Genomic DNA, 67,767 nt, shown 5'->3' with positions numbered 1-67,767 from the left:
GTGTAAGTTTCACACCTGTTTGACAGGGACATGAGCATTTTGCAATGTAGATGATAATAAACCTCTTAAGGGTGCAGTCACTTTGAGTAACATGTAAGTGTGTGTGCTTGCCACAACCCAACATGAGCCAAATACTCCTCAACCCCTCGTGTGCTCCACGTCTTTGCCCATTTTGGGATAAATTGGCGGCTGGGCGGAGTCAAGTACTGCCAAGATGGTGACAGTGGAGCAGCTCAATCTGAGCTTCAAAACAAAGAAACAAAATCTGTGGGGGAAGTCATAGATACTATGTCAATTTAATAAACTGGACATTTTCAAACAGTTTCTCTGAAAATAATGTTCTGATATTCAAAAAATAAATTTGACATATTTGTAGATTTGTTCTGTACTTAGCGGAACTCATACATGTTCACAGACCAATCAGAGCTCTGAGGTCTGCAAATGAAATAAATTTGGATGTGCCTAAAAGCAGGCTAAGAAATAGAGGCGATCGGGCATTCGCAGTGGTTGCCCCTAAACTGTGGAACAGTTTACCACAACATATCCGGTCGTCAGAGACTCTGAGATTTTTAAGTCCTCTCTCAAAACCCATTTTTTTCTAAACCAAGTTGTTTGGTTTGCTGAATGTATGTTTCATTGCCGGAATTGTCTTTTGAAATGTACTATTGTATTTTATTGTTATCTATTTTATGTAAAGCACCTTGGTCAACCTAGGTTGTTATAAGGTGCTGCTCTATAAATAAACATGACCTTGACCTTGACCTTTTTTGAATGTTGTGTTATTTGATGGAGATCCAGAAAAAAAAAACTCTGAATCTGCAACACAGTTTTTAAAATTCTTACATCGGTATGCCATTCATCAAGCATTTGATAAAATTAGTGAATAACAGTAGCAGTTGGATATTACAATAGTGATATAACAAGACCATTCATAGAGCTGTATATAAATGATTTCATCACGTAGCATTCATGTGTAGGGACTAAAGCAAATACAGCTGTCTGTGTGCAAGATTGTCTGTCCTTGGTGGAGGTATGCGCTCCACTGAGTGCCATTCTTGTTTAGGAATGTTGTTATATTGTGGAGGCCATACATGTTTCTGGCATGCGTGTCTTACCTATAGTAGATGCAGCCAGCAAATAATTAACAAACATGGTCTCTCTCTTGCCTCCTCACTCTCTCTCTATATGCCCCTTTTAACAACACATTTGGTCTTCCACATGAATGAAGAACAGTCCATTAACATCTTGTATACCATGACGCACACACACACATACACACACACACACACCAATGTCTAACCTGTGTAATTGTCTCTGTCATGACCTCCTGCCTCCTCTGTGAAAGGATTCCATTCACCTCCACTGGTTTTCTAATGAGAAAATAATGACAGTCATGATTCTCATTATGGAGTAATATGCTGTTGATGTTGCACTATCATTGTGATTATGTTGCCATGGTGGTCAGAATGGAAATAAGCTCATGTTGAAGTCAAAGTGTGCAGCTTGTACAGCCATGAAAGGTCAAACACTCAATATGCCAGAGGAATGATGGAAAACTGAGCGTGTGTAGCGGTTACTCAACCTCTCTCTACTCCAGACATGTCTGGTTTGGGCTCAAGTGTGTGTGTGTGTGTGTGTGGGGGGGGGGGGAGGGAGTAGTAAGTAAGTGATGAAATCAGAGCTACAAGCACTTTAAAAAAAAATGTTTGGTTTATAAAATGTTGAAGTTATAAATTGACCTTGCAAATTCTTGGCACTCAGCTCCCACGCTGTTTCATGACATTGTTCAATGTCATCTTTTTCTATTGTTTTGTTTTAAAGACCCCTAATGATAGGAGTTACATAATGTACATTTCTTTAACGTCATCTTACAGATGTTCACATGATGTTTTAGATGTTTGAAATCACTCATCATTATCCTCGTCCATGTGCTAAAGATAAATTGTGCTACGATAGTAACTGTGGCTGTGCTGGTATGAATATGTTTCTGTTGATGTATACTTCCTGTTATCTGTTCTGCTCCTCTGATAACTGGGTAAGAGGTTGTAGGGGTCAGACTGTTTGAAGTTAGTGTGCATAAGACAGATAACATCATGTCACACTGTGTTCTGTATGTTTACACAGAAATGTTCTTGCAACTATACATATTCATTATATAACGTTTGTATTTTGATTAATTGTGTTTAATATTCTATGTGCTGACACATCAAGTCAGCAAACATGCCTCACACTGATAGGTTTCTGCTCAAACATTGTGACTTGGCACCATCTAGTGGTGACTGGTGGGTAACTTATGAATGTGGACGTGGTGTTACAAGAGAAAACATTCAGGAGTCTCAGTGATGTCCTCATATTCATACACTTCACACAGTTCGCAGCAGAATTTAAAGCAGAAGTAAGCAATATTTTTGTGTTAACATAAGTCTTAAATAGTTATATCTTTCGACAGCAATCATTTACATAGAGTGTTTGGACCGAAACACGGGTCTCTCAGTCACTCTGCTCTGCTGTAAGCCGAGGAGAAAACTTTCCTCATATCCTACAAGTTTTATTCAATTAGGAGAGAGAACGGCATGAAGGGCTGTGTGTGCAGCCAAGGGATGCGCGTGAATGCGGTGACGTAGGGACGAGGACCAATAGATCCATGACGAGGGCGGGGGCTGCTAACTCCATCGGCTGACAAGAGGTTATGGTGCGTTCAGGGCAACCTGTAACTCGTGTTTTTCCGACCTGTGAAGTCGCACCAGTTCAATCTGGTACGAGTTCACGGGTCAGAAGTTACGAGTGGCCGTTATAGTGCACTTTCACAGGTAAAACAGGTGCAACAGGAAGGAAAAACACGAGTTACGGGTTGCCTGAAACGCTACAAAGTCGTAAGTCCTGACTTGAAGCTGTAACTTACGGTTTCAAAAGCCTGCCTGGAACGCAGCATTAGCCAAAACGACCGGATCGCTTACTTGAATTGAATTGAATTGAATTGAAATCTTTATTGTCCACTGCCGTGGAAATTCATCTTTGGCCTCATACAAGATAAAAACAGACATGGTGGTCATTCACAATGGGATACACAAAAACACACAAGACACAGGACACACAAGAGCTTCCCACACCTTTCCCGTCTATTAAGAAGCATAAAAAGATCCAGGTGAATAAATAAATAAATGAATAAATAAGAGTAAAATAAGTAGTCAATAATGAAGAAAAATAAAATAAATAAACAGCTCTCAATATCAAAATCACCTGATCCTGATTGATTCGTTAATTTGGTTTAATTTGGTTTAGCAGGACAATTGATGTAGGTACAAAGGATTTCTTAAAAATGTTTCTTGTTGATACAGGGACCCTGAATCTCCTTCCTGATGGGAGTCTTTCAAATGCATGATTTAGAGGATGTAAAGGATCCTGGGCTATCTGTGAGGCTTTCCTCCTAGTCTGAGTCATGTAAATTTCTCCTAGCTGCCTCTGGGGGTTCAGTATGATTTTGCTAGCTGTGTTTATAATTTTTGTAAGTTTACTTTTGCTTTTGGCCCCCAGGTTCCCATACCAACATGTGATGTTGTATGAGATTATGCTTTCCAGCAGACTGGTGTAGACCGTCTTCAGCACTTTCCTACTGACCTCAAAGCTGTTAAGTCTCCTTAAGAGAAACAGTCTCTGGGTTGCTTCTGCTTTAATATGTTTGAAGGTTTTTCAGAACATTTAAGAAAAATAAATGTATCCATCCTGTTCATTTTAACTGTAAAGATGGCGAGCCCAGTCTGCTTTAAATGCTACTTTTAGACTGAAATATTGTACATGTTGTTCCACCATATTTCATGGACATAGTGACAAAGTGACGGCTGGAGGAACAACAGGTTATCCACTAATCAAGTGGTCGGTGATTTGATCCCTCTCTTTTCCAGTCCACATGTTTAAGTGTCCTTGGGCAAGATACTTAACCCAGAATTGCCAATGATGAATCATCATCGTGAATGCACAGTATACAGTAGGTACATGCACTGTATGAATGTGTGTGAATGGGTTAAGGTGACTAAAGCGTTTGGGTGGTCGTAGGGATGCAAAAGATTATATTATTATATTTAAATGCACAATTACCAGTGCATACAAGTGCATAAATATACAAAATATAGATCATTATTAAAGATTCAATTTGTGTTTTGGCTTGTGGTCCCTTATACACAACCAGTGCACAACCAGTTGCGGCTTATTGTTATACAGTATACATATTATATATTAAACTACTACAGTTATATATTTTAAGGTCTCAAAAAGTAAAGATGGAATATTTGATCAACAAGCTTGAAGAAAGGATTAGACAAGATGTTTCCATTGACATTTTCTTCCTATTTCACATGTCCTTGCCGTCCAAAGATAAAGTGGTTTAACCCCATTCATGCTGCTCTCCCACTGATTCCAGCAGAATAACTTTTGTCTTTTCTTTATGTAGCCTTAAAAAAGGGTTAGTTGGTGAGGAGTTTGTGGGGTTTCATCCACGTACCATGACTTTTCCTGATAATACAAATGATTGGTGACTTTACATTTCCAGAAGGGGGGAATGGTTGCTTGTCTCTCCACCCTGTAATAGACTAACAACCTGTCCAGGCTGTGTCCCGTCCTCAGGGTTATCAGCTGACACTGGCTCCAGCCCTTGAAAGATTGAGCATTGCAGCAAATGTACAAGAAAATAGAAATCGGAACCCTTATGTATCTCCTAAATGTATCCCCTTATGTGTCCCCTTCCTTGTATCCCTAATACCTCTTAATGAAGAGATCACATCTCATAGTTACTATATATAGAGCTCAAAAGTGAGTTGTGTTTCCTCACAAGTGATAATTTATTAACAAGGTCTAAGGTCAAAGTTTAAATTTAATCATATTTAAGATAAAACATGTTTCATTGTTTACAATGTGCAGTATTTTGTTTGTAATGCCTGATGTCATAGTAGTTTTGAAAAAGAGCTCTTAATAATGAAACTATAACACTGTAAAAACAACATCAGTAGCCTACAAGTAGTTAGGGCACTTTTTCTTTCTCTTGTTCTATATATAAAAGCAATCTAATGTGTTTGCACTGTGTTCGAGCCAAATGTTTGCTTTGTGTGTGCCTTATAATAATGCCTGTGTGTTCAGTGGTCTGAGTGTGAGTGTGTCTCAGGCAGCCTTCATAAAACATGTCAGCGAGGAAGCCAGGGAGCGACAGTGGAACTCAGCGAGTGGTGAGCTGTCAGTTGTCATGGAAACACATCCTCTGCATCCAGTCCTCTTCAGCTCCTCATTGGACTGGACTGGTGGCACACAGGAAGGCAATATAACAGGGTCAGGAGTGAGACCATGGTGGTATAGTATAGCCTAGCTCACGTGGCTCTAACAAAGTTACACACAAATATAACTTTGTTGGGCATTGATTTCTTGCTTTTAATCCCCCTCAAATATCAGTTATAACATCTATTTTTCTAAAATTGTGTAACAATGGTATTTATTATGTATCTGCTTCCTAAGACATTTGATTTGAGTAAAAAGGAAGGAAAGAACCTTAAAATTGTAAATACATTTTGTGGGAATGAACAATGCTTGGCTACCTGAGTTTTGTTTGGTTTGGTTTTGCTTCCCTTCATTTTGTTTGTTGTTTTTCCTGCCTTGTGTTGTGTGAATGTTTTGTGTCCTCGTCTGATCTCAGGAAGACCGTGCACACCCTCACACGCACACAGGGATAAAAAAAAAGTCACAAGAAATAATCTACTGTTTAACTTTTGTAATTAGAAAACACTGACATCTTTGAATCATTCCATAAAAAAGATTTGATTTCAAGTCCACTGATTCTTTTTTTTTTTTTTTGAAAAACAAAACATACAGTACCAAAAACAAAATAAAAAAGAATACCAATCAATTTACAGAGGGGTTTGTCATAGCTTTCAACCTATCGATTGACTGAGAAGCACAACTAGGAGAACTGCATACACATTCACATGGAGCTGAGACTCCTCAACATCCACAGGAGGGTGTTGGGGTCAATTGTTAAATGACAACAAAACAGGCAACATACAGCAGGTTGTTACACTATCACATAAACAGGAAAGACAAGAGGAGGCGTCTCCATGGACAAAGGACGGAGGGAGTAGAGCCAGGGCAGATTCCTTTTATCATCACACAGTGAATGCATAAAACATAATACAAGTGCTGAAACAGTATAAATAAATAATTTGCATAAATACGATCAATGATTAGAAAATAAAAATACAAGAGTTGTTAGGCAAAGCTGCTTTGGCACCTCTCTGGACTTGCAGTACAGTGATAATTAGGTCCAAACGTTTGTTAGGCTATACTGCATTTCATGCCAATTGTGCATCAACTTACAAGCTACGTCCCATATATCTCCCCTAAAAGGCACCATCACACCAGCATTTTAAACTGCAGAATTATGTGGCAAAGTCCCTTCTTTCCAAAATAAATGCCACCACCATCAGTGGATTTACTCATGGGAGTCCGGTTCAAATTTATTTTACGGTGGGTTGAGCTTTGGTGAACTTTTACACAAAGGAGGCTGAATCCCAATTCATCCCACAGAGGCTGCATCTGAGCATCACAGCGCTGTGACTGTACTATTGCATTTCAAAGGCTCCTTCAGTTACAGCCAAGAAATGTGTCCACTAATGGAAATAACATAGCAAACAGCGCTGATAGAGAACCTTACACTGTAAGTAAATGTGTAAGTATTGTGTTTCAATTCAGCGGAATATCTAACTCTGTAACTGTTGTCAAGTTAGGGGACACTAGTGGTGCTTTACAATGCAACTTTAAGGCCGATACAGCTGGTGGCACAAAGCAAAAATCGTCTGTGGGCCAGATAGTCTCCTTTTTGGTTTATCCTACAGTACAGGGCCCCTGAATTGGGACACAGTTAGAGAAATGGAAAGTCCATAATACAATATGTAGCTTATTAACTGTGCTCCATCTTACACTTGTATTCAACTTCCTTTGATGGAGTGAACCCCGCACACAAAAAGATGAATAGTTTTGTAACTGCTACGTATGTAGACATAACCGACATACTCATACATGAACATCTAAATAAAATGTATTATCCTGTTGGCAAACCAAGCATGCTAAATGACGGTTAGCAAGCTTTCCCAGAGTGCTTTGTTCCCTTTTCAGTAAAGGTAAGGTAAAATCCCATGGGGAATACAAAGAGAATATCAACAGAGAGAAATTGTGACTGACAAGGGCTAGGAGTGGTTCCAGCTAGTTAATGTGTTAGCAAAGGTATAACACCTCCCAACCAGCCCTGCTAACAGTGCTTAGGTCACTTCTTGTTTGGTGGAGAAATATTTCTCTCATTCACAGAAGAGATAATTAAAGAGTCTCTCATGCTCATTTCTAGCCTCAGGTTTTCTAAATAAGTGAAAAGTATTTGGGTTTACATGCTTGGCTTTCACAGGCTTGCTTTTGCTAGTATTTGTAGAAAAGAACCTGATTGAGGTTTCCATTACAGTTTGGCTTTACTTGAACACAGCTAAGAAGCTAACAAGCAAGCAGTTCAGCTTCCTCTAGCCTCATCTCACCCTCGGTCAAAGTTCACCAAAGTATTGTGGCAATCCCACAGGAAACAGGTACTTTTGTTCCGTAATTTTGTTATTTTAAATACTGTTACTAGGCCTTCATTATATCAACCTACACTCTCCAAACTTCTCAACGCTTTTTCTTTTTTAAAGTGCAGCTATGCAATTTCTATAGAAGAGAAGCATCAAAGTTCATAATGCTAAACCTGCAAACAGAGCAAGCAAACCATTAAACCACTAACTATATATTTCATGTAGAAAACATGTTGTTTCACATGTTTCCTCTCTTTATAACTAATTTTAAATACAAGCCAATTCCTGGTCGTAAATGTATCATACATGTGTTCAAATAGCTATCAAAAATACACATGTGCTTTTGTAATTGAAAATATATTTGTGCTGCTGTACTTTGACCAGTGGTCTGTGTTCACATTATTTTATATTAATATAAGTGCCTTTAGATACTCTTGGTGTAAAATGTGACATGAAATTAAAACAATTTGGCTTTGTCATTATAGGCGTGGAGCTGTACTGTATACTAGCCCATGGCTTTATCTGTGGGAAGCAAATAAAGCAATGCAACTATCGTCCACTAATGAGTAAAGAACAAAAGAAGATGCCCCTTTTTTTCCACATCCATAAATGCTTCATACGCATGGCATATAATATACACCACATGGGTCTCAACTATTTCATTGGCTTTTGAAGGACAATGATATATGACACAATGAGAGTAATGTCACTACACTCACATTCGGAAAAAATGTCATTCGAACTTATTTAACATGATTTAAAGATATCTGTAGAAATGCTTTTGACTACATAAAAAATTGTGTGGCACTGCCTTGTCAATCAAACACACAGATACATACACACATGCACACACATGCAATCTCTGTAGGGTTTAGTTTCAAGGAAGCAGCATGTTAGAGACTACTATTAAAAGTAGTAGTAGTAGTACTGTGTGTGTCCGTGTGTGTGTATAATGGGAATGTTTCTGTGTTTGTAGTCAATTTGTCTATGTTTGATTGCATGTGTTTACATCTACATATGTGTATGCTGGGGGCTGGTGTCATTATGGCTGAGAGAAGGCTGTTGGTGAAAAGGAAGCACCTCCCCACCCCCATCACCACCCGCACACTCACCATCAAAACACACACGCATGCACACCCATAAACGCACATACAATCAGATAAAAACTCAGTGGTTAGGGGGTCTCAGACGTCATAACCTGGCGTGCAGGTTGACGATGACGCCGTCTTCAGGCAGGTCTTTGACGGGCAGGTCACTCATGTTTCCCGCTCCGTGGTCGGTGCTCTCACAGCTGCTTTGAGGCGACTCAGGAGGAGGCTGGTACAGGATGCTGGCTAACAGGAAGAACGTTGTCCCCAAAACCTGAAGAAGGAGCAAACAGGTGATCAGGCTACCTCCGATATTTAATAATGTCCTGCTGTAACACCAGCTCCAAAGGTGATGGTGCATTATGACATCATGCTTGCGAGACTAGCAAAATTCTCTAAGTGTGTTTATTTTGTCTTATTTTCTCTTGTTTTTGTTTTTCTTACAATACACCTTTCCAATGCCGAGCTCATAAAATACCCAGTTTAACATTCAGAAGTTTCTGAAAGATTGAGTCACATAGTTTGCTGCCACAATAGACAGAAATACCTGACAACTGAAAATGTGTGAAAAATGTCTCCTAATGTTTATACTACTACTACTACTACAAAAAAAAAAAAAAAAAAAAGAAAAAGCCCCAGGGCCTAATCTTGTGTCAAGCAGCCGGGTGTGACTGTTGTCACAGAAAGTCGTAATGACAAACTCAAAAAGCGAACAGAGAGGGAAAATCACTTCAACCTCTTCAAAAGTCAGAAGACTGTGAATGTCTGCCTGATGGTGACAAGTTACTCAAATGTGGGATTCACTCTACTTCAATGGGGAGGCTTTATCATGATCACACTTTTGAAAGAAAATAAGATCAAATCTTTTCATCATCTCTTTTTCCAACATCAGGTTTAGTTTGGTTTAATTAGAGTCTTGTGTTCTCCGAACAACTACATAAATAATTTGTTTTAACAATCGGATATGACACATTAGAGTTTCCCCTGAAATGCAACAAGGGCACTGGACCTTGGTTGTTATAAACACATGAAATATCCAGACAGTGGTGCAGCAGACTGTCCCCACCAGTCACCATACAGTAATAAACATTCATGCATCAGTCACAGTGTGGTTAGTTTACGGCAAAGGTTGTGGTTTGGGTTAAAATAAATACTTCCTCATAAAAAGTTCCTTCTTTTTTAGACAATCTTTGTTTTTGTGGCAACAATGATAACAATGTGGTTCAGGGTGTGGAGCAAAGTAAATAAATAGCTTGTTTCACACAGGTTTCAAACTCCTTTGTTGCTGTCGTAATAACTACAATCATTAGAGGTCACCTGACAACAAATGGTAACTATGGGTCATAATAATCGATGTTTCTTTTTTTTTTTTATAGATCAGTCTTTGTAAGTCCAAACCAGTGTTGACTCTAGTGACATCACTTGTTATTATCTTCCTCTCAAAGGGTTTATCTAGACTTGGATGAAGAAAACTGATCGAATTCTTCTTAAGTTTTTAAAAGTGGAACGAGTAACAATAGCATTAAATCATGAGATGTTACAGGAGGAACATAATAAGATAACATACATAGGTCTTATACCGTATATACAGTGACATGTCCATGTCTTTTTGTTTTGACTATACATCAGGTCTAGGTTCTATATACTGTCAAAGTATCAAAGCTTCAATCCACAGAAAAATACACACAACCTGTATTCAGAAACAGAGCCATGAAACAAGCCATCGGGACTTCTGTAACTTTGTGATGTCACAACAAAGCATGTCACCTGTTGACCTGTTGTTATTACAGCTACAGGGGAAAAGCTTGAGAGGACATAGAATATACATTAAAAATAAAATATATTTAGCTGGTTTTATATTATGGAGACAGTCAAGGTGTAGGTCCAAACTAAAACTAATTACTAATAATTTCTGCATAGTCTTTGAAGGGGACATATTATGGAAATATCACTTTTTGAAGGCTCTTTAACATATATTTTGGTGTTTGTCTTGCCTTCTGGCCCCCAAAATGTGAGAACTGACAAAAAAAACCTGTAATTTGAAGGCTCCCTAGATTGAAATCCATGTGGTTTTACAAGCTCAGATGTCTTCTATGTAACTAGCTTTCAAATTTGCATAACCCCACCCCTACCTGGTACCAGTAGAAGGGGTGGGGCTGGGTGAGCAGCAGCTGATTTGCATTTAAAGGGACAGGCACTGAAACCAGCCGTTCTGAACGAGCTGTTTTGAGCGGATGAAAAGAGCTGTGATGTTTGATCTTTGGGGTATTTTGACCACAGCATGTCACAGACATGTCTTTAAGATACCTGGGAACTATTTTAATTTGTGGAAAAGGGACATAACACAGTATGTCTCCTTTAAGGTAGTCTGACAAAGCTCACATTTTCAAAACTACAATATCAACTTCTGAAGATTTTCGGTGATACTGCAGTAAAGGACCCGTTAACCTGTATGTTGGTATTACCTTATAGATGATACCAGCTATTAGTGTGTACTGGCTCATGGCTGAGTTCTGATAGAGGTAGCAGGAGCCCTGCTCACCACACTGATCCTGCCACAGCAAGCAGGAGATGTCAATCACAGAGCCGAATGCTATAGGTCCAGGAATTCCACCTGCGAAGAAAAACAGCAGCACAGATTGGACACAAATCGTGGCGTTTGCATGGAGTCGATTAATCACTCATCCAGGCAGTAAAGGTAAGAAGAATGCAGGCTTACCAAGTGTGCGCACAACAATCCACTGAATGCCGAGTCCAAAGGATCTCTGGCTGTCTGGCACACACCTACACAGCACAGTGTCGGTCAGATGTGCAGAGTCTCTGAATCTCAAACTTCATTATAATACAGTCTGACACTTTGTTTTATCTGCTTCCTCGGCTCCACAGTTTGTCTTGACAGTGCTATGATAAGACTGCCTGCGTCTCCCTGTCACACACACTGCATCATCTGTTGGACTTATTAATGAGATGAGATCAACCGTGGCAATACATCTCACAGCATGCATCTCTGTTACAGCACGCAATTACATTTTTCATTTTTCTGCAATCACAGTGGCAGTAGCGGAGATTGTAGTTGGCATTTTAATAATTTCCTCTTTCAAAAAAGATCTTTAAAAAAAAAAAAAAAAGGTTAATTGATGACTTTCTTACCATCTGGGCGGAATAGAATACTCTGCACCTCCTCAACTATTTTTCAGTATTGAATACTTTTCAAATGGTATCAAATTTGTTCAAAATTATTGAGTTAAATTACAATCTATAGGTGATTAAACAAAGCTTTTATGATAATTTTAGACAGGTTGCCCTTTTTTTATATATATATATTTTTTTATTCCACTTTTAGGGCCCTATTTTCCTGGCGCAACTCAGGGGGGCGCAGCGAGGCGAGCCCTGGCGCAGCTGGCGCAGTGGCATTTTCCTCCAGTGCAACAAGGTGCGCAGCGGATTCGGTAAATTGGCAGACTGCTGTGCGCCGAGATGGGAGTGGTCGCACAGCAGGGGGAGGTGTCGACAGATTCACCGTGGCGCAGTGACAATTTGTTGCTGATAGACCGCGTGGAGAGTGCGCCGAAATCTCGCCAGCTCCAACCAAATCTCAACGCAAGGCGCAGCGCAGCCAGCGCAGTGGCAATTTGACTGCCCAGCGCGCAGTGCGCCCACGTCACCAAGACCTCACAGGCAGATTTCCACAGTTCCAGGCACATTTAAATGCAATTACTAATAATAATAATAATAATAATAATAATATTAAACAATAACCCCTATTTATTGTATCTGAATCAGCACATACACCCATATCTATATAGATTGTCCCGTCACACTGATGACAGATCAAAGGCTTGCGTAATGGAAACTCAGCCTGACTGAATTAACACAGATGAAACCAAGGAGGGACAAAAAAGCAGCCGTGGATGTCCCAAGAGCAGGTGTGGACACTACACACTGTGCCGTTGCGATGATCAGCTATTTATTTATTTATTTACTTATTGATTTATTAGGGGCCAGCGCGCATCGTCACGCGACCATAACAAATAAAACTGAAAACAAATAAACTATCATCTCTCACAGCAAACCACAATCAGCCTCGGCATCAGATAGTGAGCAGATATTCACATCTCCCCTCTCAGGTAAATTCTAAAGAAAAAAGAAAAAGAGAGACGCTCCGTGATGCCTCCTTTACGCACAGCTGTTTGTTTATGTTGTGATCTGTGCACACGGGTTTAAATAGTAGGTTACTAAATATGAGTGTCTTTATTAATGGAAAAGGTGTGTGTGTGCGTGTGTTTTTTTTTTTTTTTACTGGGCAACAGCTCTCGACATGTCAGAGCAAACCTGGATAACATCATAACCTCCTCCCTCCCAGACTACTTTTGCATCATCAGCCCGTGAGGTCTGTTCGCGCGACCGGACACTGCGAGCTTGGACCGGACCAGAACATCAGTTTCCTCCCGTCTCACTTGCTGTGAGAGATGATAGTTTATTTGTTTTCAGTTTTATGTGTTATGGTCGCGTGACGATGCGGCTCAATAAATCAATAAGTAAATAAATATGAAGAGTTCATTTGCAAAAGCAGATAACTCCGTTTTTTTTAAATTCTAGAATCTTCATTTTTTATTTTTTATTTACATAAGGTTATATCAGTCAAACCAAAGTTGAGTGACTTTGAGATGTAACAAAACAGACATATCTCAAAAAAATAAAGTTTTATTGAAAACAACACTATGCAAAGAATAATTACAAAGCCTCAGCTCATTTTTTTCAAAATGGCACTTATCTGCTTTTGCAAATGAACTCTTTAAATATAGCAGATCATCGCAACGGCACAGTGTGTAGTGTCAACACAGCAGTAATCCATCCTCATCTTTCATCTGTGTGAATTCAGTCAGGCTGAGTTTCCATTAAGCATGCCAACAGCCTTTGATCTGTCATCAGTGTGACGGGACAATCGATATAGATATACAGTACGTGTATGTGCTGATTATTGTGATTATTAATTCCATCTAAATGTGCCTGGAACTGTGGAAACCTGCCTGTGAGGTCTTGGTGACGTGTGCGCACCAAGTCAATAGCCTCCCTCTTCCACGGTGAAATCAAACGTGCGCCTCTCGCGCGCGGCGGATTTAAAGGCGAGGAGAGGAGCTCATTTGATTGGTGAAGATCTGACTCGGCTGTGTCAAACCCACTCCACGCCTTCTCTCCTCCCTCTATGCCATTTGCGCCGGTGGGAGGGAAGTAGGCGGGATGCGCCCTGCTGCGCTTCGAAGGAAAATTGCAAACTGCTCCTGGACACGCCTCGTTGGCGAAGCGAAGGCGAGGCGCAGGGCAGACTCGCCCCACCTGCACCTAGTTCACGAAAATAGAGCCCATAGTCACAAAAATTTATTTTACAAGTCAACAGTATATAAGTGTTTTTTCTCCACCACCCATCCCTATAATACCCTTACAGACAAATAAATGGTTGCCCTTTTAAACACACAGAAACCCACTAAGAAACCTGACTGACTCCTTTTACAGTGCCCGGCAAGTTTGTCTTTCTGAAATACACAGCACACACACACACACACACACACACAAGCACAGATGCAGGGGAGAGAGAATAAACAGCGATCAAAATGCTGATCAATGGTGTCCCATCCTCGGTGCTTTAAAAGTATCACAGTCTCAGTGTGAGATTGTGTGTTTTTTTCAACTTATTTTAGGTCTGACTCTTTCATACCCGAGCACAGTGTAGCCACGGTGTTTCTGGTTTAAGAGCAACAACAGGGCAGGAGACACGTCTGTTTACAGTGATTGTGCTCTGGAAGACGGAAAAGGGGAGAGAATGAACATGTGCACATGGGTGTTACATTTACATTAACGCTGATGTAACATCATCGGCATGCAGGTGCACTGGAGAGTCATTTGACCTGAGAAGTGGATGACAATTGTACCCTTTAAAATTGCAGACAAAAGTGCAACGGTGGAGCCTGATAACTGTGAATGTCCCTGACTGACTGAGTGATGGCACTTCTATCCCTCCTCAGTGGAGTGGGCAGGCAGCAGTTTACCGAGGCGCCCCGGTTCCCTGGTGTCTCTGGAACTGCAGGGAGGTGCAGGAGTATTTGAACTTTTTGAAACAATGACACAGACATCCACCTTACTTCCTGGTCGGATGTTATTGGTCGCAAATACCGAGTGTAAAAATGCACATCATGTAATTTCATCTATACCCAATGGTTAAGAAAAAAATGACAAACAAATGACTGACGATGGTGGACAACAACATCACTGCTCTCTGACTGATGAAAAGCTGAGGTGCTGGAAACCTGACAGTAGAAATCGGAGCTCTGTAGGCTACTCTGTGAGCCATTTGTCTGTTGTTTTTCATTGATTTCTTTTACAGCTGAGCACCTGCCCTATTTTTTTTTGTCTTGGATGTGCGCGTGCACCTCCAGTTTAAGGTAGGTGCACGTGTAATATCCAAGGTAACACACATACTGGTCCCATTGAGTGGTAACAATAAAAGAATGAGAAGAAAATTCAATTTTATGTTTAAAGTTAGGTCAGTGAGTGAATCTAACTCACTAAGTTGGCAGAAGTTACACTACCAGCATGTGTTTGTTTGATTTTTCTCACTGTAGCAACCTACCTGAGAGTGGCGGTGAGGGCTGGGATGCTACAGAGGAAGGTGAAGGAGATGATGACGAAGAGGAAGGAGAGGAAGGCTGGCATGTGGTGGCAGGAGCTGCCACACTTCCCTGCCAGAGCAAAGCCCTCCTCACCCCAGGACACATTCCCCACCACACAGCTACATCCAGAGTAGACCTAAACACACATACACACACATAACGAAAACATCAATCAATATATTGTTAATATGTGCTCCTCCTCCTCAACTAGTTTTGAGGAGAAACTAGCACTTTTGCAGGTCCAGAAGTTGTTTACCTGGACTTGAGAGTGTAGCAGTGAAGGCTTGTCATATCACAGGCCTAAATGGTTCAATGATTGGGGTTGACCCCTTAAATGGGGCCCTTGATCATGTGGCTCTAGGATTCCCAAAGCATTCAGCAAAATGTACCCAAAATGTTAAACCAAGACCAAGTAACTTTTCAACCTTCATATAATATTTTCAGAACTTTTGTGATGGTACATCGACTTACAACAGGTTGAATGACACCTCTGTCATAGCCTGTGGGGGTCTGTATCGCCTTCACTGGCACTAAGCAGCTTCGAGGTGGATGGTAGGAACCCCTCCACACAAAAAACTGCAAATGTGCTGACTGCTTTACGGCATACGTCACTTCCCCCTTTCCCCACTCGTGTGGGTTACCGCTATCATGGCAGAAGCAGCAAGAAAATTATAAAGAAAGTAAAAGTTTTGTCTGAGGAGACTAAAAAACCAAAGAGGGAGAGTTATGCGGAACAGCTGATTTCTCTTCATGAAACGTGATGTTTTAAACAGGTAGAAGTCCTCATATTTTTTTCTCATGGCACAATTCAGTCGGATCACAAAATAAAACTGATTCCCGTTCACTTACATGGAGACTTTTTCCGAGTTGAGGTCCCATGGTGACCGTTACTTCCTTCTTCCACTTAGGCTCTCTATTATAGTCAGTGCTTCCACCAGCTGCTGCTCAGCTGAGTCACGGCTCCAGCATCCAGCAGTCCTCCGCAACACGCAGAGCTTTTGAAAACTAAAAGTTCTTAAGTATTGCTTTAAGTATCAAAATAAGCAGTCACCATGCAGAATGGGCGTGTTATGCCATTATATTAGACCAATGCCTTACCATCTATGTAGCATTTTAATATGATCATGTGCCCTTAACTTGCGTCAGCTGGCAATGCCAGACAACAAGAAAAACAAAAAAAGAGATAAGAGCTGTAATGGTCTGAGAATTAAGCAAAGATCAGAGCCTTCTCTGCAAAGCTCCAGTCTCTCCATCAGAGCCAGTGCAGGGCCAATGCCATAACAAACACTCAACCACACACCACTGAAATACTGACAGACACTACAGTATGTCAGTGCAGGGTAACCTAACCACTAAAGAGGTTGAAAACTGCAGCCTTTTGTTGGTGCTGAGGTTTTCTACACCATGCCCTGCAGATTCACGCACCTCAGACAACACTACTGAAACTATCACAGGAAACAGCAGGAAGTGATCTGGTGGTGCAGAACTGCTCTGCTGTCTGACACCTCTCACCGCTTCACTCATTTCAAATGTAACATAACTATTCTGACAACTAGTACTTGTGTTTCATGACACATGCCTCAATACTAGAACTGATAACAGGGACACTCCTGTGCATCTGAACACACTCACTGACAGACAAAGCTGTGTGTAAAGCTGAATATCATGAAACTAAAATATCTGTTTTTTCATGTCTATTTTTCAGCAATACATTTTATTGTCTCAGGATTACACTACACAAACAGGTGCAATTATCAGTTTCTACTAACAATGGAAATGGAAATGACTGTAACTGAACAGGACTCATTTGAATGCCTTGTTAATTTGGAAGGTTGCCACATGCACAGTTTATTTGTGCATGTTTTTCGTACCAAAGATTACGTAAATTTATGGTTCAAGAAAACAGTAAACATATTTCATAGAACCCATAATGCCTCATTCCTGCAAGAAGGAACGTTTGAGCATAGAAGAGGGAATATTAGTTGAGTAATGTGTGACCTTATAGGCTATCCTGCTCTGTTTCAGATCATAGTAAATGACATCTGACTTGCCTCTAGTCGAACTAAAGTGACGTGTGTGTGTGTGTGTGTGTGTGTGTGTGTGTGTGTGTGTGTGTGTGTGTGTGTGTGTGTGTGTGTGTATGTGTGTGTGAGTGTGTTTGTACTGTACCTGTTTTCCGGTGGAGCGTTCGGTGTGGTTGATGGAGCTGCAGCCAGCGTGGCAGGGAGAGTAGTACATCACCCCATCTGCTCCACACACCGGGTTGTACAGCTCTCTGACACAACTACAGCCTGCATTACAGCCCACTGTCAGGTCCTCCTCTAAAGAAGAGCTGCACACAGAAGGGGAAGAAGGGGCACGCATGAGAGGGAAGGAGGGAGCAAATGAGGAGAATGGGTGAAGAATGAGGAAAAGATACAGGCCAAAAGAAGGAGTCCTGGTTTTTGAAACAGAAACAATCTTGTTTTTCTACAAGCTATAAAATCAAATCAAAACTAAACCAGAATCAATATTCAAATTGAACACCACACCTGTTCCTAAGGTGCAGCTTGCTGGGTTTGTCGTACTGGTCCAGCCGGTGATTGTCCATCAGACCTGACTGGTACGGCGCTGTGATGCCTGCCATTGGCACGTTGGGGCAGTGGACGAGAAAGATGAAGATGGCAAGCAGGCTGATCATCGCGCACACCATGCAGAAGCGGATGATACCTCGACAGCGCAGGTTCAGTCTCTTCACGATGTAGCCGCCCAGGAAGGTGCCACCGCCTCCTGCTGGAACCACCATGTATCCTGGAGAGATGGGTGGGGGTGGGGGGTACACATCAGGCTGCAGTTCCACTACCAGTAAAGAGTAAAGTTGTGTTGCATAAGTTTGTCCGATGCATCCATGGCTTCTACAGTACACATTAGGGCTGGGCCTGAATCTGAATATGGCTACGTTCACACTGCAAACCTTAATGCTCAATTCAGATCTTTTTTTATTTATTTATTTATTTTTAGCTTTTTATTGCCTTTAATCGACAGTACAGTGCAGAGAGAGACAGGAAAGGGGGAGGCAGAGAGGGGGAATGACATGCAGGAAAGGGCTGCCCGATGCAGGATTTGATCCTGGGCCGCCTGCAGTGAGGACTGTAGCCTCAACATGGGGCGGCAGCGCTACCAAGTGAGCTAAATGCCGCCCCATCAATTCGGATTTTTTGCTCAGATCCAGTTTTTTTGTTTGGCTGTTCACATTACCATCTAATATGTGGCCGATATCAGATTCCAGTGTGAACGGTTTGCGGTTCTGAACTGACCTGCATGCGCAAAAGAACAATAACAAGGACGCCAGGCGCAGCAGCTGTTGTACAGGAAACATAGAGGGAATGAGTATTTCCACTTTTATTTCAAAATGTCTGTGAAATGGAAGCTGGAAAATGTCTGAGCAGCTGCTGAGGAGGAAAAGAATGAAGAAAAAGAGCCAAACTCTGTATTTTAGTTTCAGTTAGGCTACATTACTTTAGTTTGTACCTATATAGGAATAAATCTCCTAAAGTGGGGCAGCTCTCAGTTTATTAAGAAACAACAAGGTTATTACAACCCAAAGTTTAACACCACGTGTCCTGTTTTATTTATAATCTCCTCTCCTTCAGCGCTCACGCTCTCACTACAGCTGTTCTGTTGTCGGTAAACAAACGCCGCTACATGTCAAATTATCCAACATTTTATCAAGTTGTTTTTTTATTGCTCTCTCTGTGTGTGTGTGTGTGTGTGTGTGGTCCTGCTGCCCCTTCTTACAACAAAACCTAGAGTATACATTGTAAAGTGACATAAAAGTCGCATCAAATCCGCCTTAACTGTTCACAGTGCGGTCACATTGGAAAACATCAGATCTGAATCTGACTCAGTACCACAGTTGAAAGTAGCCTGAATCTGATTCGAAAATGTCGGATTCAATGTGACTTGTGCTGTTCACACTGTCAAAAGCATATTAGATATGTGTTCAACATGGATCTGAATTTTGCCAATATTCTTGTCAGAATTTGGAGAATAATAGAAAGCCTATTTTTTATGGTATGTGATTACTTCATGCAGTGTTGCTGCCCGAGGAGAAGAGACCGCAGCGTGTCCTTGGATGGAAAACAGCATCTAGACATGAAGTAGTGGTTGTCTTCCTCATGCTCTCCACACTTCATTTACTGAGACTGCAGCTTAATTTCAATCCAAACTCAGTAACGAATATATCAATGGCATAAAACCTGTCATTTTAGCTGGAAGTGTTCATTTCCTCAATTGAAAAAAGGCCTTATTCAAAAGTGGTTATTGAAGCTAATCATAAAACTCAGGAAAAGGTAGGAATTATATATTATTATTATACATATAGTAAATCAATTTGATGCTCTATATTGTCAGAGTTAACTGCCTTTAGTCGGATGTACGTCTGTTCTCATCTAGAAAAAAATCACCCCATCTAGCTTGGAAAAAAACAAAAAATTGACCTCAGATAGAAACCACGCCCATTTTTGGTCCAAAAATTTCAAATTCAAATACAGATACAATATTCTGTTTAGGTGAGATACTGTTCAGCTAGTGAGCGCTGTCTTACCGAACCACGTCGCAGCCTCTGATGCACTAAGACTGAACTGCGACTCCAGAAACTTTGGACCGAATGTGGACATGCCAGCGATGAGGGTGGCCTCGGTCGCTCCGGCCAAGCACAGGAACAGGAACGGGGGATTCTTTAAGAGGAGCAGCACAGATCTGGAGAGGGAGAGAGTAGAAGAAGAAAAGAGTAAGGGTCAGCTGTGTGCGCATGTAACTGAATAAACATTTGCTTCCTTTTTAATTAAACCAGTCCACTGTAATCTCTGCAGCCTGGAGACATTTCTAATACAGAACAGATAAAGACTGCACTAGATCCAAAGATATATCATCATGTTACATAATGCACCCTGATTATCGCCTCACTGTCTCTGTAATCCCCGGCGCTGCAGCGATGACATCACACTGTGCTTGCTTGAGCTCATAGTAAACACAGTTGTAAACTGTGGTCACTGTCTCCAACAATGTGTTTTCTTTATAATGAAATCTAATGATGGGAAGATTGTTGTTTATGTATTCTTTGCCTGCATAATTTAATTAATTAGTTCAGAACAGACATGAAGCAAACATTTAAGCAGATATTGAATTGTTTCTGTGTTCATTTACTATAAAAGTATCTAAATATTTTGTGGAGAGCAACACACAGCGCAGCTCTGCAAACTGGATGCAAGATACTCTACTATGACAAGATGGCTCATTAGAAGTTGCGCCAGTGATATGAAATGGTACACTTCCTGTCTCCTACAGTAAGTGGGCGTGGTCACCCGTCCCCTCGTGTTGTGAACGTGTGTGGATTCATAAAAGTAGTTGGTAAAGGGAAGTATTTTTATTTATTTATATCCACAGCAGTCATTTACATTATGGAAATTAGTTAGCACGGATGTTCATGAACGTTAGTTGATGTTTGACGTTATCTAGGAGATCTGTGCCATATGTCGCGAGAGTATGTTGTTGAGACAGAGACAGGCCTTAAACAAAACTCATTTTCTCCTGACCTGTCTATCTGGAATTTGCCATTTTCATGTCAAAATGTTCAGATCTTGGGTCTTGGGTCAGATGTTCAATCTGAGCTCACATTTACTTCTCCTATTGATTTTTTTTTTTTACCTGGGGAGGTAACAAATGATTTCTTAGTAGTTGATATAATCTGGGTTACATTTTCTACTGTTGGGCAAACCTTTTTTTTTTTTTTTAAAGAATGAAAATAATGTAATGACGTCTGATACAGATATGATTAGCTGCTTATGAGATTCTGATGGTATGATTACTTTGAGCAAATAATGATAAATAATATCACAGTTTCATGGTATTGTGGTACGGTAATTACAGCTCTGTACCAGAATAATCTCAAATAATGTTATAATGTTCATTCTGTTATTCCAGTGTTGATGCACAAAGGAAATAAAGTGTGTGAGAGTGTGTCGACTCCTGTGTTTACAGTACACATGCACATAATGTCTCCTATACATACACAAAAGGGCAACAGAATTGTCGGTTCATGTGACTGAGAGTTTTTTTTTTTTTTTTTTTTTTTACTTCGCAAAGGTTTTATTCATAGACTGTAAAAAGAATGGACGTAGCGTCCGTGACGTCACCCATTGGTTTTGGGGAGTCGTTTTTGTGACTCAAATATGGCGGCCTGAACAGCGCCATGTTGGATTGGCCAGCCGAGAACCCGCCCACTGGCCTCGAAGCAGCTGTCCACGGAGCTGCTCGGACCTGTCACTCAACGTTTCCGCGCCCCAATTGGCCAGAGTTTTAACCCAATAACAGTAAAACGGTAGAGTTTAAAAAAATTCACCCCCCTCAGAGTGTGTGCGGGGGTAGAAACTATCGATTGAGACCAAAAAACGTTCTGACACCAGGCTTTTAACATGTTTATTGAGGATGTAAAGTCGGCGATTTTAACATGGGGGTCTATGGAGAATGCTGCTTTCTGGCACCAGCCCCCAGAGGAAGCCGAGGGGATTGCAGTTTTTTTAACGCGGAAGTGAGCTTCACTTCTCAGACCGACAGCTGCCCCCTTGGTTTTATTGTACTTATAAACTTGATATGAGCAAAGTTCAGGTGTCTCTGTGTATGTTTGTGTGAACAGTGCTGACACAAAAAAATCCCCAAATAGTAGAGGTTTTAAACCTTGAAACTGGCCGATGTATGATACACATTAACACAATAAGTAAGCTGTGCGTTACTTTTTAACAGGTGTTTCTCTGTAACCTGCTTTTTTCAAAACATCAACTTTCAAATCTCAACAGCCAAGGTTCTTTCCTTAGAAAAACAGCCCCTTATGTTAATGTTCCTGGTCTGGTTTGTTTTCCATCACATCCGGATAATGTCACTCACATCACAACAACTCCTCCGCTGTCCTCTTGTTAGCTTACCTTGGCATGTCTTTGGCTGATTTGCCAAACTGAGGGTCTGAGGCTGTGGTGTGGCTTCCGTCCTTCAGCTGGTGGGCTTCAGACACCCGCATGGCCACATACTCCTGAGAGCCTTCAAGACCAAGAAGTAAGTGACAAGGTGAGGCTGGCATCAATTTTACACCTCAAGTATTTTGTGCACGTGTGTGTGGTACCTGGTAGCTGCCGTGGGTAGCCCAGAATGGGGAAAGCTACGAGTAGAGCTGCTGCTCCTCCTGCGAGGAAGCCGATCCACCAAGCACCGACCCAGAGGGGGTTCTCTGGAGTCATCTCTGTCCTGTGATAAAACACACAAAGATAATTTGACTTAATTTCACAGATATGTACAACAATTACTATACAGTACATACATTATAGGCACTCTGAAATAACCCCCTACTTACTATATAGGTTGCCAATTTTGCATGAATGAAAAACTCATGTTTATATTTCAGATGTCTGCACAACCTACAAGTTAATGCTGTTTTTACCAACACATTTATCTCAGCGTGGTGAATGTGCAGGTCACAAGAGCGTTTTGGAGTTGTGTATTTGATGAGTTTGATGAGGGAAACCAAGAAATCCCATTATCTTCCGTAGCGTAGCTCTGAGCAGCTCGCGGCTCTGCTCCGCCGTTCTAAAAATAGCTTGCACCGACAATTAAAGGGAACGAACCTACTGCTATGACTATAGGGATTATGCCAATGGGATTTGCCAAATGTTGAACTATCCCTTTAAGAAGTAATTTCTTGGCACAGTGGTGGGGTTCTCCAGCTTCCTCCCACTGTCCAAAGCCATGCATTAGATCGATTGGTGGCTCTAAATTGTCTGAATATGTAAAAGTGAATGTGTGTGGTTTGTATATGTTGGCCCTGTGATAAACTGGCGACCTGTCCATGGTGAACCATATTGAAGCCCCTCCACGGCCCATATTGAAGCCCCTCCACGGCCCTGCACTAAGAAGCAATACAGATCAAAAGTCATTGATATGCATCGTTTCTAGTTAAATGGGGATAAAGATCTTGTTGTTGGCAGCATTAAAAAGTCCTCTTTGTTTGTGAGGGGTGGCAGCGCTGTTGTGTTTTTTCTATTCAAGTCCAGTCTATCAGCCACAGCAGACTCACGTTAGGTGGATCTCGGTGTAGATGTTGAGGAAGTATCCACCCAGCAGGTAGCCTGCTGCTGGACCCACTATGGCTGCAGTGTAGAAGATTCCTGGGGAGAGAGAGAAAGAAAAGGAGAGAGAGAGGGAGAGGCCACAGAGACAGGGCATGGGTGTGTCAGTACAGTGACTACAGTACAGTCTACTTCCTACTTCCTGTTTCCTACTAACCTCTTCCTGTCCTACAGGTTAAAAAGGCCCCATTGTTCTTTACTGGGCTCTGTATCTACAAAGTTCATGTTTCATGAGAAAAAAGCGTGTGAAATTGTGTGCATGTGTGTTTTGGTGAGAGCATTTTCACTGCACTCTGCTACTATTATAAAAGGATAAAAGGGAAAAGGCACGATTTAGGGATGTTAAGCAGTAAAGCTTTTGAAGACAGATGCTCAAAAGGTCAGCACTTTATTTCTAGAGATGTAAAAGCACAGTAACGTTGGAGACAGTTAAAGGGAGAGCCCTGTATCCCATGTGTACATCTTACATTTTGTCACATCGACCCAATAAGCTCCTTCATCTGTGCCAGTTCTCAGTTATAGAGGTAACCACGATTCTGTGATTATATTCTGAATGGCTTCAGCTAATTGGAGTTATTACAGCATCATTACGGAGACACTTTATCTGGTCCAGGGGGGAAAGAGTCGCAGCAGTTGCATACATCAATTCATGCAACACAGCAGATGGTTGGAGAGAAAAGCTGTGTGTGTGCAACTGTATGGGTCAATGTGTCAGCTCACAGTTTGTACCAGACCTGTTGGTCAAATGAAAAATGCATTCATTCATCCATTCATATGCATACAGATAGCAGATTCAAATGCAATCACCAAGAAAAAAAAATCGGCAGTTGGAAGTTTGTCTGAAACCTGCTGTTTGCATATATTCTCATTACTCAATGCAATCCAAGCAAAACATTTAACAAGAGAGAAAAATCAGTCCTTTCTTTTCATTGTCCAGCTGCCAATATGAGGCGAGTCTCTCACAGCTCTTCTCTCTTACTGTCTGATCTACACCAGCAACTTCATCCAGCAAGCACTGAGGTAATGTTGTCAACCCCTTTAGCCTCATTGGTCTATAAGACAGTTTAACAGTGTGGGGTAAATGGTAAAAAAAAATGTATGTGTTTTACTAACCAGCTAGTTAATCACCAGAAAATTAGCAACTAATCAATTTCTTATCATGTGAATATTCTCAAATCTCACAAAACTGAATATTTATAGGTTTTGAAATATGTAGCAATTGCTGCATTATCATTTCCAGGGCTGCACAACCCCTTATCTGGATTTGTTTGAAATCTGAAAACGTCATTTATCAGTTATTTCACATTTTTGAAGATACAGTGGTTAATCATAAACAATGCAGTCACTAGCCCCAGAGAAACTATTAACAGACTGCCAGGAGTTTCTCTTTTTATTGGTATCACGAGTGCAATTGTAGTTTTTGACACCAATTAAAATTTCCACTGACAACATATTATAGAAGAGAAATTATAATCATGATTATCCCACCTCTTGCAATTTGGAGTCCTAAGTAGAGGATTTCTGTCAAAATACTAAATTATTTCTCTCCTGAACTTTGTGGCAGACAAAAATATGATGTGCAAGTTGTACAACATTATTAATTGTTGTTGTTACTACTTCAAAACACAACAAAATATGCAGAACTGAATAAATTGCTGATAAGTCTTACCTATGTAAACAGGCGCATAGTTAGACTTGACGTTCTCGTCCAGGTATGTGACCCCTAGCGTGTAAAGAGGCGTAGCTCCCACACCATGCAGAAACTGGCCCAGCATGAAAACAAAGCGATAGCTGGACAATCCCCCGCCCTCCTTGTCCTGGCACGGGCTGGTACGGTTGGCAGAGCACATTCCTGTCCGCTCGGGCAGATTGACCTGGTAGGGAGGTGTGGTGAAGTGAGGCAAGGCAAACACCAGGGAACCCAGTGCCATGATCAACACCCCCCATCCCAGCCAGCGAGGCTTGTGCCCCGTCCCGCCGAAGTAACTGACGAAGGCCAGGCAGACGCAGGCGGCGATGTCGTAGGAGCTGGCGATGAGTCCGGCCTGGTAGCTGCGCAGGTCGAATCGCCTCTCAATGGAGGTGACCACCGTGTTAATGAAGCCATTGATTATCATCCCCTGGAGGAAAGAGGCCACACAAAGGAAGAACAGCACCCAACGAGGGGTGTTGAAAACTTGAATAGCTTTGGGTCTCAGAGCCCCCCAGCCACATAGCTGATCCAAGTCAGTGGGGATCAGCTTTAACCCTATGGGAGGCTCTGCATGGGGTTTTGCTTCCACTCCATATAGCTGCCCAGGGAGCGTGGAAGCCCCTGTAAAAATCGCGGGCCGAATGGGGCCATCAGCTCCGGGGCTGCTGGGGCTTCTGGGGCCTGAGCCTATGGGACTGTCTGTCTGGGAGTCCACAGGACTGGGGGTGTCCAGAGAGGGAACCCCACTAAGACCGCACTCCTGTAAGTCCAGGAGCTCCTGCTTGGAGCTGAAGGAGGCGTCGGCATTGAGCAAGACTGGCATTGCCCCTCTGCGGGGCACTGTGAGGGTCCTATGGCGCAGAGGGAGGACAGATCTGAGGAGACTTTGAACTGGGGGCACAAAGTGATATGTTTACGACCACAGCGTAGAAAACGAAAAAAGAAATCAGCTGAAGCTGGAGCTGAATTTGTGGCAATCAGGGTTCTGTCGGACTTCTCTCCATGTGTCGGCAGTGTGCAATACGTCTAAAGGCTCTTCAGGCGCTCCTGTTTACCGTTCTGTGCAAGGTAGCACAGACGGGAAAGACTGCTTCAAAGTGACGTAGAGAAATTCCATCCTGTAACGAGAGAGAAAATAAATCAATATATATGAACCAATACTGTGAAATACAGCCCCCTTGCTGTGACTTTTAGTGGATGATTCTTAGCGAGACAGAACCATGGCCGTCAAATTTACATGATTTAGACAACTGACACCATGGCCCACTGTTATCTTGGCTGCTGATTAACATTGTGTTTTTCCCTGATGCTATAGGGCAAGAAAACACACGTACACACCCTGACGCAGACTTTAAATCAGTCCTGATCTGTCTTGTTTCACAGCAGAGCTGAGAGAATGGATGCAGTCTCCTGCAGCATGCTGGGATGGGCTCAATCTATTCAAACATTTCTAATTACACAACACAATGTACAAAGAAATTTGTATCAGAAGATGCACATAAACATGTTGACTAAAATACACAACCTATAAAACACTAAATAGACACACAGAGACACACGGGTAATGAAGCATAACAAGCACTCTATGCCCCAGCAAGCACAGACACAGATCACAGCTTTCATTAAAACAACCATAAAAACAATGTGCAAATCAAGCTGTTTTTCAGTTGATTAATTAATAAAGCTTGAGACATAATATCCACATTTCTCCTGTGATGACCACAGTGCACTGGCAACTCTTAATAAATGCACATTCGACTCAGTATTGCACTTTAAAGTGTGGTGATTATTGCCCATAAGGTTTAAGGTAAATGCTACTAACAGCAAATTAAGAGACTGTAGCAATCTGCTAACAGTAGGCTAAGTATATGCTAACATATAAACACAATAACTGACACCTGGACTGAACAGAAATATTTACAGAGGTAAGTGTGATGCTATGTTATTTATTAATATGAATTATGTAAATGTTTGCTTGAGGTAACCAGACCTGATGGTCCACCTGTTAACAATTAAAATAGGAAGTGAACATGATATTTCTGTCATTCACTTACTTCCTCATAAAATTAAAATTAAATTACAAGTAGACTTGTTTGCTGCTGAACACATCTCACACTGAAAGACTGCAGCTACACAAACATATTTCATTTTCAAACAGATTGAAGAGAAATTACTAAAGCTCTAAAACAACTTTTGAAAACTTTTATAGTCAGCGTGAACTGAGGGAGTCCCATCCAGAACTAAGTTGCACCAGCCTGCTTTGTGCATGCAAAACATGCCAAACCATTGCTTCCAAAATAGCTCTTTATTGTACTTCAATTAATATATCTGCCCCCACAATGTTCTAAATATATGAATGAAAAAATTCAGATATTTATAATTAGCATCCTACCTTCATTCCAATAAAAAAACAAGACAGAGATAGCGACAGCAAAGATGGACAGTCAGAAAGGGATGTCCTAAGCCTGTATCCCAAAGCCTCTTATACTCGAGTGCTGAGGCAGCACGTCAGCACATTCACACGCCCCCTCAGTGGAGTCCTGCAGACAACCCACCCCCTCCAACCCCCATAATCCACCTCACTGACTCTGGAGTTTTGCTGCCTCTCACTGGAGGTATTATTGCTGTCATTTTATAGTCAACCTAACGTTTGACTGAAACAAAAAACACAGATCGAATAATTACACTAAGAAATGTGAATCCTGTAGTCCTGTCAGTACTCCTGGCTATTGAGGCCAAGACATTCTGAGATGTAATGCACATAACGTAGGTATTTCAGATTGGAGGCACAAACGCTACTATAGGCCGTCTTTGACCATCAGCTTTTAGCTACTACCTGGAACTTTGGATGTCCCATGTCAGTTGTTTGTTTTAGTTTCCTTTTTTCTTTTCCAAGACAAATTTCCCATACTTTTTTGTTGACAGTTTCGGCGTTTTCTTCTGCCTTTCTCAGAACTGTCACCGTGATGTCAGACGGTGACGTGCCTTATCAACTAGTGTTACGGAGGCGTGACCTTCCTGTTCGGTTTGACAGGTCGGTCACACCTCCTGCTGTCGGGTTGCGCCTGCAGGACGGTGCTCCAGGTGTGTGATAGTGTGTAAGCCCCCTCGTCCCGGTTCATGGTCCTGTGGGCCCATTTTCTAATCTTCACCGCCTCAATAATCCATTGTTGGTACCTATTATCTTCTGTGCGTATAAACCTGTCAAACCGGACAGGAAGGTCGCAGTGGCAGTTCTGAGGAAGGTGGAAGAAAACGCCAAAACTGTCAACAAAAAGGTATGGGAAAATTTCTTGTCTTGGAAAAGAAAAAATAAAACTAATTATTTCACACGGACATAATTAACTTTCATAAGCTGTTTGTTTGTTTTTTAGTCCCGCGTCGAGCGGCCTTATCCTGCGTGTCATTCCCCCCCCTCTCTGCCTCCCGTTTCCTGTCTCTCTCTCAACTCTCCTGTCTATTAAAGGCGAAAAACCCAAGAAATATACTTAAAAAAAAAAAAAGAGTAGATTAATGCTAACAAATGGATGGCGGTTGTTAGCTATAAGAAGCTAACAACTAGTCAACACATTAGCACCGAGAAAAGAGGTTGAGAGGTGGCAGGTTTTCTTTTTTCATTTGTGCAACAGGTTATTATGATTAATTACAGTTTGATGTAAGGTGACATCTAGTGGTTGCAGTGATTATGACAGGGGCAAAAGGAAAAGTGTGCTGACGTACAGCAACAACGTTCCTGACTGTTAGGATAAGGTTGTGGTGGATGGACAAGTCAACAACATACATGTGGAACAAGACAAATAGAGCTGTGTTTAGTTTCCATGTAAATGTTGAACTTTGCGTTTTTTTCCCTTCACGATGACGATTTCAAAAAATTAACCACATTGTTAGCCTATTCTTGTAACCCTGACAAGGCGCATCCAATTTGAGGAAGTACTTATTTGAACCAAAATTATAATACTGTATTTCCTTTTTTGTGTCTGAACCTAACCTAAACCAATCCATGACTTTGTTGTTTGATTGTAACCATGATAGCCCATGCCATGTCTGGTTACCTGCTTCTATAAGGTGCTACAGAAACATTCCTATGGGTAATTGAACCTAACGACCTGTGGTAGCTTAGGTTGGAGGATTGTGGGCAGGGGGACACTGAGTGGATCATGATCAGGTGATGATGAGATGTCCAGAAGTGGGAGTGTCTTAAAAGTTGAACCAGGGCACTAACAATGCACTGTGGTGAGGTAATACCCTCCTGTCCCACTGTTTGTTTGTCTGTCCATAATAACGTATGAATCAAACAAATCGAGATCCGGAAAGGTTCTCAGTGGGTTGTTTTTTCTCATTTCATTTCTATCAAATTCTATATCGCGCCTTTTAATGTCTATTTTTAAAGTGAGATCAGAGTTAGGAGCTGTAATATTAATAAGCAATTGGCTGTATCCTACCTACCGGGTCTTTTATGTTCACAGCGGAAACCTATTTAGCTTGGACAGGGGAGTCTTCCTCCTTTCTGGTACACAAAGGCTTTTGAAGTATGAAGGGAGAGTCTCTCATGTTATTTCACATCTAAGAAAGTAGTCTCACACTGTCAATCTCACTCAAATATAGCAGTGTTTGTATGGGTTGTTACCACAATGGAGCAATGTCTTTTTTTTGCTAAGAAGAAAATTGTAGCAGAATATCAATTTGGTGAAGTTGTCCAGGACAAATAATGAAAGGGGAGTGGAGCTGCGATTCAATGAGTCAGCTGTGAGAACAACTCACTCTGTTTGTACTGATGTGATTCCAGGAACGAGCTCTTTGAACCTCAAATGTGAAAAGCATACATCCCTAAATTAAGCTACAGCACCATTGTGCATTTGGCCTCATTGAACCTGAGCATGTTTTGAAGCTAATGTGACCATTGTTTTTGGAGAGCAGATAATCATAGTCTTGATACCAGCCTGAGAACTCTTAGTCTATCTACGGTAGTACACAGCAGGAACCTACAGTCAGGTCTCCTCACCTCATTCTGGACTTTTTAATGTGGATGGTGGCTCAGTGTGAAAGCACAAAACTGTACGTAACATTTGATTAGTAGTAGAGATGATTAGTTACCCCTGTGAGCCATCTTCAAGACCTCTTTACAACTACACAACATGGTGATATGGCAGTTGATCAAGGTTAGCTGTTTTTGGAGCTTCAGAAGAGTCCTGAATGGAAAATAAAAAACCCAAAGAAAATGGAAATGGTTTGTTTTAATGATTATTCTGTTGCAAGGTCCTATGACAGTGGTGGGTAATTAGCAGAATTGGCCCATCCTCAATCATATCTGCCCCACCAGATCGTAAATAAACTTTTTTTTTGCAATATCAAAGTCCAAGTCCAAGAGTCCAACACTTGCTGAAGCTAGAGTTTCAAACAGAGACCAACGACTAAGGTTGCTTGTAGTCTACTTTTATCAACGTTGACTTTTTAGCAATCTTAAACATAAAATAAATGCTTAACTTTTTTGGCTTTATGCCTTAAGATGCTGACAGTAGCAAGCAACAAGCACACAATGCACCACTACACCACAATTGTCAACAGAAGGTCAGTTGACCTATCGGCAAGTCCAATACCAAAGCCCTCTAGGAGCATCGACTGTCAGCACCTGGGGGTAAACAACCGTCCTCGAGGCCATCAATGATGCAGTGGAAGAGTTAGCCTGCTTTGTATTGCAGACCTGTAGTACCCACGGACATGTGGAACCACTATTAAACACTCAGTGAAGCAGCCAGAAATAGTGACAGAAGGGGAAATCAGACTGAATAGCAGACTGATCCTCACTGGGTGGGTGGGCGGGCGTTAGACTGCTTCTGCTTGTAGCTCGTCTTAGCCAGTGGAGCGCTTGACCTCGCTCAACCCAGAGAAACAGAGACACCCAGACGCAAGCTGCGTGTCTGTCTGCCTCGTACTTGTCCTTATGTCTGCTGATACTACCTTGCAGCTATATATTGAAACCATTTCCTTATGTGCTACCAACATGTGACGCTTTCACTGACTTGCTTGCTGTTTTAAATGGCTATCTTTATGCAAAGGCAAGCTTAACATTACATGACAGTACAGTATATATATTTGTTGCATATGAACACTTAAAGGTTTTCCAATCCATTCCCCACTTTAAGATTGGCTGATCACATTGATGGCAGCAATGGGGAAAAAAGTGCATTATGTAGCTCATATTTTGTCACCCACAACTTTCTATCTTTTGATTTGGTGAGTTCCAGTCTTCCCAGTGCAGTGGTCACCCATCTTACCTCCGAGGCCTCACTGTCACTGTGGGGAATTAATGGAATGAGACAAAGTAGGCAGTGACCCAATAATGTATGCTTGGCTGCAGCTTAGAGAGCAAACATCAACTAGCCCCACAGGCAACAGACAGCACTGCTCATTTACCCCTCACCTCTCTGGCAGTGGAGCATCTCTATTGTCAACTCCGCTGTTCACCCGCTTCTCTCTGTCCGTTTTTACAAGGCCCACAACAACAAAATGACTGTGTGGACTGGAACAGAAGAGACAGGAGCACAGATACTCTGGCTGAACTCTATTCTAACACTCACAACACTCAAAGGACATTTGCTTAATATACTAAAAATGTTCTGTCTTTTCCAGACGAGGTAGGTTCACCAGGAAGGAGGTCCATGCAGTTTGACAATGTGTAAGAGAGTCTATTACGACCTGTCAAGGAACACAGGAACCTAATGACACAAAGCAGCATTTGAGCTTTTGGTCACAGAATTATGCCTCTGTCAGCCATCCAAGCTGAAGAAATATGGTCTCTATCTTATCTTCCTGACCTACAGGCTGAATATTGGACAGAGGTGTTTTAAACAGACCATTATGATGCCACAGTGAAGTTGATCTTTGACTATTTGGATAAAAATTGTCACAACCTCATTGGTGATTTTTGTCAGCCTCCATTTATAGGACCCCATTGTTGCAGGCGAGCTGACAATTAACATAGAGTAGCAGGAAAGGGGGTGTTAGCACTTGCACAGTGGCTCCAGGGCACATAAGCAGTCCAACCATGTGTAGAGCTACTTTGTATTGTGCATTGTAATTATGCATTAAACAAAGTGGTTGCAGCTCTTTGAATGTGGTTTAATGTAAACTAATTTCAACATGAACTGTAAACTGAATACCACAACATGCATTTCAACTATTATCACAACTATGCGACAGCAATTTTTTTTTTCACTAAAGTGAAAATACTGTTGTCTGTCACTCTGCCCTGTGTGATGTGATAAAATAATACACTTCATTCATCTTCCTCTTCAATATTCATCTGACACAGACACGCATACACTCATGCATACATCAACCTCTTGCCCTACATGTCACAGACATGCCAGCACATGTGACCTTGCTGCCTCCTGTTGGTGGTGAAATCAACTGGAAGATATGACCTAGAGAGCCAGCCAATGGGAGGGCATGTTTGCAAAGTCTGCAACTTGTTCAAAAAGAAACACATTTCTCACATACACATTTGCATGTGAGATGAACTAGATAGCTGCTTATTGTGTTAGGATGGTTTGTGGTAACAACCCATACAAACAGTGCTATCTTTGAGTGAGATTGACAGTGTGAGACTACTTTCTTATATTTGCAATGTGTCACTTCTTGTTATAACAATGACAAGAAGGGAAACAAAGAATACTAATGTCTCACCATTTGTTGTCTCACCAAGAGCAACAAACTGAAGGGAAACTGTGAAAAGCCATAAAAAATGAACACTGAAAAAATTAATGAATGAGAAGCGAAATACAGTACATGTTAAAGGGATCACAATGGTGCAGGTCATCTGGTTCTGCCGGCTTCATCAGAAATAAGGATGTGGGGCAGACAATTACCACATCAACTTTCTAGAAACTCAGATTCTTGAACATCAGAAACTCAGAAAATATGAACATTGAAAACATGAATGAATGTGAAGTGAAGTGAAATACGTGTAAAAGGGATCACAATGGTGCAGGTCATCTGGTTTTGCCAGGTTTATCGGAAATAAGGATGTGGGGCTAAGAATTACCACATAATTCAATTTCTAGGAACTAAGATCTTTTCTTACACTGTTTCCTCACAAGATAGCAATGACAGCAGCATATACTGTAAACTCATGTTTTTGTGTCTGACAAGTGGTGTGCAGTATGACGTCATCTCCAGTTGTCCATATACTGTAAGGACTGTATTAAATATTACATATTGTATTAAGTGAGATTTCCATGTCTATTTTGAATATGAAGCAGGTTGGTGTATCCATAAAATGTTTAATTCTTCTGCAAATGAGCTGCCAGACAAATGAATTTTCCTTTAGTTGATTAATAACAGAATTTCTATTCTCATTCTTTTATTCAACAGTTCAGGAATGCAGCCTTAAAACAAGTCTTCTGAAGTATTTTAACTTTGTGATGTCATTACTATACATTTTCTGCCCTCAGCCGTGCCCCAAGCTCCACCTACAGTACTTGGACCCACCGTTCAACCTTGCAAAATTTGAGTGCAACTTGAAATCTGCAGTAAAAAAGAATGGCTCAGAGAACTGTGCTTGAGTCATGTGTAAAACATGGAATCTTTAACATAAACAAAAAAAAATAAAACTTGAGGTATATAAACCCCAAGGGCATAGGAAATTATGTTTGTATAAGGACACAAAAATAAAAATTAGATGATCATATAAAACACCATTTCACTGCAGTTTCATGTCTCTTCTCGCAGTACAGTACATTGCAATACAATACAATACAGTACAGTAACAACAAGTTAGCGAATCAGAAGAGAAGAGGCTCTCAGTGTTTATAAAAATTAATAAATGGCAGATTTTAACACTTTGAGAAACCAATTCATGTAATCTGGGATGATGGGTCCTAATGGGCTTGGAACATTGCTGAGAATAGAGTCTCCTTTCTTATGACTTCACAAAGTTTCAGAATGACTCATTTTCAGGCTCAGTCTCTAAATACAGCCTATGTACTATATATTTCTCTGTGGACTGAGCTTTTTATGTTTTTATAATATTGATAATATAAACTAGACTTTGGCAGTAGATTGGATCTGTCTTTCTACCTTCACTCATTCAGTGGCTATAATAAATTCACTTTCAAAATAAGTTGTAGTAACTACTTTTTATTATTATTAGTAGTAGTAGTAGTAGTATTTTACAGTGTGCTAGTTGTACTGCAGACTCGGCAGACAAAATGGAAATCCTAAGTGTTAAACGTTACATAACTGGGATGTCACTCACACCACACTGGATGTGGAGCACTGGTGAGTCCTTCCTCCTGCTCTGGCTCTATCTGTTCCTGTGAACTGGGTCAGATAATCTCTTCAAATCAAACAGCATTAGCTCTACACTGTGCTAGCCCCATGTTGCCTTAGAGAAATCTATGTTCTGCATTAGGTACACCTTGTGATTTCACACTGTTCATCATAGAAGACTCAGAATGAGATAAGTGTACCGCTGTGTTGTCAAATGAAATCACTGATGAAGACATCTTGTGGCGAGGTGTCATCATGTGGGGAGGTGTTCAGTTTGTGAACTGATGAGAGAACTGATAGGTTTCCTATTGTTTGACACAAAATGCTGAGTCACTGCTCCAACAGCCCACACACACGCACTCTTGACTTTACTCATGATAAGACCTCGACCTGAATGCAATGTGCTCAAATTTGTACAGCAGATACAAAGAAAGTCTGCAAATAGCACAAAGGATCACTCATAGTTTTATTGCAGCCTAAAAATGATGCAATATGCAGTTTGTGGCGTTTGATCATGAGTAATAGAAGGAAAAACTCAGCTCAGTCAAACTGAAACTGGACGCATCAGACCATCGTCTGTGGGATGGTTTAGTCACAATCTCTAATATATTTTTTCCTCACATCTGCACACAGCAGCCATGCAGGTGATAAATTTAGGCTACCGGTACATGTATCTGCTGACAACATGCCGAGAGAAAAAAAAGAGTCTCCTAGTCAGAACCACTTCCTCTGAAACTACAGACTCTTCTGACAGACCTATCTGTAGAATGCACCATTAAAATATGCAATAGAATAATGTCATATTTTAAGGAATATTGTTATTTGTTGCACAGGAAGGTTGCTAATAGTCTCATCTGTTAATGCGACTAGCAAATGGGGGGAAACACTTAACCTGACTCATTTGTAGATGAAGTGACAAAACTACATCAATTAACTGCACACTACGCAACACTAAGATAAGCTAAGCTAAGCTAGGCTAAACTAAACTAAACTAGAGAATGCATTTCCTGAAGGAAAAAGTCTGGTTACATTTTTTAAGTCATGGCTTTGGCACAGCACATCTTTGGATATAGGCTATACAGTAGCTGAGGAAACAGACAATATATATTAAAAAAAAAAAAAAAAAAACTATGATACTAATCAACTTTGTAAACAGCTATCTACCACTACTAGTGGTGGTGGTATTTATACACAGAGGGTGTAATTTTCCACCTACTTGTTTAGGGTCTAGAGGTCAGAGTTAAGCCTACCATGTAGCCCATCTCTGGAATTCTTAGACTGCCACCTTAACTGAGCAAACAAGCCTTTATTCCTTTTCATCAGGTCAAAGAGACGTGAACAATCCCTCATTGTTTACAACTAGTTACTCATTATGGGTTTTGGTTGACCAAAAGAAAATAAAATCTTGTTATCACAATTTAAAGAATGAATTTAAAGTAATACTAAAGAACTTTCATTTTTGGTTGAGTTTGGCGGCGCCAATGGACTAAAGCGGTAGTGTTTTGCCTGAAGGAAGACCCCATTTCCCATGAGCACCAGCGTGTAGTGTCGTAAACAGCCTGATATCCCGGTCGTGTGTAACAACTCGGTGCTGACCTGTTGATCTGCCTATTTTGTGATTTTTCAATTAGTATCTCCTCATTCATGGTGTCAGCGGGGTGAGATGGTGTCTGAAAACCTCTGACCTGTTGACTTCAGGCTGGCCTCATTACAACTTTTTGTGTGGGAAATATGATCCGCCGTAAACACGGTATATTTTATTTTGAAAATTTACAGGGTATTTTGTTTTGCATTTTGTACACGATTTCCTGTCCCGCACGAGCCGCGACGCAGTGGAGCCACAGCCGTTCTGCATCCAGTGGAATTTGCCCGTTACTCTCCCTCATTCGTTTTTTAGTCTCCTCAGACAATACTTTTAATTTCTTTGGTTTTCTTGCTGCTTCTGCCATGATAGCGGTAATCCCACACAGGCATTCACATCGACTTCCGTCTTTTTAACGAATGGGGAAAGGGGTAAGTGACGTGTGCCGTAAAGCAGTTAGCACATTTGTAGTTTTTTTGTGTGGAGGGGTTCCTACCATCCACCTCGAAGCTGCCAGTGAAGGCGATACAGACCCCCTCGGACCATGACAGGGGTGTCATTCAACCAGCTGTAAGTCGATGTACCACAAAGTTCTGAAAATATTATGTGGTGGTTGAAAAGTTACTTAGTGTTTAAGTTTAAGTTTCATTATTCAGATATTTCTTCAGTGATATATAAAGTCGCCCTCAATGATATATAAAGGACTGGGTGTAATTAAAAAAATAAATCCAACAGTGGTTTGTTATCATCATCTAAATTATTTTATTTAAACCATATCACACCATAATTATTATTCCTGAGTATGTAGGCTAAATCTTAAATCATGCCTAGAGAGGTGTGCACCTTCTCTAGTCTACAGTACAATCTTGGTCATCTCTGTACAATTTATTAAATCCAATAAGTAGTTAAATAATAATTTCTATTAGAATCGGCAGAAACACACAAGAGTCGCCATTTGGGAATCCCCCTATGAACTTTCTCTCAGTGTCTCCTGTGTCACGTGGACCCACGCAGCCTGCCAACGCTCTGGTGGGTGTCTGGCCACAGCAACACAACTCTCATAATGTGATTTTTTTCTTTTTCTTTTTTTTTATCTACGCTCGTGCAATGGGTCAGTCGGCACGTAGGATACCACAAATGTCTATTTAGATTGGCGCAGACTATGCAGCGGGCTACAGAGGTTTTCAGGCAGATGATGCAAGACAGGTGGACCGCAAAGTGCTTCTTCGCATCTCGGGTGGGTGTTCATGACGAGACTTGACATCATTTCAAATCGTTGATCTCGACACGGTTATCGCATCCCTCCCCTTTAAGTCCCTCCCTGTGTGGAGAGCCTCAACTGGCATAGCTACAGGGAAACGTGCTGTAGTCTGTCAGTGATCGATTGAATCGATTTGGTGACAGTAAATCAAAGGCACGTGGTGGGGACACAGCGTGATTGTGACTGACTTTCACTGTCACCGACTGAATTTCATTCGACTCCTGAAAATAAAAGTGCATTAAATAAGTCATTTCAATATCTGTCTCTAATAATCTAATAATCACGAGCCACTGTTGCTTTGTGTTCAGTGTCTGCTGCGGCTTCTAAAACACTGCTATTTGCTACAGTGCAGTATCGTGAGGCAGAACATGCCCATGGATTAGAGCAACTGGGTCCGTGTGAAGGATTAATGCAACCAGATGCTGCCGATGATCCAGCCTTTTGTTCGTTTTGAGCCACGTCTGTGGCATACACACATCAGCAAAGGATGCAGAGAAAGAAACAGAGACTCTGTGATCAAAATGTTCGACACTGATCGGAAAAGATGCTGCAGATAACAGAGGAAACAAGACATCCATTTCGGCTGTGGTCATGTGGATGCTCGGGTGTCCACGCTGCTGGTGCTGAGTTTGAGCAGCTGCATCAGGCGCATCCTTTCCAAATCGCCACCGGTGCTGCACATGAAACAGAAACGCTTACCTTGTAACGTAGCTTCGTGTAATTCGTCCTGTTCTTCTCTCACTATGCTGTGTCAGCCGGAGGGCGTCGGAGAAAGAGCTAGAAAATGTGTTAGTCTACATCAGTGGTGACTGTTGGTTAGCGCCCCTCTTTTATGAAGAGCGCAGGTTGTAATCGCGTTGTCGGCAGCGTGTATGGAGGGCCATTAGTGCCACCCAAAGAGGAACATGCTATTACGCTTTAGACTATGAAAAATATAATCAAGTCAAATAAAACAAAACAATATCAAATTTTAAAAGGCTAAACGCTAATAAAAAAATATTGTGAAAAATGACTGAGGATATATATATATATTAAAAAAAGAAAGTTCATTGTTTTGTTTTGTTTAAAATATTTATGGGGTATTCTAATATTGATTTTATATTTCTAATTTTCATTACTATTTTTCAGGATCCTGATTGGATTAGCAACTCCATACTTGGCTAATCAAAAAGCTGCAGTACCCCGGCAGCCTATGGGGGCTGGCTCCAGAAGGGAGCAACTCCAATTGAGCCCCATGTTAAAATAGCTCTGAGGGGGGTGACATTTTTTTTTTAACTCTACCGTTTTACTATTATTAGGTTTAAAATTCTCGCCAATCAGGGCGCGGAAACGTTGAGTGACCGCTGCTTCGAGGCCGTTCGAGGCCAGTGGGCGGGTTCTCGGCCGGTAAATCCAACATGGCGCTGTTCAGGCCGCCATATTTGAGTCACAAAAACGACTCCCCAAAACCAATGGGTGACGTCACTGATGCTACATCCACATTTTTTACAGTCTATGGTTTAGCACGGGACTCTTTAATACAGGACACCCCCAGCCTCACCCCCCTTCCTGTTTTGTCACTGCAGTTATCACAGAAAGAGTATAAAATGGATAGGTGGTGACAAAAGGTTACAGATGGGTACACACATGAACTCTTTATGTCAAACATAATGAAAACGTATGTCTCCCGCAGGTTTCCTCTGCTTTCAGTTGAGCTGAGAATTAGTATTGAAATGATGTCAGATGTTGACCACCAATATTATTTTCCAGTGTTTGAGAACTACTGATGACATAGTTGGGAACCACATATTTAAGCAATATAAATATTTCCAGGCAAAAACTAAAATACTTATTTTGTTTCAGTTTCAGTTTTAGTCAGACTTAGGGTAATTCTTTAGTCATTCTTAAATGTTATTTCCAACAGTCACTCCTTCCAGGGCTGTTGCCAGCGATTGAGCTCTACTGGGGCACAACTCAGTCTGAACCGACTTTGCTTATACCTTTATCAGTGAAGTGTAGTGCATATGATATTTATTTTGGGGCACAGCTCATTTATACTGGTGATAGTGCCCCAGTAAAAGAGGTCTGGTGATGCCCCTGCGTCCTTCCATCCAGCTGCTCTGGGCTGTGTTGTCATCATTACAAATAATCTCTATTTTCTCAGCCATGGTAAATGAGAGGCACAAGTTTACGTATATTCTAAAGTTTGTCTTCACAGCAATGTCTAGTCCTGAACTAAATTGGCGATTTCTAAGTCTAAGGCTGCAAATTGGCCCTCTGAGTTGTGCTTAAAAGTAATCCACAGGGTTTCTTGAGATAGTTAAACTTGTCTGCTTTTGCTTATTCATCCTGGTATAACAGTACAGCTACATACTACATACAAACAGCATGTTCTTGTCTGACCCACATTTAGAGATGTGTTACTGCTGCAGATAATTATAGTTTACTGTCAAAAGTCGTACAATAGCCAATGGAAACACATGAAAGTATTTCATTTTCCTATAAAGCTATTTATATAAGTTATATTGTTTACATTCATTATTGTGTCTCCTTGTTCGGCCTCTGCTGCGGCTTGTGTTTGGCACTAATCACCTCCTATACAAAACTCACTGAATTCAGGAGAATCTTATTAACCAATGATGTTCAGCCTCTGTGGTGCTATCAGCTTTGGACCAATGGCTGTGCTGAAAACTCAAGCTGAACCAGCAGTTGATAGTTACCACAATGACTGATAATAGCTCTGTGGCTTGGTCATGACCTTTGCAAAGTTCATAATAAAGGATTCAAATATGTGTCACAGACCATGCTGTCTGTTGCATTTCCTGTTACGATCTGTTAACAAGGAAGACACAGGTTGAGTTTCAAAATTAGTGTTGAATATAGAGCTTTGCATTTCTCTTCAGCATCTCATATCTCAAGGTGAAACACAGTATACTGACATGTCGTATTCAGATGTAGTGTATTTGCTAAAACATCACTAATATCTCTAAGGGATGAGAACCTGTGGCTGCATACAGGCCAGCAGAAGAGCTGGCAGTGACATGGACTGCAGTGCTTAGAGCGGTGGTTCTCATAGAGCATGGAGTCACTGCAGAGGAGGGTGTCCTGGAGTGGAAACGGTAAATGTAAATAAACCAGTTTTTCTAATCGTAACCATTATCCCTCTTCATACTACCATGCCCCCAGATGCCTCCAATGTGAATAAAAGGGAGACATTTATAATCCCCATTCTGTGCAAGGCTTCAGCAGTTTGACTTAAATTGGTCAAAGGGATATCACCCAATGTTGCAATAATATTAGATTAGATTCTCTATATGTGTTTCTGTCCTCTATTGCAGCTCAGCATGAAAACACTATTGGTGGAGATGTATTTATAGCCTACATGGATCCCCATTAGCTAATGCCTAGACAACTAGCAAGTATATTGATTCATTGCTCTGACATGTCAAATGTGAGGTATTTAAACCTTAAAACTGTTAGCTCCTACTTTCTTTTTAAGTCTTCAATAAAAAAAATGGTTAGTCAACCGATAAATTCAATCAAAAGAGCCGTGAAGCACCAGATTATTGTATTGTTTGTTTGTGTGTCTGCTTTATGTTTTTGCTGTCTCTGTTTGGGGCCTAAACCTCTCGTTTTATCTATTTTATTTGGTTCTTTCTCTTCAATGTTGTAGTCTATGTGCCTAGTGTCTCTCTCCCATGTTTTTAGTCCATGTGTTGTAGGACCACAATGGAAATGAGCCTTTAGGCTTTATAGTGTTTTTTTTTTTTTTTTTTTTTTTTTTTTTATCATTTTGAACACTTGTCTAATGTTGTTCAATAAAGTTTTCAATCAATCAATCAAAAAAAAAGTAAACAAATCTCAGTTGATGTTAAATGAATGATCAAGCCAAATTGGTTAAGGGGAACTGCATGAACATTTACATTTAAAACTCCACCCAGCAGCAACCTGCAGTTTCATCATCTCACCACCAGAGTGTGACATTACACTATTCTATGTAGCTTTGATGAGTCTTTAAAAAGGGCTAGTGAAGTGATAGAGATATGTTTCCCATAGAAGACTAGTAAATCTGTTTGGGGGGTTACAAATGTGCCAATCTTTGTATTTATCTTAGCAATGGGGCTACTAAAGTGAGTCATACATGGGGTGTGGATTTTCCATGAAAGTGAAACTAATGCTGAGCCACCAGTCTGCCAAGGCCAGGAGAGGGAGTCAGAGATGACCGTTTCAACTAGGGATGGAGTGGTTCATGAAAAGAATATGTCCCCTTCTGTCTGCCTGTCATCGTCTGGGTCATGTGTGCATTGTTTCTTTGTGCCAGTAACCCAGATACGTTTTTTTATTACTATTATTTTCAATAGGCACAGAGGCATAGGGGTACAATGTAAATAACATAACCTAAAAATAGAAACATAACAGCCTTATTGTGAAAACATGGTGCATGATGGCCTTTTTTTTTTTGGTCCCAAAACATTTTTTTAAACCGTAAATGGTAGATTATTTGGATAATATATGTCTACATCAATCTATATTTGTCTGTAACTATACACAACTGTGATTTTATTTAAAAGGAAAATACTGTAATAAAACTGTTAAAATCTGGAATGAAACCTGAGCTTAAAGCCCTATGTCACTGGAGGTGGGGCAATTAAGTGATAGGCTGAAGTGCTAGTTTAACAGAGAGAGAGGAGGGAGACATCACGGGGTGTTTGCCTGTTCTGGGGAATAGAAAGTGACTCTTTCAAGAAGAAAACAAGGCACCATGGCATCTGCATCTTACACTGAAGATCTGACTTGTTCTATTTGTCTGACCATCTTCAATGATCCTGTGACCCTCCCATGTGGACACTCTTTCTGCAGGGAATGTATCACACTTTCTCTCAGTTCAGTGCCTCAGTGTCCACAGTGTCGCGCAGCTGTCTCAACGGAAGGGAGATGTTTGATGACCAATCACATTTTGAAAAGTCTGGCCGAGAAAGAAGCTGAGAGGGAGATGGGGAAGCATGGAGATGGAGAGGAGGTAAGTTTTTGAACCACTTTCATTTTCATTCTTTGTTGTAAGTTCAGAACAGTTTCAGTCATATTAGGTTAAAAAAAAAAACGTTTCTCTTCCTCTTTACACAACTGGTACACCTGAGTCAGGTTTGTAGGTATCCTTGCTCACATACATGCACAGCATGCAAATGTTTACTTGGGTTGGATTGAACATAGCTTTATGATAACCACTCATCTGATGGTAGAACTTTGGAACTGTACTTGGGTCTGTTATGGAGGAATTTGTTGTGATGCTGGTGAAGAAGAAGAAGTACCAGAGTCCTGGATGTCTTATGCTGAAGGAGTTTATTTAGGCTCGATCGAGGAGACAGAAAAGTGTTAGGTTTAGTGACGGTTAGCGTTATCATCTAACTCTACAGTTGTGTCTGCAGCCTGCCAGAGAGTGAGACTGAAGACGCCAAAGAGAGACCATGGCCTTGGCATGTTCCTAAGAGAGAAAGTAGGGCAGATAAGTGACCCCAGCAGTAATGTAACAGAAAGTCCTCTAATTCATAGCTCTAAACCATAACACAGAGGGATTGACCATTACAAACTATCTAGGGAAGTGAAATTATTCTCTAACAGGGTCGTTGTCCATTCTGAAGACTTATTTGTAACCATTATGATTATGACTTGCAAGACATGCCCTTTTCATACTGTACAGACTGTATACTCCAAACATGCTTTCCTTTTAGTTAAATTGATCACATGACATTTATTCAGGAAGAAATTTCCTACAAAGGAATGCCGCCCATGAGTTGTGACAGATTATACAAGTAATCATAATTTTCTGAGCAATTTAAAAGAACAGTCAACTTAGTGTATGTAAACATCCGACCGAATGAAACTGTGATGAAGAGAGAAAAACATGAGTAAGGCAATCTGTCTGAAAGTAAATGTTAAACTTCTGACATCAGCTGTAGGCGAGCATATAGTGTCTTTTATCTCTGCCCATTCATTTTGAACTATAACATCATCATTTTGGTTGTTTTCTTGATTTTAAAGGTTGATGACCGGTTGTGCCCTGAACACGAAGAAAAGCTGAAACTCTTCTGCATCACAGATCAGGAGTTAGCTTGTATCATATGTCGAGATGGGGAGAGGCACGAAGGACACAAGTTTAAACCAATCAAAGAGGCAGCTGCATCAGTCAGGAAGGAGCTGGATGCGTTTGTGCAACAGGTTTGTGGTGATATCGGTGCTATAGAGAGTCTGGCCAACACACAGAGGAAAGAAATAACAAAAACCAAAGAGAAGTCTCAGCAGCTGAAGACACAGATCTGCAGACAGTTTGAGGAGATGCACCAGTTTCTGAGGAAGAGAGAAAATGAGATCCAGAAAGACCTGAAAGACAAAGAGGAAGAGGCCGTTGAGAAGATGAATGAGACACTGAATGCCATGGAAACGGCTTTGTCTGAGAACAGAGAGCTGGAGGAAAAGGTGACATCGGTTCTGAAAATCACAGATTATGAAAACTTCTTAAAGAGCTGGACTGAGGAAAACAACATGGTGGATGTAAAACGCTCATTTCAGCCAAGAGGAGGAAATCTCAAGGTGGTGAATCCCTCTGTCTCTTTGGGGCCTCATGAGAGTCACATGCAGTTCTTCATGTGGAAGGAGATGCTTCAGGTGATTGAGCAAAAACCTGATGACCTCTCACTCAAAAGTAACAGCAGCAACATAACAGTTTCTGGAGATGGGAGGAGTCTGATGTACAGTCCCAGCATTGTTCAATCTAATCAGAGAGGCAGTAGGGTTCGTTACTGTAAACAATGTGGCACTGGAAAACATTACTGTCCAAGTTACACTGAGGACACGTCTGTACGTTGTGCTTCTGTGTCCAGCTCCACTGTGTTCACCTCTGGGCAGCATTACTGGGAAATAGAGGTTGGAGATATGAGCTACTGGAAAGTAGGGGTACAAAATCATTATCTGAGCTACAATGAGAAACAGTACGAGACATCTTGTCAAAACACTGTCACAAACCTAACTGTTACACCTCAAAAGATAGGGATTTACCTCGACTGTCAATCAGAGGAGCTGTCTTTCTATGATGCAGAAAACATGACACACATTCACACTATGAAGTGTTCAGTACCAGTGGCAGCATATTTGGAATACAAATATAGTCAAGGAGCAGATCACAACCCCCTCAGGGTGTGCTGGTTCTGAGGTCTGGGATAATGAAACTGGTGGTTTAGTGACTCAAGTCTCATCTCACCAGTCCTCCAGTCCAGAATCAGTCTGCTCGCTGTCCCCGTCTCCTCCTGTTGTTTGAAGTGGAGACAGAAACTTTCACAAACAGAAAGGAAGCAGCTGTAGGGGCCGTGAAGTGTGTTTTCTGTTGGTTAAAGTTAAAGGTTATTTTGGTGTTGTTTATTTTGATCATCATTTAGTTTATGTAATCATATTTAGTAGCAGGTCACATGATTATGGGCGTGGTCTAGGACTTACGTATTATGTTCAGCTGTTGCTTTTCTTTTGTTTCGATCCCGTGAAAGTTGTTCTATACTTCTCATTTTCCTGCTACATGGAATTCAGCTTCTTCAAATTTACTTCATTCCTTTTCATTTTATTTTCCCTGATAAGGTGTGTGGTGTTTAATATTAATGATGTGCATGCTGTAAAATAAAAGAGATTGTATGCTGTTAACATGTCTTGGACAGGAAATACCTGTAGTGTGTCTGTGTACTGTACTGTAGCAAGTTGACCCATGTTTTGTGTTATCTTACCTGTGAATACAGTAGTAATCATGAACAACAGTGAAAGAATGTGACATTTTTGTGTTACTAAAAATGTTGTTCATGTCAGACTTTTACTTATCTTTTTTTTCCCTTGAAGGTTTGTGTCTCACTGTGCAGAGCATGTGCTGAGTGTGATGGAGGGGAAGTTTCTCTGTGTTCAGTTTTAAAGTGTGGATGATGCTGACAGATTTGAAGATTCTTTCGGTGAACCCCCCAAACTGCACTGTATTATACTCTAAAGAAGTGTATCCAAAAAAGCATCTAAATTATCTTTGTTTGTAATAGAATTTCAGTTGATACTAAATGAATGAATAAAATCTATTTTAAAATCAATAGCAATGGATTTTGTTGTGCTTCCTGTTGTCAGTGATTCTGTAACTTCTGGGTCACTGTTTCTGCAAATAATTGATTACCCTTATTAAATACTGTATTCCAAAAGTTTATCTGAAGCTACACCGAGGCTTTAGCAGTGTGACGTAGACAAATGAAGAGGATGTCATTCAAGGTGAAAATATTTTAGTGTCATTCCCTTGTTGAAAACAGTGTGTATGGAAACACATTGTCAGGATCCAGTTCACCTCTCTCTCTCTCTCTCTCTCTCTCTCTCTCTCTCTGTCCGTGTGTGTGTCCATGTTTTCTTTTGGGGTGTGGATTTTCCATGAAAGTGAAACTTAAGTATACTGTAATGCTGAGCCACCAGTCGGCCAAGTCCAGAAGAGGGAGTCAGAGATCTGGGTGCCCAAAAAGCCATAGTTATTACGTAACAGTTTCAACTAGGGATGGAGTGGTTCATGAAAAGAACATGTCCCCTTCTGTCTGCCTGTCTTAGTCTGGGTCATGTGTGCATTGTTTCTTTGTGCCAGTAACTCAGGTACGTTTTTTTTTATTATTACTATGTTTTTCAATTGGCACAGAGGCATATGGGTTCAATGTAAATAACATAACATAAAAAAACATGGTGCATGATAGACTTTTTTTTTTTTTTTTTTAGCCTGAGCTCAAAGCCCTAGTGACATCACTGGAGGTGGGGCAATTGTAGGAAATAAAAAAGTGATGTGAAGTGTTCATAGTCGGCCAGTTTAACAGAGAGAGCAGGGAGACATCACAGGGTGTGCCTGTTCTGGGGAATAGAAAGTGTCTCTTTCAAGTGTTCTAGTCAGTCTGTTTGACAGAGAAAAGGAGAAGACAAGGAGCCATGGCGTCTTCCTCTTACACTGATGATTTGACTTGTTCTATTTGCCTGACCATCTTCAATGATCCTGTGATGCTGCTATGTGGACACTCTTTCTGTAGGGAATGTATCACACGTTCTCTGAGCTCAGTGACTCAGTGTCCACAGTGTCGGGCAGCCGTTCCAAAGGAAGAGAAATTTCTTTTGACCAATCACATTTTGAAAAGTCTGGCTGTAAAAGAAGCGGAGAAGCAGAGGGGGAAACATGGAGCTGGAGAAGAAGTAAGATTTTAAATAACTTTTGGACATATTCATGAGCAGTGATACCATGATGATTCCAGCGTCTTTATGTGGGCTGCAAACTCGGCTGCTTAATTAACTGATAATTAATTGTTTTAGTCATTTTCAAGTCATATGTTTTATGTCTCTGGGTGCCCTATGGTACCATTCATTCTTAAAAGAACACACACAAAACAACAAAAAGAAAAAACAGAAATAGGAGCATTGTTTACTATTTTATTTTCCTTGTGAGCAAATGAGTCACATTTATAAGCCTAACATGCAAGTTTTCTTTTAGATTGTATTTGTCATAGCTTTATGATAACCTGACATTGCGGCCCTCGAACCATTTGGGTACAACTCTGTAGAAATGCTTGAGTCACTGTCCAGTTGAAGGACCCATTTGCGACTTTAACTCAATGTCCTAAGACTTGCCTGAATATATCTACCTATGATTTTCCATGCTTATGATGCGACCCTCATATTTCCATGTTGCAATAGCACATGGCAAACCACATCTTACCACGTGCAATTGTCGGGTCTCTACCCGACAATTGAGAAGTAAAAGTGAAACCATTTGTCTGGAAGGAAATCTTAAACTTCTGATATCAGCCGCAGCCATACAATACTGTCATTAATTCCTCCCCTCCATTTTGTAACATTAATGACATTTTTGATTGTTTTGTTGATTTTAAAGGTTGATGACCGGTTGTGCCCTGAACACGAAGAAAAGCTGAAGCTGTTCTGCATCACAGATCAGCAGTTAGCTTGTATCATATGTCGAGATGGGGACAGGCACGAAGGGCACAAGTTTAAACCAATCAAAGAGGCAGCTGCATCAGTCAGGAAGGAACTGGAGGCGTTTGTGCAACAGGTTTGTGGTGATACCAGTGCTATAGAGAGTCTGGCCAACACACAGAGGGAAGAAATAACAAAAACCAAAGAGAAGTCTCAGCAGCTGAAGACACAGATCTCCAGACAGTTTGAGGAGATGCACCAGTTTCTGAGGAAGAGAGAAAATGAGATCCAGAAAGACCTGAAAGACAAAGAGGAAGAGGCTGATGAGGAGATGAACGAGACACTGAATGCCATGGAAACGGCTTTGTCTGAGAACAGAGAGCTGGAGGAAAAGGTGACATCAGTTCTGAAAATCACAGATTATGAAAACTTCTTAAAGAGCTGGACAGAGGAAAACAACATGGTGGATGTAAAACGCTCATTTCAGCCAAGAGGAGGAAATCTCAAGGTGGTGAATCCCTCTGTCTCTTTGGGGCCTCATGAGAGTCACCTGCAGTTCTTTGTGTGGAAGGAGATGCTTCAGGTGATCGAGCCCCGAGCTGAAGACCTCTCACTCAAAAGTAAGGGTGGAAACATAACGGTGTCTGAAGATGGGAGGAGTCTAATGTACAGTCCCAGCATTGTTGTGTTGGGTGGCAGTTCTGTTGTATCTATGTTTCCAAGAGGATGCCGCCACTGTGGCATGTCGAACCATTCCTGTCCAAGTTACAAAGAGGACACGTCTGTGCGTTATACTTCTGTATCCAGCTCCACTGAGTTCACCTCTGGGCAGCATTACTGGGAAATAGAGGTTGGAGAAAGGAGCTACTGGAAAGTAGGGGTACAAAATCATTATCTGAGCTACAATAAATCAAAAGTGACATCTAGTTCAGGCACACAGTTAACAAATATTGGAACACCTCAAAAGATAGGGATTTACCTCGACTGCCAATCAGAGGAGCTGTCTTTCTATGATGCAGAAAACATGACACACATTCACACTATGAAGTGTTCAGTACCAGTGGCAGCATATTTTCAATACAAATATAGCAAAGGAGAAGATCACAACCCCCTCAGGGTGTGCTGGTTCTGAGGTCTGGATGTGGATTGGTCTCATCTCACCAGTCCTCCAGTCCAGAATCAGTCTGCTCGCTGTCCCCGTCTCCTCCTGTTGTTTGAAGTGGACACAGAAACTTTCACAAACAGAAAGGAAGCAGCTGTAGGGGCCGTGAAGTGTGTTTTCTGTTGGTTAAGGTTAAGGGTTATTTTGGTGTTGTTTATTTTGATCATTATTTAGTTTATGTAATCATATTTAGTAGCGGGTCGCATGATAATGGGCGGAGTCCAGCACTTATTATGTTCAGCTGTTGCTTTTCTTTTGTTGGAGAGACAAGGAGAGAGAAGGTGAGCGTGGGTCGTCATATTTTTTGTTGAATGCTGTTTTAGTTGTTGATCACTGTGATTACTTTGGTTTAAGTTTGTACACTATATTATGATTTAATCTTTTTTGTTTTGTTAATAACACTTTAATCTTTAGTTGGATTAGCTGGATGTGGAGCATCTGGCAGGTCTGGTGTGGACATGACAGAAAGAAAAATTAGGTTCTTCTCATTTTCCTGCTACAAGGAATTTAGCTTCTTCAAATTTACTTCATTCCTTTTCATTTTATTTTCCCTGATAAGGTGTGTGGTGTTTAATATTAATGATGTGCATGCTGTAAAACAAAAGAGATTGTATGCTGTTAACATGTCTTGGGCAGGAAATACCTGTAGTGTGTCTGTGTACTGTAGAGGAGATAAAGAAAGTTGACCCATGTTTTGTGTTATTTTACCTGTGAATGGTAATCATGAACAACAATGAAAAAGAAAAGGCATTTTTGTGTTACTAAAAATGTTGTTCATGTCAGACTTTTACTTTGCTTTTTTTCCCTTGAAGGTTTGTGTCTCACTGTGCAGAGCATGTGCTGAGTGTGATAGAGGGGAAGTTTCTCTGTGTTCAGTTTTAAAGTGTGGATGATGCTGACAGATTTGAAGATTCATTCGGTGAACCCCCCAAACTGCACTGTATTATACTCTAAAGAAGTGTATGCAATAAAGCATCTGAATTATCTTTGTTTGTAATAGAATTTCAGTTGATACTAAAAGAGTGAATAAAATCTATTTTAAAATCAATAGTGATGCATTTTGTTGTGCTTCCTGTTGTCAGTGATTCTGTAACTTCTGGGTCACTGTTTCTGCAAATAATGCATTACCCTTATCAAATATTCCCAACGTTTATCTGAAGCTCTGAGGCTTTAGCAGTGTGACGTAGACAAATGAAGAGGATGTCATTCAAAGTGAAAATCTTTTAGTGTCATTCCCTTGTTGAAAACAGTGTGTATGGAAACACATTGTCAGGATCCGGGTCGCCTCTCTCTCTGTCCATGTTTTCTTTCCCCCGGGGGTGGGCGGGGCCTTTTGGTACCTATGGCATCCACCCTCCTCTGCACACCTGCTTCTCATCAACCTGGTTTCCTGCTCTTTACACCTACAGCAATTATTAGCTGGTCTCTTCCTCCACGATGAAGAGATTGAAGATCTTCTTGTGATTAGTCGGTTTAACAGAGAGAGGAGGGAGACATCACGGGGTGTTTGCCTGTTCTGGGGAATAGAAAGTTCTAGTCGGGTTTGACAGAGAAAAGGAGGAGACAAGGCACCATGGCATCTGCCTCTTACACTGAAGATCTGACTTGTTCCATCTGTATGGCCATCTTCAATGATCCTGTGATGCTCCCATGTGGACACTCTTTCTGCAGGGAATGTGTCACACTTTCTCTGAGTTCAGTGCCTCAGTGTCCACATTGTCGGGCAGCTGTATTAACTGAAGGGAGATGTTTGATGACCAATCACATTTTGAAAAGTCTGGCCGAGAAAGAAGCTGAGAGGGAGAGGGGGAAACATGGAGCTGGAGAGGAAGTAAGTTTTAGAACCACTTTCATTTTCATTCTTCGTTGTAAGTTCAGAACAGTTTCAGTCATATTAGGTTTAAAAAACAAACACAACGGGTACACCTGAGTCAGGTTTGTAGGTATCCTTGCTCACATGCATGCAAATGTTCACTTGAGTTTGATTCAACAAAGCTTTATGATAACCACTCATCTGATAATGTTGTCTTAAGCCATTTTGGTAGAACTTTGGAAGTATGCTTGGGTCATTGTCCATTTTGAAGACTTATTTGTAACTAACTTTCACTTCCTGGTGTTCAAAGAGGGTTCATAAATATATCCAATTTACCCTCCTAACATACAGAATGTATACTCCAAACATATGGGCAAGCTGTTCCATTTGAGTTTATCAGATCACATGACATTTATTCAGGAAGACATTTCCCACAAAAGATGCCGCCGATGAGTTGCGACACAGATTATACAAGTTATCATTATTTTCTGAGCAATTAAAAAAAAAAAAACAGTCAAATAAGTATACTTCTGACCGAATGAAATTGTGATGAAGAGAAAAAAAATGTCTAAGACAATCTGTCTGAAAGTAAATGTTAAACTACTGACATCAGCTGTAGGTGGTATTTAGAGTGTATTTTATCTCTCCCCATTCATTGTGAATTGTAACATTAATGACATTCTTGATTGTTTTCTTGATTTTAAAGGTTGATGATCGGTTGTGTCCTGAACACGAAGAAAAGCTAAAACTGTTCTGCATCACAGATCAGGAGTTAGCTTGTATCATATGTCGAGATGGGGAGAGGCACGAAGGACACAAGTTTAAACCAATCAAAGAGGCAGCTGCATCAGTCAGGAAGGAGCTGGAGATGTTTGTGCAACAGGTTTGTGGTGATATCAGTGCTATAGAGAGTCTGGTCAACGCACAGAGGGAAGAAATAACAAAAACCAAAGAAAAGTCTCAGCAGCTGAAGACACAGATCTGCAGACAGTTTGAGGAGATGCACCAGTTTCTGAGGAAGAGAGAAAATGAGATCCAGAAAGACCTGAAAGACAAAGAGGAAGAGGCCATTGAGAAGATGAACGAGACGCTGAATGCCATGGAAACAGCTTTGTCTGAGAACAGAGAGCTGGAGGAAAAGGTGACATCGGTTCTGAAAATCACAGATTATGAAAACTTCTTAAAGAGCTGGACTGAGGAAAACAACATGGTGGATGTAAAACGCTCATTTCAGCCAAGAGGAGGAAATCTCAAGGTGGTGAATCCCTCTGTCTCTTTGGGGCCTCATGAGAGTCACCTGCAGTTCTTCGTGTGGAAGGAGATGCTTCAGGTGATCAAGCCCCGAGCTGAAGACCTCTCACTCAAAAGTAACAGCAACAACATAAAAGTTTCTGGAGATGGGAGGAGTCTGATGTACAGTCCCAAGATTGTTCAATCTAATCAGAGTAATGGAGGGTTTGGATATGGGTATTCAAGGGGATGTCACTACTGTTGCAGGTTAAACCATTCCTGTCCAAGTTACAAAGAGGACACGTCTGTGCGTTATGCTTCTGTATCCAGCTCCACTGAGTTCACCTCTGGGCAGCATTACTGGGAAATAGAGGTTGGAGAAAGGAGCTACTGGAAAGTAGGTGTACAAACTCATTATCTGAGCTACAATGAATCAAAAGTGACATCTAGTTCAGGCACACAGTTAACAAATATCGGAACACCTCAGAAGATAGGGATTTACCTCGACTGTCAATCAGAGGAGCTGTCTTTCTATGATGCAGAAAACATGACACACATTCACACTATGAAGTGTTCAGTACCAGTGACAGCATATTTTCAGTACAAATATAGTAAAGGAGCAGATCATAACCCCCTCAGGGTGTGCTGGTTCTGAGGTCTGGATGTGGTTTAGTGACAAGTCTCATCTCACCAGTCCTCCAGTCCAGAATCACTTTGCTCACTGTACCCGTCTCCTCCTGTTGTTTGATCACAAACTGGACTGTGCTTTTTTCAAATTGTATTTCTTCAGATTGACCCCATTCCCTGTCATTTAATTTTCCCGGATATGATGTTTGATATTAATGCTGCCCATGATTTAAAATGAAAGACTGTTAACATGTCTTTGACATGAAGAGTAGCATGTGTACAGTAGAGGAGGTAAAGCAAGTTGACTCATGTTTTGTGCTGTGTATGAATGCTAATCATGAGCAGTAAAATCTAAAATGGAGAACAATCTATTCTATACCCTATAGAAAATAATCATTACAGAAAACAAGAAAAAATAATCCGGTGCATATTGTCCAGGTCATAGTATTTCAAAGGAGGTTAAATCGAAAGCAACTGGACTTAGTTATTTGTCTAGGAAGACGTTTCACCTCTCATCCAAGAGGCTTCATCAGTTCATGTAAGCCTGGTCAGCTGCGTACATGAACTGATGAAGCCTCTTGGATGAGAGGTGAAACGTCTTCCTAGACAAATAACTAAGTCCAGTTGCTTTCGATTTAACCTCCTTTGAAAAAGAAAAAATAATGTTGTTGCTACCTTTACTTTGCTTTTTTTTTTCTTACTGTGCAGAGCATGTGCTCTAAATTAATCTGTCTTCAAGGTGTGGATGATGCTGACAGATTCAAAGATTTATTTTGAGAATTAGAAAAAGCTAGGCAAAAAATGCCCCCTCCCCCACACAAAAAAAGAAAAAGATTGGAGCCCATGGAGGTATTTTAAAGCATTTCTGTCTCTGTGATGCACTGTTCTGTAGTTTATGCAATGAAGCCTCTCAATCTTTCCTTGCAATGTAATTTCAGTTGATACTAAATGAATGCATTTTGTCGTCATTCCTGTTGATTCTGTAACTTATTGGTCACTCTTTCTGCTAATAATATATTTCCCTCATCAAACATTTCCAAAGTTTATCTGAAGCTACTCTGAGGCTTCAGCAGTTTGACTTAGACATGAAGTGGATATCATATGAAATTAAAATCTCATGAGAACACAATAGTAAGGGCATTTTAGCAGATATTTGACCAATCTGGGAACTAAATCCTTACCAAGAAATTTCTTCACAGTTGTCTTTAGGAACATGCGTACTATGACGTCTTAAAATGTTGAAATTGAACTCCCGTGGGAAACCCCCTAAAAAACGACTCAAAGTTGGGGTACCCGTAACTGGATTTTTGAACATTCCGAAATGTTAAATTTGGCCTTAAGTAACTTGTGAGGGGTCAAACTAGGGGTTTTTCATGATTCTGAGTTGATTGCAAACATTAGTTTTACACCCAAAACACTCCTTGGTGGAGAAAAAAACAGCCACACCCACTTTTCTTGTTCATCGGAACCCCCATCACCACCACCAATAGAATGTATTGCAGAGAAGCCATTCCTTATCATTGCAGAGGTTGTGTTACATAATACTACTAAATACTCAATATAACTTTCTACCCTTTTTTCTATTTTTTTTTCTATTATATTTCTACAGACCCTCCAGGATTTTGTGGTGTCGCTAAATTTATTAAAAAAGTTATTATAGATGTAATTTATTATGCAGATCGGTAGCAAGCAGCGAGAGAGAAAAGACAGTGGACATGCACCAGATTTCACATACCAGCAACAACTGAAACAAGTTTGTTCGAAATGAACATGAGAAAAGTACAAAAAATACACAGTGGTGCTACATTGATTGCAAACATGGTAATGTTAATCTGCACACACACTGAGCATCAATCTCCATCGAGCATCCAGGCTCTAAGAGGTCGTTTTTGAAGAATGGAAAAAGATGTTGCAGTGTGTCACAAACTTGTTCATTCCAGCTTGGGCCTATTGCTTGGTCATGGCCGTGGTAGCTGTTGTAGTGTATTATGGGATTTGTAATTTGAGTAATGTGAATGCTATATTGGTGGGCCATTATTAACATAATAGGGCCATATAAAAGTGTCGCAGGACAGATCTGGCCCCCAGGTTTTTGACATGACATTGACGTGTGTGCTAGATTAATGTCCAACAATGTAAAAAGGTAGAATATAAGTTATATTAAATATTCAGTAGTAATAGTAGAAGTTTTTTTGTGACATTAAAGAAAACCTCTGTCATACACAGGAATAGCTGATCTCTAATGTATTCTATTGAGTATAGTAGATCACCTTTATTATAATAGCCTAAACCGTTCTGCAAAAATCCTTGCGATGACAATAGGCCTACGCCATGTTTTCCTAGCTTGATAGCTAATGGGGCAGTCAGCTAGAATTTAGGAAAATAAAATGGTCAGAGATGGTCATCAGATTCAGTCGCACATAGGAGTTGGCTAACTAACCATATTATTTACTGTTATTTACCAACTAACAGCCATTTTGGTAAGACTTTGACGCCTATCTCTATAATGCATTATAACCATACTTATAATGATTTATAATGTGGTTATAGCATTGTATAACTATAATTATAAACATTCATAAATGATCATAAGGCTTTATAACAATAATCATAACACACTATAAAACATTTTATGATGACTTATAAGGTCAGGTATAATAATACGTTATAATTGTTAGTAACTGGCTGACAATGCCCACGTCGATAATACATCGTAAATATAGTTATAATGTGTTATAATTGGCTTATAAAAGTGTATAACCATCATTATAAATACTCATAAATGATCATAAGACTTTATAACAATAAGCATAACACATCATAGAGCATTTTATAATGGCTTAAGGTCAAGTATTACAATAGAGTTATAATGGTCTATAATATGTTATGCTTATTGTTATAAAGCCTTATGGTAATTTATGAGCGTTTATTATGATAGTTATACACAACTATAAGCCAATTGTAACACATTATAACTATATTTTAATGCATTATCAATGTGGGCATTGTCAGTGAGTTTCTAATAGTTATAATATATTAATACCTGACCTTATAAGACAAGATAAAATGCTTTATAGTGTGTTATGATTATTGTTATAAAGCATTATAATCATTTATGAGTGTTTATAACCATAGTTATACAGTGCTATAACTGCATTATAACTTTTATTATTATAACCCATTATAAGTATGACAATAATGCATTATAGAGATAGGCATCAAATAAAGTGTTACCACAATTTTTAAGTTTCTTATGCATGTTATCAACGCAATGACATGACATATTTCAAGTTCTTATGCTCTCACATAAGGTGTAAAAAGTGTCTGTCAATGATCTAAGGTTGTATATGGCTTCAACATGTCTAGCACTAGCTAACTCCAAAATTCCTCACTTTTAATGCTAACCAACTACAACTACCACTAAACAATACTTAGGCCGATTTACCATGGCAATAAATAAAAAGTAGAAGAAAGCAACCTTTTAATGTACAGTACATGTACCCAATAGTGAGAAGTGTGTGTCTGTGTGTAGGCTATGTGTATGTTTCCGTTTTTACTGGTATGTGAAATCTGGTGTGCACCTCATGTCTTTCCTTCTCTCTCGCTCCCGATCCGCATACAACTTAATGTTATATGAAAACAATAACTAGTAATAAAAACACAGACATGCAAAAAAATGTAATGGAAACACTGTGGCCACAGCTGACCACAGCTAGTAGCCACAGCGGTCTATGATAGCAAATTTGCAGAAGTTGCAGTGGTAAGGCCAAAGAATTCATGATTGAATTTGCATTAAAGTAACATTGCGGAGTTTTTCGGCCTTAAAATAATGTTTCCAGACTCATTGCAATGGAAGAAAAATGGTTAATAGGATGAATGGTGCTGCCGCTGCAGCCTGAGCCGGGTTGCGTCGGCTGAAACTGCACTATGGAACTTCCCTGCACCAACATTCTATTGGTGGTGGTGATGGGGGTTCCGATGAACAAGAAAAGTGGGTGTGGCTGTTTTTTTCTCCACCAAGGAGTGTTTTGGGTGTAAAACTAATGTTTGCAATCAACTCAGAATCATGAAAAACCCCTAGTTTGACCCCTCACAAGTTACTCAAGGCCAAATTTAACATTACGGAATGTTCAAAAACCCAGTTACGGGTACCCCAACTTTGAGTCGTTTTTTAGGGGGTTTCCCACGGGAGTTGAATTTCAACATTTTAAGACGTCATACTACGCATGTTCCTAAAGACAACTGTGAAGAAATTTCTTGGTAAGGATTTAGTTCCCAGATTTTCATATGTTGCCCTTACTACAAGGAGGGAATCCACACTGGAAACACTTTGACTACAGAGAAGCTTGAAAAAAAAAAGTTTTGATTTTGTCTCTTTCCAACATCAACTCACAAAGAGGCATGTTAGGAATGGAGCTCCTTGATGATCAATTTGATTTTAACAGGATGAATGACACTGATTTTAATATGGGATCTAATGTTAAGAGAGACTTGGAAAAATGTCAGCCTGTCTGTTACAGTAAAGGTATTGAAGTTGGAAAGGTCAAAGTCTTGGTTGGAGCATTAGCTTGTGTTTATGGCTTTGTTACATCAAATCTTTTAAGACCTGATGCATTATCAGCAGTATAATGACTGGGTGGAAGAATTATTAGTCTTGTATCCTACTTTTCCAGTGTCCTCCAAACTGCAGCTCTAAACTTTCACCACTAGAGTGTGACATCACACCTTTCTATTAGTCTCATAGGATGAACAATGTTCAAGAGCTGTGTGATGAAGAAAAATATATTTTATCGAAGTTTACTGTATACAGTGAACCGTATATTTAAGGGAATCTCATTATCATGTTATTTAAGGGGAATTATCTTGCTGAACAAAGGTGAATGAAGATTCATCTCGAGGCTCAAGGTGACATCACTAAAAGAAGCACAGGGTGGGGCTGCTCTGGTAAATAGGAAGCGATGGTTTGATGTGCTTAGTCAGTCTGTTTGGATGAGCAAGGAAAAACAAAGAGAGCCATGGCATCTGCCTCTTACACTGAAGATTTGGCTTGTTCTATTTGTCTGAACATCTTCAATGATCCTGTAATGATCCCATGTGGACACTCTTTTTGCAGAGAATGTATCACACTTTCTCTGAGCTCAGTGACTCAGTGTCCACAGTGTCGGGTGACTGTTGCAACGGGAGGGCAATGTTTGATGACCAATCACATTTTGAAAAGTCTGGCTGAAAAAGAAGCTGAGAAACAGAGGAGGAAGCATGGAGGTGGAGAAGAAGTAAGTTTTTTTAATAACCTTTGTACATATTTATGAGCAGTGATACCATGATGGTTCCCGTGTCTTTGTATTATAGTGGGCCGCACACTGGGCTGCTTAAGTAATTAGTCAGTTAAAAAGAAAACTATAGGGTAGACCGGGGATGTTTGTAACACTTTTTGTCTCAGCTTCCATAACTTGCAGAGTTTTCATAGGGCTCCCACATTTTGACACACATGAGTACCTTCATTTGTCTTCTACAAACAGCAGTGCCTTAAACTTCTCAAACTATACCACATAATTCACTATGTCAAATGCAAGGAGTGCCACTGTTACAACCTACCCCACTACCAGGGTAGGTTGTCACACAACCTGGGGAAAATTGTAACCGTGAGATTAAAAACTAAAAACTGAGACCAAACCAAAAAGATATGCACCTATGTAAGTTTATTGTGCATGTTCCAAAACTAAGGCATCTTCCTGCGGTTCAATATGAATAAAATGAACTCTAAGTGAGGAACAGCTAGTGACAAATGAATCAATTTGTCTTGAAGCAAATGATAAACTTGCCCCTCCATTTTGGTTTCTAACATTTAAATTTTGTTGATTTTAAAGGTTGATGACCGGTTGTGCCCTGAACACGAAGAAAAGCTGAAACTGTTCTGCATCACAGATCAGCAGTTAGCTTGTATCATATGTCGAGATGGAGAGAGGCACGAAGGACACAAGTTTAAACCAATCAAAGAGGCAGCTGCATCAGTCAGGAAGGAGCTGGAGGCGTTTGTGCAACAGGTTTGTGGTGATATCAGTGCTATAGAGAGTCTGGCCAACACACAGAGGGAAGAAATAACAAAAACCAAAGAGAAGTCTCAGCAGCTGAAGACACAGATCTGCAGACAGTTTGAGGAGATGCAGCAGTTTCTGAGGAAGAGAGAAAATGAGATCCAGAAAGACCTGAAAGACAAAGAGGAAGAGGCTGTTGTGAAGATGAACGAGACACTGAATGCTATGGAAACGGCTTTGTCTGAGAACAGAGAGCTGGAGGAAAAGGTGACATCAGTTCTGAAAATCACAGATTATGAAAACTTCTTACAGAGCTGGACAGAGGAAAACAACATGGTGGATGTAAAACGCTCATTTCAGCCAAGAGGAGGAAATCTCAAGGTGGTGAATCCCTCTGTCTCTTTGGGGCCTCATGAGAGTCACCTGCAGTTCTTCATGTGGAAGGAGATGCTTCAGGTGATCAAGCCCCAAGCTGAAGACCTCTCACTCAAAAGTAAGGGTGGAAACATAACGGTGTCTGAAGATGGGAGGAGTCTGATGTACAGTCCCAATGTTGTTAAATCTCAGCAAAACAATGGACGGTATAGTTGTCAATACTGTGGTAGGTCAAACCATTCCTGTCCAAGTTACACTGAGGACACGTCTGTACGTTATGCTTCTGTGTCCAGCTCCACTGAGTTCACCTCTGGGCAGCATTACTGGGAAATAGAGGTTGGAGAAAGGAGCTACTGGAAAGTAGGGGTACAAAATCATTATCTGAGCTACAATAAATCAAAAGTGACATCTAGTTCAGGCACACAGTTAACAAATATTGGAACACCTCAAAAGATAGGGATTTACCTCGACTGTCAATCAGAGGAGCTGTCTTTCTATGATGCAGAAAACATGACACACATTCACACTATGAAGTGTTCAGTACCAGTGGCAGCATATTTGGAATACAAATATAGCAAAGGAGCAGATCATAACCCCCTCAGGGTGTGCTGGTTCTGAGGTCTGGATGTGGTTTAGTGACAAGTCTCATCTCACCAGTCCTCCAGTCCAGAATCAGTCTGCTCGCTGTCCCCGTCTCCTCCTGTTGTTTGAAGTGGACACAGAAACTTTCACAAACAGAAAGGAAGCAGCTGTAGGGGCCGTGAAGTGTGTTTTCTGTTGGTTAAGGTTTAGGGTTATTTTGTTTATTGTGATTATCATTTAGTTTATGTAATCATATTTAGTAGCGGGTCGCATGATAATGGGTGGGGTCCAGCACTTACTATGTTCAGCTGTTGCTTTTCTTTTGTTGGAGAGAGAAGGTGAGAGAAGGTGAGCGTGGGTCGTCGTATTTTTTGTTGAATGCTGTTTTAGTTGTTGATCACTGTGATTACTTTGGTTTAAGTTTGTACACTATATTATGATTTAATCTTTTTTGTTTTGTTAATAACACTTTAATCTTTAGTTGGATTAGCTGGATGTGGAGCATCTGGCAGGTCTGGTGTGGACATGACAGAAAGAAAAATTAGGTTGTTCTTCTCATTTTCCTGCTACATGGAATTTAGCTTCTTCAAATTTACTTCATTCCTTTTCATTTTATTTTCCCTGATAAGGTGTGTGGTGTTTAATATTAATGATGTGCATGCTGTAAAATAAAATAGATTGTATGCTGTTAACATGTCTTGGGCAGGAAATACCTGTAATGTGTCTGTGTACTGTAGAGGAGATAAAGAAAGTTGACCCATGTTTTCTGTTATTTTACCTGTGAATAGTAATCATGAACAACAATGAAAAAGAAAAGACATTTTTGTGTTACTAAAAATGTTGTTCATGTCAGACTTTTACTTTGCTTTTTTTCCCCTTGAAGGTTTGTGTCTCACTGTGCAGAGCATGTGCTGAGTGTGATAGAGGGGAAGTTTCTCTGTGTTCAGTTTTAAAGTGTGGATGATGCTGACAGATTTGAAGATTCATTCGGTGAACCCCCCAAACTGCACTGTATTATACTCTAAAGAAGTGTATGCAATAAAGCATCTGAATTATCTTTGTTTGTAATAGAATTTCAGTTGATACTAAAAGAGTGAATAAAATCTATTTTAAAATCAATAGTGATGCATTTTGTTGTGCTTCCTGTTGTCAGTGATTCTGTAACTTCTGGGTCACTGTTTCTGCAAATAATGCATTACCCTTATCAAATATTCCCAACGTTTATCTGAAGCTCTGAGGCTTTAGCAGTGTGACGTAGACAAATGAAGAGGATGTCATTCAAAGTGAAAATCTTTTAGTGTCATTCCCTTGTTGAAAACAGTGTGTATGGAAACACATTGTCAGGATCCGGGTCGCCTCTCTCCTGTCCATGTTTTCTTTCCCCCGGGGGTGGGCGGGGCCTTTTGGTACCTATGGCATCCACCCTCCTCTGCACACCTGCTTCTCATCAACCTGGTTTCCTGCTCTTTACACCTACAGCAATTATTAGCTGGTCTCTTCCTCCACGATGAAGAGATTGAAGATCTTCTTGTGATCAGTCGGTTTAACAGAGAGAGGAGGGAGACATCACGGGGTGTTTGCCTGTTCTGGGGAATAGAAAGTTCTAGTCGGGTTTGACAGAGAAAAGGAGGAGACAAGGCACCATGGCATCTGCCTCTTACACTGAAGATCTGACTTGTTCCATTTGTATGGCCATCTTCAATGATCCTGTGATGCTCCCATGTGGACACTCTTTCTGCAGGGAATGTGTCACACTTTCTCTGAGTTCAGTGCCTCAGTGTCCACAGTGTCGAGCAGCTGTCTCAACTGAAGGGAGATGTTTGATGACCAATCACATTTTGAAAAGTCTGTCCGAGAAAGAAGCTAAGAGGCAGAGGGGGAAACATGGAGATGGAGAGGAAGTAAGTTTTAGAACCACTTTCATTTTCATTCTTTGTTGTAAGTTCAGAACAGTTTCAGTCATATTAGGTTTAAAAAACAAACACAACGGGTACACCTGAGTCAGGTTTGTAGGTATCCTTGCTCACATGCATGCAAATGTTCACTTGAGTTCGATTCAACAAAGCTTTATGATAACCACTCATCTGATAATGTTGTCTTAAGCCATTTTGGTAGAACTTTGGAAGTATGCTTGGGTCATTGTCCATTTTGAAGACTTATTTGTAACTAACTTTCACTTCCTGGTGTTCAAAGAGGGTTCTTGAATATATCCAATTTACCCTCCTAACATACAGAATGTATACTCCAAACATATGGGCAAGCTGTTTCATTTGAGTTTATCAGATCACATGACATTTATTCAGGAAGACATTTCCCACAAAAGATGCCGCCGATGAGTTGCGACAGATTATACAAGTTATCATTATTTTCTGAGCAATTAAAAAAAACAACAGTCAAATAAGTATACTGTATGTAAACTTCTGACCGAATGAAATTGTGATGAAGAGAAAAAAAATGTCTAAGACAATCTGTCTGAAAGTAAATGTTAAACTACTGACATCAGCTGTAGGTGGTATTTAGAGTGTATTTTATCTCTCCCCATTCATTGTGAATTGTAATATTAATGACATTCTTGATTGTTTTCTTGATTTTAAAGGTTGATGACCGGTTGTGTCCTGAACACGAAGAAAAGCTGAAACTGTTCTGCATCACAGATCAGCAGTTAGCTTGTATCATATGTCGAGATGGGGACAGGCACGAAGGACACAAGTTTAAACCAATCAAAGAGGCAGCTGCATCAGTCAGGAAGGAGCTGGAGATGTTTGTGCAACAGGTTTGTGGTGATATCAGTGCTATAGAGAGTCTGGCCAACACACAGAGGGAAGAAATAACAAAAACCAAAGAGAAGTCTCAGCAGCTGAAGACACAGATCTGCAGACAGTTTGAGGAGATGCACCAGTTTCTGAGGAAGAGAGAAAATGAGATCCAGAAAGACCTGAAAGACAAAGAGGAAGAGGCCGTTGAGAAGATGAACGAGACACTGAATGCCATGGAAACGGCTTTGTCTGAGAACAGAGAGCTGGAGGAAAAGGTGACATCAGTTCTGAAAATCACAGATTATGAAAACTTCTTACAGAGCTGGACTGAGGAAAACAACATGGTGGATGTAAAACGCTCATTTCAGCCAAGAGGAGGAAATCTCAAGGTGGTGAATCCCTCTGTCTCTTTGGGGCCTCATGAGAGTCACCTGCAGTTCTTCATGTGGAAGGAGATGCTTCAGGTGATCGAGCCCCGAGCTGAAGACCTCTCACTCAAAAGTAACAGCAACAACATAAAAGTTTCTGGAGATGGGAGGAGTCTGATGTACAGTCCCAAGATTGTTCAATCTAATCAGAGTAATGGAGGGTTTGGATATGGGTATTCAAGGGGATGTCACTACTGTTGCAGGTTAAACCATTCCTGTCCAAGTTACAAAGAGGACACGTCTGTGCGTTATGCTTCTGTATCCAGCTCCACTGAGTTCACCTCTGGGCAGCATTACTGGGAAATAGAGGTTGGAGAAAGGAGCTACTGGAAAGTAGGGGTACAAACTCATTATCTGAGCTACAATGAATCAAAAGTGACATCTAGTTCAGGCACACAGTTAACAAATATCGGAACACCTCAGAAGATAGGGATTTACCTCGACTGTCAATCAGAGGAGCTGTCTTTCTATGATGCAGAAAACATGACACACATTCACACTATGAAGTGTTCAGTACCAGTGGCAGCATATTTTCAGTACAAATATAGTAAAGGAGCAGATCATAACCCCCTCAGGGTGTGCTGGTTCTGAGGTCTGGATGTGGTTTAGTGACAAGTCTCATCTCACCAGTCCTCCAGTCCAGAATCACTTTGCTCACTGTCCCCGTCTCCTCCTGTTGTTTGATCACAAACTGGACTGTGCTTTTTTCAAATTGTTTTTCTTCAGATTGACCTCATTCCCTGTCATTTAATTTTCCCGGATATGATGTTTGATATTAATGCTGCGCATGACTTAAAATGAAAGACTGTTAACATGTCTTTGACATGAAGAGTAGCATGTGTACAGTAGAGGAGGTAAAGCAAGTTGACTCATGTTTTGTGCTGTGTATGAATGCTAATCATGAGCAGTAAAATCTAAAATGGAGAACAATCTATTCTATACCCTATAGAAAATAATCATTACAGAAAACAAGAAAAATAATGTTGTTGCTACCTTTACTTTGCTTTTTGTTTTGTTTTTTAACTTAAGGTGTGTGTCTTACTGTGCAGAGCCTGTGCTCTAAATTAATCTGTCTTCAAGGTGTGGATGATGATGACAGATTTAAAGATTTATTTTGAGAATTTGAAAAAGCTATGCAAAAAATGCCCCCTCCCCCACACAAAAAAAGAAAAAGATTGGAGCCCATGGAGGTATTTTAAAGCATTTCTGTTTCAGTGATGCACTGTTCTCTACTGTAGTTTATGCAATGAAGCCTCTCAATCTTTCCTTGCAATGTCATTTCAGTTGATACTAAATGAATGCATTTTGTCGTCATTCCTGTTGTCAGTGATTCTGTAACTTATTGGTCACTCTTTCTGCTAATAATATATTTCCCTCATCAAACATTTCCAAAGTTTATCTGAAGCCACTCTGAGGCTTCAGCAGTTTCACTTAGACATGAAGTGGATATCATATGAAAATAAAATCTCATGAGAACACAAGGAGGGAATCCACACTCAAAACACTTTGACTACAGAGAAGCTTGAAAAAAAAGTTTTGATTTTGTCTCTTTCCAACATCTACTCATGTAGAAGCATGTTAGGAATGGAGCTTCTTGATGATCAATTTGATTTTAACAGGATGAATGACTCTGATTTTAATATGGGTTCTAATGTTAAGAGAGACTTGGGAAAATGTCAGCCTGTCTGTTACAGTAAAGGTATTGAAGTTGGAAAGGTCAAAGTCTTGGTTGGAGCGTTAGCTTGTGTTTATGGCTTTGTTACATCAAAGCTTTTAAGACCTGATGCATTATCAGCAGTATAATGACTGGGTGGAAAATATCCTACTTTTCAAAGGTGAATGAAGATTCATCTCGAGGCTCAAGGTGACATCACTAAAAGAAGCACAGGGTGGGGCTACACTGATAAATGGGAAGCGATGGTTTGATGTGCTTAGTCAGTCTGTTTGGATGAGCAAGGAAAAACAAAGAGAGCCATGGCATCTGCTTCTTACATTGAAGATTTGGCCTGTTCTATTTGTCTGAACATCTTCAATGATCCTGTAACGATCCCATGTGGACACTCTTTTTGCAGAGAATGTATCACACTTTCTCTGAGCTCAGTGACTCAGTGTCCACAGTGTCGTGTGACTGTTGCAACGAGAAGGCAATGTTTGATGACCAATCACATTTTGAAAAGTCTGGCTGAAAAAGAAGCTGAGAAACAGAGGAGGAAGCATGGAGGTGGAGAAGAAGTAAGTTTTTTAATAACCTTTGTACATATTTATGAGCAGTGATACCATGATGGTTCCCGTGTCTTTATATTATAGTGGGCCGCAAACTGGGCTGCTTAAAGCAGATATCAGTGGAATGTTTTTGTTAATATAAGTCCTAAATAGTCCTATTTTCCGTCAGCAATCACTTACATGAAGTATTTCAGCCTAAACACGAGTCTCTCCGTCACTCTGCTCTGCTGTAACCCGAGGAGAAAATTTTCCTTGTGGGATACAAGTGTTATCCAATGAGGAGAGAGAACGGCATGAAGGGCTGTGTGTGCAGCCAAGGGATGCGCGTGAATGTGGTGACGTAGCACGAGGACCAATTGATGCCTGACAAGGGCGGGGGCTGCTAACTCATGGTGCGTTCAAAGAAACTCGTACTTTGTGTTTTTCCTTCCTGTGAAGTCATACCAGTTCGATCTGGTACGAGTTCACGGGTCGGAAGTTACGAGTGGCCGTTATAGGGAACTTTCACAGACAACAGGATGGTAAAAACACGAGCTACGGGTTACCTGGAACGCTACCAAGTCGTAGTTGTGACTTGAAGCTGTAACTTACGGTTTCAAAAGCCTGCCTTGAACGCAGCATTAGCCGAAACGGCCGTGAAGCTGATATCTGCTTTAAGTAATTAGTCAGTTAAAAAGAAAACTATAGGGTAGACCGGGGATGTTTGTAACACTTTTTGTCTCAGCTTCCATAACTTGCAGAATTTTCATAGGGCTCCCACATTTTGACACACATGAGTACCCTCATTTGTCTTCTACAGACAGCAGTGCCTTAAACTTCTCAAACTATATCACATAATTCACTATGTCAAATGCAAGGAGTGCCACTGTTACAACCTGCACTACCAGGGTAGGTTGTTCCACAACCTGGGGAAAATTGTAACAGTGAGATTAAAAACTAAAAACTGAGACCAAACCAAAAAAATATGCACCTATGTAAGTTTATTGTGCATGTTCCAACACTAAAGCATCTTCCTGCGGTTCAATATGAACAAAAAGAACTCATCACTGATGGCTAAATGAAGAACATTGACAGTGTTTTGGATCCTAACAATAGAAAGCTGTCTTAAAGAATATATTCTGATAATACCAGGAAATGGTGTACATGTATGAATGGAAACCTTCAGCAGGAGGTCAGAAGCAGCTCATAGTCCATGTAATTCCAGGAAAGATTGTGACACTTAATGACACATAATAAAACAACAAAGATAAAAGGTGTTACAACAGCACGTCAGCCATTTGATCAGCTGTACCAGCATGGTGGTTTGAAATGAACATTGATGAAATTTCTCATATTTCTAAGAATCTGCTCATTCATCATATACAAGTTATACAAACTATCAATACTAGTCAAAATTTTGGCTTGGTCCAAAATATTAGTTTCTGTCCTAAAAAATGTTTTTTGGCTGCAACACCACTTGGGATGGTGGGACTGCTCACACCGGCGCCGGAAAATGTCCCTTATTTTCAAATCCAAAACTTGATAGGTATGACCTACAGTACACACTTATTCCCATAGCCATGTAAATTCACTTGCAATGTCAGGGAGGGAGTGGGTACATATGATATTGATCATGTAACTCTACTGTTAACCCTTATTGGTGAAAGTGATGCTGTTACAACCATTTCCTTGTTACAACCATCCCCAGTACGGTGTACATTTTAGGACATCCTCAGGTGTCAGGCTTCAGCCTCAGACTTTAGATGAAAAGGCATGAGGTCTTAGGAAAACCACTGTCAGGTGTCCACAGGGGCGGAGTGGCCATCGGGAGGACCGGGAGATTTCCCGGTCGGCCGGCGGCCAATAAACTCAAGTGAGCCGGCCGCAAGCTGCCCTGCGCGGCCGTGTGGTGCTCACGAGTTGAAAGTAATATTTACCGATCGCTACCCTGATAATCTCCATGCTCTACCTCTACACCTGTTTACTGAAGTCCAACCATAATTTGTACCCCTTCATGTCTCTCTACCTCTCACTCATGGTTGCGGTAGTGAATCAGACTCTTATCAATCCAGCCTACTAAATGATTTTTGTTTAGCCTCCTATCTTTATCTAATTATTTTTGTTCAGTGTTACAGAACTTTCATGACCACAAAATATAAAATAACCAGCAATTTAATTTGTTTGTTTGTTCTTAAACTAATGTTGAATGGTGCAAAGCCTCATGGGAAATGCGTCAGCCTGTCACTGTGAAAGTTATCATTGAACTAGCGGCTACGGCTAAAAACAGATCGACTCACGGAAGCTACCCAGCAACCCTTATCAGTCCTGCCCGTGTGTTGCGTTATCTATAAGTTATATTAATTTAACAAGACAACACAGTCCGTGCTTTACTGTAAGTGGGCCAGGGGGCGTCGGTACGCGGTACCGCGGTACCGCTACGAGCCGGAACCTCTCACATCACAGCAGCAGCTACTCTGTCTTCTCCACGGGCACCGAAGCATGTTGGTGAGTAGGACAAGACCCGAAACGAAACCGTGGCGTTTGCAGCGCGCTGTCAGTAAAATCAATTTGCAGAGTAGAGTAGTTGAGAGGGGGAAATAAAGGAGTAAACATGACTGGATGTAATGTTATGGTCAGCAGTGTTAAGTAGGCTAAATCTGCTTGGGAGGCACTAATTGCAGCTCTTTCACATTCTGTCATTTCTTTCTTTTCTTTTCTTTTTAGCTAGATAAAAGTAACAATGTGTTAAAATGCACCAGAATATGGGAAATGGTGTAGCCTTTATAAAAAAAATTATGGGGGAGGCCCCCAGACCCCCAATTAAGTTGTTTCACCCAGATTTTTTTTTTTTTTGCATCTGGCACTCATATATTTTGCCATATGGAATGACACATAGCTCTGTTTGAGCGGTGAGCGGTAATATGTAAATGGTGTGGTTACATGCTGCTATTCAGACATGCCGCTATTTCGACATTGACTTCTAATTGTCGGAATAGCGGCATTAACATTATTTTTTAAGCGTCCCACTATTCCGACATTTTTTTTTTCATTGTCGGAGTAGCGGCACTTTACTATTTTTCAAACATTCCGCTTTTCCGACATTGATTGATTACGTTATAGTCAGACGTGTCCTTCTGATTTATTTTTATTTTTTCATCTGAGACACTGTTTCTCATACACAAATACATAGGCCTATTAGAGAAGAAAAAGCAAACCCTCCAAGTTTAAAAACACACCGGCAGCAGCGCACACTGATCTGCAGCTACTGAGACTGTTATTATTCTGTCACCTGAGTTTATCCTGCT

The 67,767-nt window shown here is 40.7% G+C and overlaps 6 protein-coding genes across 6 annotated transcripts in view; 5 read left to right on the top strand and 1 right to left on the bottom strand.

Annotated features, from left to right (window-relative positions):
- Positions 1–8,780: 8,780 nt before the first annotated feature.
- On the bottom strand, positions 8,781–26,017 carry slco4a1 (solute carrier organic anion transporter family, member 4A1; the record flags this gene model as incomplete). The annotated part of the gene is made up of 11 exons (XM_083974729.1): positions 8,781–8,951; positions 11,143–11,291; positions 11,397–11,461; positions 15,306–15,481; positions 17,515–17,677; positions 17,877–18,135; positions 19,931–20,085; positions 22,308–22,419; positions 22,502–22,623; positions 23,450–23,540; positions 25,171–26,017. The coding sequence occupies 11 exons, from the start codon at positions 26,015–26,017 to the stop codon at positions 8,781–8,783; spliced, it is 2,310 nt and encodes a 769-aa protein (XP_083830855.1).
- Positions 26,018–42,048: 16,031 nt separating this feature from the next.
- LOC310988281 (nuclear factor 7, ovary-like) lies at positions 42,049–44,492 on the top strand (the record flags this gene model as incomplete). Its single annotated transcript, XM_083974813.1, has 2 exons — positions 42,049–42,306; positions 43,326–44,492. 2 exons carry the CDS (start codon positions 42,049–42,051, stop codon positions 44,490–44,492), a joined length of 1,425 nt encoding a protein of 474 aa, XP_083830939.1.
- Positions 44,493–46,252: 1,760 nt separating this feature from the next.
- On the top strand, positions 46,253–48,384 carry LOC310988602 (zinc-binding protein A33-like; the record flags this gene model as incomplete). The annotated part of the gene is made up of 2 exons (XM_083975261.1): positions 46,253–46,517; positions 47,212–48,384. Exons 1-2 carry the CDS (start codon positions 46,260–46,262, stop codon positions 48,382–48,384), a joined length of 1,431 nt encoding a protein of 476 aa, XP_083831387.1. The 5' UTR covers positions 46,253–46,259.
- A 1,603-nt stretch (positions 48,385–49,987) lies between these two features.
- On the top strand, positions 49,988–52,112 carry LOC310988603 (zinc-binding protein A33-like; the record flags this gene model as incomplete). The annotated part of the gene is made up of 2 exons (XM_083975262.1): positions 49,988–50,245; positions 50,934–52,112. 2 exons carry the CDS (start codon positions 49,988–49,990, stop codon positions 52,110–52,112), a joined length of 1,437 nt encoding a protein of 478 aa, XP_083831388.1.
- A 4,987-nt stretch (positions 52,113–57,099) lies between these two features.
- LOC310988342 (nuclear factor 7, brain-like) lies at positions 57,100–59,112 on the top strand (the record flags this gene model as incomplete). Its single annotated transcript, XM_083974892.1, has 2 exons — positions 57,100–57,357; positions 57,952–59,112. 2 exons carry the CDS (start codon positions 57,100–57,102, stop codon positions 59,110–59,112), a joined length of 1,419 nt encoding a protein of 472 aa, XP_083831018.1.
- A 1,607-nt stretch (positions 59,113–60,719) lies between these two features.
- LOC310988951 (uncharacterized protein) overlaps positions 60,720–67,767 on the top strand; it is a gene marked incomplete at both ends in the record, with an annotated part of 12,163 nt that continues 5,115 nt past the window's right edge. The window contains 4 exons of the mRNA XM_083975773.1: positions 60,720–60,977; positions 61,673–62,844; positions 63,588–63,594; positions 64,196–64,492. Coding sequence (XP_083831899.1) covers positions 60,720–60,977; positions 61,673–62,844; positions 63,588–63,594; positions 64,196–64,492 — 1,734 coding nt within the window. The remainder of the gene's footprint in view (positions 60,978–61,672; positions 62,845–63,587; positions 63,595–64,195; positions 64,493–67,767) is intronic.

This window comes from Trachurus trachurus (assembly GCF_905171665.1).
Source record: "Trachurus trachurus genome assembly, chromosome: 7".
Classification (NCBI taxonomy): Eukaryota; Metazoa; Chordata; class Actinopteri; order Carangiformes; family Carangidae; genus Trachurus; species Trachurus trachurus.
The sequence above is the reverse complement of the archived record's forward strand: the minus strand, read 5'-3'. Positions and strand labels throughout refer to the sequence as shown.